Raw genomic sequence first — 72,089 nt, forward strand, 5'->3', positions numbered from 1 at the left:
GTGCCTGAGGTAGAGTAGTGAAGGAGTGTGTCAGCTCTGCTTCCTCCACCACCCACCCCAGTCTGTTCTTAGCTCTTGAAGAGGAAACACGCTCCTTAATTAATTGGCTGACCTCTTAAGGCGAGAAGGAGGCATAAAGATGACCCTAATAACCGGCTCAACATAGAGACTGTTGGCTAATGGTAGACTCGCCCCACTAAACTAGCTCAAATTACCCAGCGCTCGGGACCTCTGGCGGGCGGCCGCTCTGATCACCGCGCACCTTTTAGTTTTTCGCGCGAGAATATTAGTAGGCGGTGTAGGGCGCCGCTCTCCTGTACACACACCGATGAAGTCATAAATATTGTGCGATTTACACCAAACTGCTTGTGACCTTAGTTTTTGTTATCGACTTATTACACCTTGTTTATATTATTGTGTGATTGGTGACGTAGTGAACATAGGTGAAATGGCCGCTGAGGGAAGGTGTTGTGGGGCGGCTCTCATACACTGCTTCACGATACACCAAGTACCTGCTGGCCTTGGCATTTTTCCTGGCAAGTTATTACACGTTATTTATGTAATTGAGTGATTGGTGATGTAATGAACCTTGTTGTAAGAGATAATGCACGCACCAACACACACACACACACGCTCATGTTGTGCGTTGTCATCATCAAATATTACTTGATAATATACGCAAAATACCTTATGATAGCCTTAAAAGTTTGTAAACGAGATATTACAGGTTATTTACTCATTTGTCTAACGATGGTTAAGCCTAACCTAACCTAACCGTCTCAAGACGCTGGTGATGGTGTTGACGGGAGTTACATTTTTATATTGTTTAGCTTACATGAATGTATGTGTCTGTTTTAGAAGATTGTTAACATAATGCCGTGGTGGGTTAAGTGATGACATGATAGAGATGGTTTTAAGTGACCAGGACCAAGGTGTTACTGCCAGGCGATGATGTTGAAGTTATGTTGTTTACTGTTGGTGGTGGTGAGGCAACTGTGTGGTGGTGGTGAACCACATTGATGTGGTGGTGAAACAATTGTGGGGCGATGGTGGCGTGGTGGTGGTGGTGAGGCAACTGTGTGGTGGTGGTGAGGTAAGTGTGTGGTGGTGAGATGGTGGTGAGGCAAGTGTGTGGTGGCACGTGGTGGTGGTGAGAGGCAAGTGTGTGGTGGTGGTGGTGAGGTAAGTGTGTGGTGGTGGTGGTGAGGCAAGTGTGTGGTGGTGGTGGTGAGGTAAGTGTGTGGTGGTGGTCGGTGAGGGTGAGGCAAGTGTGTGGTGGTGGTGAACCACATGTATGTGAGTAGTGAAACAATTGTGGAGACTGGTGGTGGCGTGGTGGTGGTGGAGAGGCAAGTGTGTGGTGGTGGTGGTGTGAGGTAAGTGTGTGGTGTGGTAGAGATGGTGGTGAGGCAGAGTGTGTGGTGGTGGTGAACCACATGTATGTGGTGGTGAAGAACAATTGTGCGGGGCGGTGGTGGCGTGGTGGTGGTGGTGAGGCAAGTGTGTGTGGTGGTGGTGGTGAGGTAGAGGTGTGTGGTGGTGAGACAAGTGTGTGGTGGTGGTGGTGAGGTGAGGTAAGTGTGTGGTGGTGGTGAAACACATGTATGTGGTGGTGAAACAGTGTGGGGCGATGGTGGCGTGGTGGTGGTGGTGAGGCAAGGGTGTGTGGTGGTGAGACAAGTGTGTGGTGGTGGTGGTGGTGGGGTAGGGTGTATGATGGAGATGGTGGTTAGGCAAGTGTGTGGTGGTGGTGGTGGTGAGGTAAGTGTGTTGTGGTGGAGATGGTGGTGAGGCAAGTGTGTGGTGGTGAAATAATTGTGAGGCGATGGTGGTGTGGTGGTGAATGATACGTGTGGTCGTTGTGATGAGAAAAATGTGGTGACGTGTGTGTGTGTGTGTGTGTGTGTGTGTGTGTGTGTGTGTGTGTGTGTGTGTGTGTATGTGTGTGTGTGTGTGTGTGCATGTGTCTGTGTGTGTGTGTGTGTGTGTGTGTGTGTGCTTCGTTGTATCTGCATATGACTTTGTCTTTGTGTCTGTGTGTGGGCTGAAATTGAGTGAGAGAGTGTGTGTGGGCTGACAAGTGTGTGTGTGTGTGTGTGTGCGTGCGTGTGCTTGTGGTTTTTATGCGTGCACATGTTAGGCGATGAGTGTATTGCGTGAGACTCGAGCGAACACACAGCACCTTGCCCGTCACCTCCCTCCCTCTCACCCACTCTCATCTAAATCCCTCTCTCCCTCCCTGTCACCCACTCTCATCTCTTTCCTCCCTCCCTCTCACCCGCTCTCATCTCTTTCCTTCTTCCCTCACCATCCTCATCTAAATCCCTCTCTCCCTCCCTGTCACCCGCTCTCATCTCTTTCCTTCCTCCCTCCCATCCTCATCTAAATCCCTCTCTCCCTCCCTGTCACCCACTCTCATCTCTTTCCTCCCTCCCTCTCACCCACTCTCATCTCTTTCCTCCCTCCCTGTCACCCACTCTCATCTCTTTCCTTCCTCCCTCTCACCCTCTCATCTCTTTCACCCTCCCTCTCACCCACTCTCATCTCTTTCCTCCTCCCTCTCACCCCTCTCATCTTTCCTTCTTCCCTCTTCATCCTCATCTAAATCCCTCTCTCTCTCCCTGTCACCCCTCTCATCTCTTTCCTTCCTCCCTCACCATCCTCATCTAAATCCCTCTCTCTCTCCCTGTCACCCTCTCATCTCTTTCCTCCCTCCCTCTCACCCCTCTCATCTCTTTCCTTCTTCCCTCACCATCCTCATCTAAATCCCTCTCTCCCTCCCTGTTACCCCCTCGCATCTCTCTCCTCCTCCCTCACCTCCCTCACCCCTCCTTCCCTTCATCATCTCCTTTACCCTCCCCTCCTCCCTCACCTCTCCCACATAAGTTTTACACTAAAATTCACTTTCCAAACTCATTCTTACCTCACTCGTGTTATATGTATCACTGCGACAAGTTTATACAATTATCTCTCTCTCTCTCTCTCTCTCTCTCTCTCTCTCTCTCTCTCTCTCTCTCTCTCTCTCTCTCTCTCTCTCTACCCTTAACTATGACCAGTATTCTCTTGTTTCTTGAGCCCAGTCATGCTAATGTCACTTCCGTCGGCACTTTAAAAAAATTCCTCCTTGGTCGGTAATTACATTCACATCCTTAATATTTCGGTCAGTTTCAATATTCATCGTTTTTCATCTCTATTTCCCTGAGTTATAACCAGAAATACTCGATTAAATTTTGGTAGTGATCGATAATATATTCTTTCATTAAGTTACCTGTCAATAATCATGTTGTGTTTATCGATGGTAAAGTCAAGTGTGTGTCTGTGTTGCTGGCAGTGTTAAGTTAACCCATTGATCAGCCTTCCTGACCTAACTGTTGATGTTTTTGTCGTGTGAGGGAAGCGTTGTCCGGGACCTCCCTTAATGGATATACTTGGCCACCTTGTTTAGTTGGTCTTATAGTGGTTTATGTTACTATATTATCAACTATACATATGTAATAGTTTTATTTACATGTATAATCCCCTATAGGAATTATATACCCGGTTCGTCTGTCCAGTATGTACCTGTATTGACATATGTAGTTGTGTATGTTTGTATTTGTTTATGTGTGTGTTTATATTTGTGTGTTTGTGAATGTATGAGTGTGTGTTTATGTATGTGTGTGTGTGTGTGGTTCAAGAAAAATTAAATACGTCTTTATATGCTATCAGTAATTAAGCTCAGTGAGACGAATAAATAAAATAAAACGAAGGTTTATAGATGTCGCCAGACAATAAACCTTAATATATGATAAACTATAAATATTATTCCCCGCTCTATAATCATACCCTGAGCGGGACAGTCTCTATAAAGTTCACCCTCGTCATATTACACCTTGACAACCGCTATAGCTGCTATGTTTTGTAGATCAGAAGGTCGAGGTTCAAGGTTCCAGTAATGTAACTATAATGTTCCAGTAATGTAACTATAATGCTCTTATTATACCAGGCAGCAGTAAACTCTCCAGAGAATATTGTTTCTAACTTTATAAATAATATAATCAAAATAGTGTGTTAATGTCGTTCACGTTCGTCCATGTTTGTACACAATGCTTTATTCTTCACTGAACTAAAGTCAACTGTTACTTAGTTAAATTTAAATGAATCAGTATGTGTGTGTGTGTGTGTGTATGTGACTGTATATCTGTCACTCACTCCTACTTGTTACTCATGAGTTACGGCGCTGTCATTGAGACACTCAAGACCCCATGAACTGTTACCCGTGACCCCATGACTCGACACCCATGACCCCATGACTCGACACCCATGACCCCATAACTCGACACCCATGATCCCATGACTCGAACCTACGACGTAATGGACCCACAGTACCCATGGCGATAACTACCTGACCGAGTTGCAGCCTAAGTCACTACCCCATAACCCATAACTTGACCCGTGAGACTCAGACACGTTCAACCAGGGCTATAGTGCTGTCGACCAGTACTCAACCAGGGCTATAGTGCTGTCGACCAGTACTCAACCAGGGCTATAGTGCTGTCGACTAGTACTCAACCAGGGCTATAGTGCTGTCGACCAGTAATGAACCAGGGGTGTTGATAATTCCTTGACCAAAAGCGTCGACCAGTTCTTTACCAGGGATGTCGACTAGGGGTATCGACCAAGGGTATCTATCAGAGGCGTCGAAGCCTGGAGTATCGACCAAGGGTGTCTACCAGGGGTGTCGACCAGTTATGGGCTGGAGTAAAATCACGTGTCAGGGTGAAGATGGACGAGGCCATCCATTACCGCGGGGGAGTCCGCTCGACACTAAGCGACGGGATAATTAAAAACAAACTTAAGCACTTTAGGGCCAACAACTTTAGGTATAACCCAGGCGGAGGAGAGGGCGCCCTACAAGGTCTTCACTTACGGCTACAATAAGATGTTTTTTTTAATAAGTAAATATTTCATGAATTATCTTCCTGCGTTTATAACCTTTAATAACTGCAACTTATAACAGTTCACAACCAATAATATTCCCTCACAACTATAACTTAACAACAGTACACAACCAATGTTAACACCTGTATCTGTCGTCATTGTAGGTTGAGGGTGAAAGTGTGTGTGTGTGTCTGTATGTCCTGCCGTGAGTTAAAAAAAGAATCATTGGGTGAGGGAGTTGTGTCAGGGTGACTCCTGACCAGGTGAGCCAGGGCAGGTGAGGTGTGTGTGTGTGTGTGTAGACAGGGAGGTGGTCCTGGCCCTCACACGCTACACCACAGCACTCTGTTCAGTACCTGTACTGTACAGGAGAGACACAGATAAATCTCTTAATTCTCACTATCAAGATCCTCGTCACCACCAGCATGACGTCACGCGACCACCGCCTCAGTGGCAGCTGTCATGGCCACAGGTTGTGAGGTCTGGGAGGATGGAGACATTCCCTGAAGCACCCCAGCATTACACTTTCCGCAGCTTCCTTAGCAATAGTTGGGTCAGCCCGGGGCGGTGAGATAAATGGCTGCGACCACAACCTGCTGCCTCCCGTCTTGCTGTACTGTACTGTAGTCGAGTACCAATGTAAGAATATGTCAGCTGTGTGGACGATGTGTGCTGACACAGAAGGTGACCAATCATGTCTTAAGATGGAGACGCAAGGTTCACGAAGACCTCACCATTGATTAATAATGTTGGAAAACTATTTGTTTTCTGTTTTGTCAACGTCCAGAACCTTTTTTTTTATTATTATTCCTGGACCACAGAGTAGTGTCAGTAAGAGACGGGCGACCGTTCGTCAGACGCTCATATAGCACTTCATTGCGGAGTGAAGCAGAACGTTAGTTGTTGATTACTTCTGCTGAAGCTGGTTGTATGGTGCTGCCCACTGTCTGCTGGAGGACATGGTAGTGTGTCCCCCATCGGTGCCTGACACGACCACTGTTTGGTGACACACTCCTTCCCTCTCTCCCTCCCTCCCTCCCTCCTTCCCTCCTGTTGGCTAACTCCTGAGGACCTTCCTGCAGCAGTCATTCTCCCTCTCCATCACCTTCTTCCCTCGACCACCATCCTCCTTCACCATCACCATCTTCCTTCACCACTACACCATCACCACAGCAGCACCCGGGCGGGCCATCAGTCAGCAGAAGGACCTCCCGGGGCAGCTGTACACGGCGATGATCCCGACTGGCCGCCGACCACCAATAACTGCACCACAATATCTCATTACCTCACTCACCCCACACTGACCGCCGCCATATTCGTGCACTATAAATTGTGTGAGTGTGTCGACCGGACAGTTTAACTAAATTCTTGATTATAATGGATGTTTATGTGTCTGTTGACGGCCTCTGAATCATGTGGCCTCTCTCTCTCTCTCTCTCTCTCTCTCTCTCTCTCATGTTCCCCAAGGCTTCGTCAGGTTAGTTTCTCTCTCTTTAGCTGGACATATAAGAAAGTATCTAACTGAATAAACTAATGTAATCCCCAAAAATAGAGAATTCTCAGATGTTCGCTCTCTGCTTCCTTCATAACCAGAGATATGAAAACTTATTCATTAAATTAACTTATGGTTTAAGTAAAAAGTCTTACGATATTTTTTTCTTATCTTATATGTAAAGCTGTGAGAATGTATCAACCTGGTTCACTTATGCTACAACACAATGACTGATAACTCGGAGATAAACTAATTCAGTGTTTTCTTCTTAACTGATAATATAAAAACGCTTTACAACTCACTGATGACGAACAGAATGGCGACTAAATTACTCTGAGACTCGAGTTGAATAAATAATAAAAATAGTGTACGAAGCTTTGAGGATCTTGACTTAGATTATAGAGATGGTAATTAAAATCAGATTAAGAGTTGTGTTGTAAGGTGCGTCCACGACAACAGTAAGTGTGAAGTATTGTGGTGCATTGTGGAGCTACGACACCTGCCTCCATTACCACCACCCCCCCCTCCTGACAGCACCTGCCTCCATCACTACCACCACCACCACCCCTCACAAGACCTACCACCATCATTACTACTCCCCACAACACCTTCCACCACCACTACCACTTACTCCCTCACAACACCTACCACCACCACTACCACTTACTCCCTCACAATACCTACCACCAATCCTCACAAACCAACCACCATCACACCTACCCTCCCCCCCCTCCACAATACCTACCACCCCCCTTAAACATTCATACACCAGACCCCCATCAGTGGCTGGGGGGGGGGGGGAGAGAACACGTCATCTAGTTGGGATAAAGTCTCAGTAAAATATCTTTGCCATTTTGTGCTATAATTTCGGTAAATCAGTTGAATGTCTCCTGGTATCTCTAGCTACCAGAATCCCTGACTTAGAGACCATTAAGAATCCATCTGTGTGTCCCAACTTGTGTGGGTCAGTTGGAGGAAGAGACTTAACGCTTGGGATTGCTGGTCCGGTGCTGAAGATAATCACTATTAAACCAAATAAGAGTAATTGTTATTTATAGTAATGATGACGTATGACACAGCCCCCCGCCTCGTTCGTCTGCACCGAAATATTAAGAACACTTGTTTATGATCTATTGTTCAGCTGTGAGGAAAATATTGCGGTTATTTTATTACGTAGTTGATGAAATCTGAGTAAATGTAATCTGTAATAATGGCACAATTGCTTCACTATTTTATATGATCTAAATATTATCTTTTTCGTGTTTTAAGTTAAATTTTTATCATTTCTTTTCATAATTTATCGTATTAGATGAAGTACAACCTACAATAGTGATGGTATGTTACACGAGTCATGTCTTGTTTCTGTTGAACGATAATCATCCGTTTGTGGAATGTGTTCGTGTTTACATTTGTTATTTCGTCACTTTTCCCACCAGTTTTTACACGTGTTCTCTCTCTCTCTCTGATTCATTTGTTCCGCCCAACACAAAAAGTGGCAAGAAAAGAGAGATGGTAGATAGATTAGATAGATTAGATATTTATTCTCCAAATTTAATGTTCAGTTCTCCAGCGTTGAGTTTATGGCGCGTCTTGTGGTCATATTAGCCTTAATAAATCGTATCGACGCGCCAGTTTAGTGAAGTGTGCCTCTAAATCCTCGACACAGAAAATGCATTATAGTAAGAGTCCTGGAAATGTTTACGGGACATTATTTTCTTATAAGACTTCATTGTATTATGGTTCCCCGAGTCTCTGGGAGCCATACGTCACATTGTTCACTTTAACTGTGTTTTGATGACGGGTCTAACTCACTCACTTAATCTGAGACGTAATGATGGATTCTCAAGGAGTCAATTATCTTAAAGTGAGTTAATGAGACGCGTTTTGTTGCTACACTTTTGGGCTGAAATTTATGCTTAAATCTGAGTATCACACATGTTGTACCTCATGATAAAGGGTTAGGTTAGGTTTCTTCTCATTATTTGTTATGCGAGAAAACATCTAACTGTTTCACTGTATAAAACAATGGCCACAATTGCATCGAACTTACACTGCCTCTACCACACACATTACTTCCCTCATAACCGAAGATTTGAGAACACATGTGACTTCTAAACTAAACGATAACAATAAGGTGCAAAAAAAAAAAAATACACTGAGACTGTTGTAGCCAGAAACAATATATTATTACCTTTCACTTCAAAACTTCCTTCATACCAGACTGAGACTCCTTGATGGTACAGGTTGGTGGTCACAGGGGCGGCGAGGGCGGTGTTGTCTTGGCTGGTCATTTATCTTGGTAGAGTGAAGTGTATTTGGTAGTGTGGAGAGGTGAGGTGGCAGCCACTTATCACCACGCCAGATGTTACACTTTGTAGTTATGTAGTTGAGAGGCGTCAACAGTTGTGAATAAGAGAAGTAGCGATCGTGATGAAGCTTGTAGTGGGTGTAGGGGGGTGTTGGTAGGTGTAGGAGGTGTTGGTAGGTGTTGGAGGTGTGGGAAGGTGTTGGTAGGTGGGAGGTGTTGGTAGGTGTGGGGGTGTTGTGGTATAGGAGGGTGTTGGTAGGTGTAGGAGGTGTTGGTAGGTGTGGGGGGTGTTGGGAGGTGTGGGAAGAGATGTTGGGAGTGTGGGGGATGTTGGTAGGTGTGGGGTGTTGGTAGGTGTGGGAGGTGTTGGTAGGTGTAGGGGGGTGTTGGAGGTGTGGAGGGTGTTAGTGGGTTTAGGGGTGTTGGTAGGTGTAGGAGGGTGTTGTTGGGTGTAGGAGGGTGTTGGTAGGTGTAGGAGGTGTTGGTAGGTGTAGGGGGTGTTGGTAGTTGTGGGAGGTCTTGGTAGGTGTAGGAGGGGTGTTGGTAGGTGTAGGAGGGTATTGGTGGGTGTGGGGAATTTGGTGGGTGTAGGAGCGTGTTGGTAGGTGTAGGAGGGTATTGGTAGGTGTAGGAGGGTGTTGGTAGGTGTAGGAGGTGTTGGTAGTTGTAGGAGGTGTTGGTAGGTGTAGGAGGTGTTGGTAGGTGTAGGAGGTGTTGGTAGGTGTAGGAGGTGTTGGTATTAGTTGTAGGAGGTGTTGGTGGTTGTAGGAGGGTGTTGGTAGGTGTAGGGTGTTGGTGGGTGTGGGGTGTTGGTAGTTGTAGGAGGAGGGTGTTGGTAGGTGTAGGAGGTGTTGTTGGTTAGGAGCGTGTTGGTAGGTGTAGGAGGGTATTGGTAGGTGTAGGAGGGTGTTGGTAGGTGTGGGAGGTGTTGGTAGGTGTAGGAGAGTGTTGGTAGGTGTAGGAGGGTGTTGGTAGGTGTAGGAGGGTGTTGGTAGTTGTAGGAGGGTGTTGGTAGGTGTAGGTGTTGAGTTACCTGAAGCTCTCATGCAGTAAAGCTCTTAATTCCTCAAGCTCTCATACACTCAAGCTCTCATACACTCAAACTCTCATACACTCAAACTCTCATACACTCAAACTCTCATACACTCAAGCTCTCATACACTCAAACTCTCATACACTCAAGCTCTCATACACTCAAGCTCTCATACACTCAAACTCTCATACACTCAAGCTCTCATACACTCAAACTCTCATACACTCAAGCTCTCATACACTCAAGCTCTCATGCGTCGAACATCGTGGCATCGAATGTCGTATCGAATATCGTACGCTCAGTCTCGTCAACTCCGGAATATCGTGGCATCGGAACTCTTCGTGCATCGAATATCGTGTATCAGACTCTCGTGGCATCAGATATCGTGGCATCGGGAATAACATTGGCATCTGATATAAATATAATATCGGAATATCGGGAATATCAGGAATATCGGAATATCGGGAATATCAGGATATCGGGAACCAGCTCTCGCCCTCAAAGCTCTCCGCCTCAGCTCTCATACACTCAAGCTCTCATACACTCAAGCTCTCATACACTCAAGCTCTCATACACTCAAGCTCTCATACACTCAAGCTCTCATACACTCAAGCTCTCATACACTCAAGCTCTCACACACTCAAGCTCTCACACACTCAAGCTCTCATACACTCAAGCTCTCATACACTCAGGCAGATAGTCTAATAATTCTTTTCTCTTATAAGCTTGTTGAAGATGTTTTGTTTGTCTTCTAAATTTTGGTGAATAGAATAATCTTGTTTTTGTTTAGCCAAGTTTAATGATGTGTGTGTGTGTGTGTGTGTGTGTGTGTGTGTGTGTGTGTGTGTGTGTGTGTGTACTTCTCCAGCCAGACAAATGTGAAATTGTCCGATGAGAATTTGTCCGTCAATATAACCTTCAGCGGTATTGTGACATATGATTTTTGTCCGGTAGAGAAGTAGACAAAACCACTTTTTTTTCATTGGTGTTATTGTTCAGTTGGGATTGTGTCCAGTGGGATTACAGTTCAATGTGATGACAATTCGATGGGATTTTGTCCGATGGGATTACAGGATAAAGGTGTTACAAACGTTTATTACAGGTGTTACAAACGTTTATTACAGGTGTTACAAACGTTTATTACAGGTGTTACAAACGTTTATTAAAGGTGTTACAAAGATTTATTACAGGTGTTACAAACGTTTATTGGAGGTGTTACAAACGTTTATTACAGGTGTTACAAAGATTTATTACAGGTGTTACAATCGTTTATGTAAGGCGTTACAAACGTTTCTGTATTTTAGGGAGCTGCACCACTAAGGGTGTACATTTTAGGTATGTGTTAAGGACTCAGTGCAATAATGGTGTTAGAGTCAGTGGGAGACTCGTAGGTCAGGTTTAAAGTTAATACATAGAGCCAGCCGGTGTAGTGAGCCAGTTGATGGACTCCCCCAGCCACGAGGCCCATCAATCACGTGCTGTTGGTGGTCCCTCGCAACTTACAGCCTCCACCATCAATCCTCCTCAACCCTCAAGTGGAAATTTTCTACCTAGAACGATAGATTAACTCTCTCTCTCTCTCTCTCTCTCTCTCTCTCTCTCTCTCTCTCTCTCTCTCTCGTCTTGTGTGGTGGGGGATTGGAGTTCATTTGATGGTGATTGTTAAATATGGTTCGTGTGTGTGTGTTTCTGTCTGTATCTGTGTCTGTGTGTGGTTTCTCTCACCATCCCCACCACTACTGCCATCACCACCACCAACACCCTCCACCATCCCCACCACTACAGCCATCCCCACCACTACAGCCATCACCACCACCAACACCCTCCACCATCCCATTGTATAGCCAGATAACGCCAACATCTATTATTATTTACACCTTAAGGATAAACATTTCATTTCACTAGACACAATATCAATTTTCTCTTATTGCAAGTCAAATGTGGGAGCTCATTCTCAGCATCTGTTAATTATCATACATCACCGCTCACGCAACCTCATAACACGTCGTAAAAGTCAATTATCGTTTCGTGTTTTTTTTCCTCCACTACATCTAAAAGAAATCAATACCTTTAATATCGTCAGACAATTTGATTACTCATAAAATGGCGCCAAAGACAATAACTGTGCAGGGTAATTAGCAAAACTTCATGAAGATAAGTTGTGAGGATCGTATAATTGGTCGGTATTGTCGTTTTGTTTTGGTGGTCCAGCGGCTAGTCTTAAAACATTCTTATGGTGAATATTTCTCTTAAGGTGTTAAAATAGCCTTAACTGGCTGACTTACACTGAAACACAAATACCATGTCCAAAAATAAAGAGTTAAAGACACACTGAGACTAGATAAGTTAAATCAGTGCAGTTATGTGATGAGAATTAAGATAAAGATTTTATCGAAAGATTATATACATTCAGTTTGTTTTGTGTTAAATGGACGAATCTAGTTCAGGTAGTTTAAGTAGAATTTGTTGTTAGTTATGAAGGTAATTTATGTTTTAGCTCAAATACGCGAGTGAGACGCTTTCTTTTATTACCCAATATTTATTTACATTTACTTTTCTTCATTCCTCCACATTATCAAGTTTCATTCGTTTGTTAATTTTATCAATTCAACAATAACAGTTAAATTAAAGATGACATAATATTAATAATACAAAATGATGAAGATATTATTAAGATGATTATTAAAAGTTCTTAAATAATAATAATAATGATGATGATGATGATGATGATGATGATGATGATGATGTGAACATTAACGTTGTTGTAGTTATTAGTCAGAGGAAAACATAAGAAATAAAGCTAATAATCGCTTACATAATAACAACAGGTGATGAGCCTTACTACCATGAATGAGCGCCAGTGTAGGCAGAAGGTCGGTGAACGTTCGTCTGGCTTACTTCTCGTAACTGTATCATTGCTAGAGGGATGAAAAACGCCAGGATCTGATTGCTCGTATTGTCGTTATATATTGACGAGAGAAGGCGAGAGAACGTTCGTCTGGCGTAAGTTCCCACAAGTGTGCCTTCGCGGGGTGGAGGGGAAACGCCAGGCGATGATGATTGCCGGTACTGCCGTTGTTATTAGGGTGTGGGATGACATATGTGGTTGTTGTTGTTCTGGAGTAAGACAAGTTTCCTGTTCTTCTTTATCCTCAATTATCACTTGTGGCAGACCTAACTTCCTGCTGTTGCTCTCTCTCTCTCTCTCTCTCTCTCTCTCTCTCTCTCTCTCTCTCTCTCTCTCCTGCTCTCTTCCTCTCTCTCTCTCTCTCTCAGGTCACATCTGGGTTGCACCGTGCATCGCGGGTGGGCTGGTGGCCGTACTTCGTTATTAAGCTGCACCTGGTAATTACTGTAGCATATGCTGTGTTACCTGCCCAACACTCTCACACCGTCCTACCCTACATTCCTCCCCCCCCATACTGTGTGCGTGTGTGTGTGTGTGTATTCATTTGGTGGTTGTGTTGGTGGTAGTGGTGGTGGTAGCGATGGTGGTAGTGGTGGTGGTGGTGGTAGGGTCGGTAGCCAGCTCTCTCGACCACCCAACACCTGTGTGGTCCAGTTATGTCACCCCACCCTCCCCTCTCTCTCTCTCTCTCTCTCTCTCTCGCCACATCGGCCATTCCCCTTCCCTTTCACCCTTCCCTCATCCCCTTCCCTTTCACAATCCCTCTCCCCTTCTCCCTCCTTCCCCCTCCCCCTCTCCCACTTCTCCCCCAAGAAAGACAGACGGACAGAAAGACAGAGAGAAAGTCACAGAACCAAGAGATACACAGGACATAGACAGACAGGGAGAAGGAGACAGGCAGACAGGGAGAGAGAGACAGGCAGACAGGGAGAGAGAGACAGGCAGACAGGGAGAGAGAGACAGGAGACAGGGAGAGAGAGACAGGAGACAGGGAGAGAGAGACAGGAGACAGGGAGAGAGAGACAGGAGACAGGGAGAGAGAGACAGGAGACACACATTACACATATATAAATATAATTAAAATTTATATTAACATTAACTTTAGCTTTTAAATTAATGTTATTATTTTGTTATGTTAATTTCTTTTTCATTACCTTAATTACTGTTGGTGGGAGATTATGATGATGTTAGATAGTTAATTAGTTAGTTTGTTAATTAGTTACTTAGTTAATTACTTATTTAATTTATTTGGTTAATAAATTATTTATTACTGTAATTATTTAGGAAGTTGGTTAATTTGGGGTCATTAGTTAGTTACTGAGTGAGTGACTTAATACTGTAAAAAGGAGAAATAAGAGAACAAAACAGAGAGAAAGAGAGAGACAGAGAGAGACAGAGAGAGGCAGAGAGACAGAGAGAGAGGGAGGGAGAGAGAGATGCCGTAACACAGGACCAGCCAAAGTGACCGACAATTATCACAACGAAATAGTTTTTCCCCCTCTTCTTCCTCCCCTCCTCCTCCTCTCCTCTCTCCTCCTCGTCTTTTTCCTCCTCTTTCTCTTCCCTCTCCCTTTTCCTCTTTTCTTTTTATCTTCATTCCTCTCCTTCCTCCTCCTCCTCCTCCTCCTCCTCCTCCTCCTCCCTCCTCTTACCTCTTCCTTCTCTTCCTCTCTCCTCCTCTTCCCTCTCTCTTCCTGTTCTTAGTCTTCTTCCTGTCATTTCACCTCCTTCCATCTCCTCCTCCTTACCTCCCTTCCTCCTCTCCTCCTCTTCTTTCCATCCTCTTCCTCTCTTCCTCCTCCTTCTTCTTCCCCCTCCCTCCCCTTCTTCCTCCTCCTCCTTCTTCCCTCCTCCTCTTCTTTTCTCCTCCTCCACCTTCCTCCTCCTCCCCTTCTCCTCTCCCTCCCACCATCACACACAGCCACCGACCTTCCTGACCAGAAATTAGCTAAATTAGAGCCTCCTGGAGGAAATGCACACACCCACCCACAAGTGCCACCCATTGACACCTTCTGGCACCTCCCTCCTGTTCCGATGCCAGCCTCCATCCCCCCCCCCAGTATATTGTCTCAGTGACGTCATAGTGCCTCAGTCAGCCAGTACCTATTAGAGCCTGGCACGAGCGGCCCTCCTCACACGAACTGGGTCATTCAGACGCTGTAAACAAGAGAAACGCCGCTCAGGACCCTTAGGGGGGGGTGTAGGGGTGTGTGGGTGGTGAGTGTGTGGGGGTGTGTGGGTGGTGAGTGTGTAGGGGTGTGTGGGTGGTGAGTGTGTGGGGGTGTGGGTTGGTGAGTGTGTGGGGTGTGTGGGTGGTGAGTGTGTGGGGGTGTGTGAGGGAGCATGAGAGAAGATGTGGACATGGATGGTTACTTTTTACATACATACATACATACATACATACATACATACATACATTCACATACATACACACATACATACATACGTACACACATACATACTTACATACATACATACATACGTTCTCGTGCCGTTCTTGTTCCTTTCCTTGTACCATCTATGGACCGTCCGTTTAACAGTACCAGCACCGTTTCTAGTACTGTTCTTGCACCGTTCCTTACACACACCGTCTATGTACCGTCCTTGTACCGTTCCCCGTTATAACCTAGGGTCATCCCTAATACCGTCCCATTGCCGTCTTAGTAACTCCCCAAGTACCGTCCCACTACCGTCCCTGGTACCGTCCCTAGTACCGACCATCCCCCATAGGGTCATAAAGTCTCCCTCACAGAACCAGTAATCCCTCAGTCTCCGTCACCATGGCCGGCCCTGCCTGACTGACTAACTGACAGATCCGTTGTTTGTTTCTCTGACCGTCCTTCCTTCCGTCTGTCTGTCTGTCTATGAATATATAATGAAGGCAGCAATCTTATTTTTCTTTGTCTATTTGTTTTTGGTTTCTGTCTGTCTGTCTGTGTAAAATAACAGACAGGAGTAATTTAGTTTTCTTTCCATCTGTTTATCTGTTTTGGGGCCGAATGCCTGTAAAACAGTGTTGGTGTTGTTATTGTTGTTGTTGTTATTGTTATTACTGCTATTGTTGTTGCTGTTATTTTTCTTGTCCCTCTTGATGTTGTTGTTGTTATTGGTGTTGTTGTAATTGTTGTTGTTGTTATTGTTATTACTGCTATTGTTGTTGTTGTTATTGTTATTACTGCTATTGTTGTTGCTGTTATTTTTCTGTCCCTCTTGATGTTGTTATTGTTGTTGCTGTTGTTGTAATTGTTGTTGTTGTTATTGTTATTACTGCTATTGTTGTTGTTATTGTTATCACTGCCATTGTTGCTGCTGTTATTTTCTTGTCCCTCTGATGTTGTTATTGTTGTTGTCAAGTTGTTGTAATTGTTGCTTGCTTGTTATTGTTATTTACTGCTATTGTTGTTGTTGTTATTGTTATTACTGCTATTGTTGCTGCTGTTATTTTTCTTGTCCTCTTGGTGTTGTTATTGTTGTTGTTGTTATTGTTATTACTGCTATTGTTGTTGCTGTTATTTTTCTTGTCCCTCTTGATGTTGTTGTTGTTATTGGTGTTGTTGTTGGTACGATAATCATACGGACAAGTGACAAGTAAACATTTAATATAAGTAAACATATAATGCTTCTGGGAGCTTCTCTTACTTCACCTTCACTGATCTGACTGAGAGTTTTTTTGTGCGTGAAGGATATATTTTTTTCCTTCTCCAAGTAGGGATTAGCGCAAGCAGTAACCACTTCTTAACCCCTCTTGTTTTTACCACGGGTTAGGTTAGGTTAGGTGTTTATGCTGACCAAGAATTCGCTCATCAAGGCCTTAGTTGTTAAAGAGCAGGAATACATTATAACACTTCACAAAAACCGTATGTTGTGTCGTACTAGAAATACCAGGGTGTGGTTGTAGTGGTAATAATAATAATAACAATAATAATAATAATAACAAAAATATAATGATACTACTACTACTACTAATGATAATAATATTAATAATAATAATAATAACAATAACAATAATAATAATAATAATAACAATAATAATAACAATAACAATAATAATAATAATAACAATAATAATAACAATAACAAAAATATAATGATACTACTACTACTACTAATGATAATAATAATAATAATAATAATAATAATAATAATAATAATAATATTAATAATAATAATAATAATAATAATAATAATAATAATAATAATAATAATAACAATAACAAAATATAATGATACTACTATTAATAATAATAATAATATTGATAATAATAAAAATGATAATAATGATGATATTAATAATGATAATACTAATAATAATGATGAAGAAAGATGGTGTCATAAAGTTTTAAAGTGGTATAAAATACAGGTAATGTTGGTGCTTATGACAGGTGGACAGAGGAAGGAAGGGCTAGACAGCTACTGGTTAGGGTGTGTTTTATGACAGGTATAGGACAGGTAGGGAGACAGATATTGGTGTAGAGGAGAGACAGGTACTGGTGTAGGGGAGAGACAGGTACTGGTGTAGGGGAAGAGACAGGTACTGGTGTAGGGGAGAGACAGGTACTGGTGTAGGGGAGAGACAGGTACTGGTGTAGAGGAGAGACAGGTACTGGTGTAGAGGAGACAGGCACCTGGTGTAGGGGAAGAGACAGGTACTGGTGTAGGGGAAGAGACAGGTACTGGTGTAGGGGAAGAGACAGGTACTGGTGTAGGGGAAGAGACAGATACTGGTGTAGGGGAAGAGACAGGTACTGGTATAGGGGAAGAGACAGGTACTGGTGTAGAGGAGAGACAGGTACTGGTGTAGGGGAAGAGACAGGTACTGGTGTAGGGGAAGAGACAGGTACTGGTGTAGAGGAGAGACAGGTACTGGTGTAGGGGAAGAGACAGGTACTGGTGTAGAGGTACCGGTAGTGATAGTGGTGGCCGAAAATATTTATGGCCCCCTCCCTCCCCCTTCACTCGCCCCTTACTCCCTCCCCCTTCACTCGCCCCTCACTCCCTCCTTACCCCACCCCTCCCTTCCCCCCTCCCTTTAATCCACCAGGGTCCTACTTACCTCAAGATTCCTCCTCCATTTCCCTCTTATCTTTAGGAGTAACGTAGAAAAACAAATCTTAGGGTAAAGTCTCTGATCATCTTCGCCGCCATTTTACCTCATAATCTTAATTCGGTTTATGGCCGCCAGGAGCGTTGATGCATTACCAGTTTAGGTAAAATCCAACTGGACAAAATTAAAAACTGGACAAAATTCTACACAGTGTCATTATCAGTTAGTGATCGAAGGAGACGAGCATAAACACTCATCTCCACCTTCTCCCCGTCCTCCCCCCCCCCACCATCTGTAAAACAAACAAACACAGACAACATCTTGATCTCGACTACAGTACAGTACAGTAGTATAAAAGTGAGGCGGGGGTCGAGATTCTCAGAGATTCGTGTAATGGTAAATATTTTTTCTCTTCCTTAATTGTCCCTACAAGGTCTGCTCCAGCGACAGGTGGGGGATTAGGTTAGGTTAGGTTAGCGTGGGATTAGTTACGTTAGCTTAGTGTTAGGATTAGGTTAGGTTAGGGTAGTTAATCTTCAGGTTAGGTTAGGTTAGGTTAGGGTAGTTAATCTTCAGGTTAGGTTAGGGTAGTTAATCTTCAGGTTAGGTTAGGTTAGGTTAGGGTAGTTAATCTTCAGGTTAGGTTAGGTTAGGTTAGGGTAGTTAATCATCAGGTTAGGTTAGGGTGGTAATCTTCAGGTTAGGTTAGGGTAGTTAATCTCAGGTTAGGTTAGGTTATAGTTTACGGTAGGTTTGGATAGGTTAGACTAGGTTAGTGTGGGATTAGAGTTAGGTTAGCTTAATGTTAGGATTAGGTTAAGTTAGGGTAGTTAATCTTGAGGTGTAATAAGGTGGGGTGGAGATACTTCTAGTAATCCTTAGAACTATTAGACTGGTGTAGATATATAGATTAAATATCACTAAGGGTTTATTGTCTAGCTCTTGTCGCTTTTAATCGTCACGTGAGTAAAACAAATATTACAACAATTTATCTAAAGTCTGAGCTCTTAAAGTTTAAATTACTTTATGGCAGGTGAGAGAGAGAGGGAGGGAGGGAGGAGGGTGAGAGAGAGATGACAGTATGAATAAGGAGATGAAGATGGGAGAGAAGGACATGGAGAAAGAGAGAGAAAAGGGGGAAAGGAAAGAAGGAATAGAAGAGAAGGAGAAAGAGAGAGGAGATGAGTGGAAAGCACACAAGTAGGTCAGTATCTCCGTCACAACCATCAGTGTTTTTATCTTCACTACAACAGACAGGTATAACCTCCGTTGGTCCTGGAAATATAATGTGTTGGTTCTTTCGGGCTAAAACAACTGGTTTATAATGTATCACTAACTATAACCGAACCTCCTAATCTACCTTCACCTATCCTAGCCTATCCTAACATAACCTAACCTCCTATTCACCTATCCTATCCTACCCAAAACCAATGATAACGAAAGAGAAAAACAATAAATGAAGATAATAAAGGGGGCGGCAAAAGCATAAAGCACAAAAGAGGGGGGTGAAGGGGGTGGAAGGAAAGGAGAGGGGCTTGATTTACCACATGAGAGAGAGAGAGTGGGTAGGTAGGTAGGAAGGGAGAGAGGCGATGGGATGGGTGGTGTCGGTACGCTTATGAACGTCTGGTTTTATAGCTTAATGACCTTTATTATCGGTTTAAGAGAGGTAGAGTACGGGCAGAAGATGCGTGTCAGTGTTTGCTGGTGAGAGTTATCATCACCTGTTGACACGTGGTGATGAGGGCAGTGTGATAACCGTGACCCTTCATGTTAGTGGCAGTATGGCCAGTGTGAGTGTCTGTATGAGTAGTGGGTTATGGTGATGGTATGGCCAGTGTGAGTGTCTGTATGATTAGTGGGTTATGGTGATGGTATGGCCAGTGTGAGTGTCTGTATGATTAGTGGGTTATGGTGATGGTATGGCCAGTGTGAGTGTCTGTATGATTAGTGGGTTATGGTGATGGTATGGCCAGTGTGAGTGTCTGTATGATTAGTGGGTTATGGTGATGGTATGGCCAGTGTGAGTGTCTGTATGATTAGTGGGTTATGGTGATGGTATGGCCAGTGTGAGTGTCTGTATGATTAGTGGGTTATGGTGATGATGATAGGATGATCAGTATTGGGTATGATTAGTATGTTATGGTGATAGTGAGAGAATTATCAGTATGAGTGTAGCATTAGTATGACATGGGTGATGATGATATAAGTAATACTGTATTTCACCGTCTCAGTCTTATCGTGTTACCTGAAGACGCCATCTAGTGATTTCTTCCACAATTGCAAAAAATCATCAGTGAGGAACCATCTTGCCTCATCAATCAACCATATTCTTCCAAACTACGCGGAATCCCTTTGAAATCTGAGAGACAGACTTATGCTTACTGACAAATAACTTTTCCTAACAGATAAATCATGATCACAGACAGACAGACAGAGACAGGTAAATAGTTTTTTCCCGGATACAACACCACGCTGGACAGTATTTATCACCGTGAACCAACATGTTAAAAGGTTAGGTTAAGGTATGGCGGCGTTGTGTTCTTATTACAGGAGGTAGAATATGATAGATAGCGGGCCAGTGAGGGATGGAGGAAGGGAAGATGACAAGCCTCCCCCCGGCGGCCATAAAGTCATCTCGGACAGTAATGGATCTAGGGGCACTTATCATATGTTCCTCTCAACGCGGTTTTGTCTCTTGGTTCTTAAAGACTCTTACGTTAACTTTACTCTCTCTCTCTCTCTCTCTCATCGTCGCTAAGTCAATAGAGAGAAAAGTAACGCAAGAATTTCTGAGAATCCGGAGCCCGCTAACTGCTGCCCAGATGTATCTGTTTCTCAACTCAAAATGTAAGAACTGGCGCATCTGACTCACTTTAGCTACAACAGATGACATCGTAATTGCGGAATGAGAATCTGTCGTAGCTAAAGCGTTCTAATACAACGATCGGTCTATTGTAACTAAGAATCGTTCTAATATGCCCAGGGTATCGTAGCAATAAGCGTTCAAGCATACATACCCAGCCTACTATACCAATAAGCTTTCTGATATCTAACAAACGATCTCTCGTGATTACAAGCGTTATAACCAGTCCGTCATAACAATAAAATCTTTCTATCAACACCATTTACAAGAACAATAAATGAATACTTTATTAATTTTTAGAAAGACTTGTTGGTTCCTGTGTCTGTCTTCCCGCCGTCGCCGCCGCCACTTACCGCCACCCACCACACCCACCATCGCCGCCATACTCAAAGACTGGCTTCTTCTACCTCAAACCCCTAAAATCTTCACCATTTTTATTAATTTCTTGCTTCTTTTTATTACTTTATTACCGTCATACCTTATTACCCTTTAACGGTGATTTTCGTTTATGTCTGGTTTGTGTTTTTGAGAAAAGATTTTGCGCCGTTGTCATGGGTTTTATAATTTTTATATATGTATAATTTTTACTGCTTATTTTATTTTTTCTTGATATTTTGTTTTTGTTTTATTTAAAGATTTTTTAGTATTTGTGACATTTATATTCATCGTTTGATTCTTATTGCTTAAACTGTCATTACAAGATTCTTACTCCATTGACTTATTGCATGATTCCACTGCATGATTCTCGTTACATGGTTCTTTTTGGTTAGTTCTTCTTAGTTGATTATTCTTAGTTGATTCTTATTGCATGATTTCTACTGCATGATTTTTATTAGTTAATTCTTCAATTGATTAACAGTGATTTGTTTCTGTATCATGATTCCAAGTGATGATTCTAATTTACATGATTCATTAGATGTTCAACACGCAACACACTACAATGGTGAGCGACTGTCCTCCAACCAGACCTCACTATCCCACACTGATCACCATTAAATGAATAAAGGAAGTCACTTTAAAGTTATAATGGTAGAAACATTTTTTTTAATTTGATAATATCGGTGAAAATTAATCTTGAGCGTCGATAACATACACGGGGGAGAGGATGGCTTGTGTACACCCTCTTACAGGCCGCCAAAATCTCTCGAAAAAATTGCAATGGAAAAAAAAAGTATATTAAATATCAAATAATCGCCTTGGTAAGAGAGACAAAAAAAAAAGAATAAATCTCTACCGCCTTAGTTATATACGTAATAGTGCGGAGTCATTTCTATCATTTTTAAAATCAATCTTGTGGAACACAAACCACACGTTGATCAGGGAACGAAAAAAGCCGCCGTGTCATGCGTTCCACCGAGGGATATTTTTGGTGGGTTTTAGTAGCCTGGTGCTGCGTGCCTTTCCTGACGTGACATGATGATGTTCTTCGTGCGTGAGTTTTTTTTTTCAACAGCTTCTTTACGCAGTCGATTACCAAAACATTGTTCATCGTTGCTTTTAGAAAATAAACTCCTATGTTTATGTTTTCACAGTATATCGCGTAAAATTTTCATAAAGATCTCAGCACCATGAAACAATAGTAAACAGACGCGTATAAGTGCGTGATAAAAGCTTGACTGTTATTATTATTATAAAATTTCCAGTCACTGAGAGTTCGAGGTAAAGGAGACCAGCTTGGCCAACCAACTCTGCACACCGCCACCTCCCGCCACCCTTTGCAAACTCCCATTCATTAACCGAATTCACATCACTCAAGATTACTGTACTGGTCGAACCCATATATAGGATTGAACACTATAAGAGATCAAAACAATCCCCCGAATAACATATTTACTCAGCAAGAACTGAATCCACTGGGCAGTTTGTTCTGAGTTATCGTGTGAGATTTTTGTGACACTTGAGTAATTTTTGACGCATTTCTCCTGACTTACTTGCTGTTCAGACTTTATCATTGTATTATACCGTAACCTCGTCTCTGTTGTGTTACTGTGAACAGATTCTAGGATATTTCACTGTTTGCTGTTAATAGTGATAACATTGATTCTATGCTTTTGGCTCCAGTGGCTTATGTAATTAAATTTCTGAGGTAAATATTCAATATTATTATTATTATTAGTAGTAGTAGTAGTATTTATTATTATTCTTATTATTATTATTATTATTATTATTATTATTATTATTATTATTATTATTATTATTATTATTATTATTGCGGTTGTTGTACTGTAATTAATGAAAGAAAAAATCCCCCAGGTTAGGAGACTACCGTATTAATATGACTTAGAGTACCCAAAAATTCAGGTCCTTTGTGCTTAAATCATTAAAGGGGAAAGTTTACACCGGATGTCAAATGTGACCTTTTTAAAGCGTTATTTCTCCCCGTGTAGATGAGTGAGGTGCGGGTCAGGGAGGCTATGATGGTTCTGTCTTAGTTGTGGTCACTTTTATGGTATACTTCAGGCGTCCACGAGTGATACCAGAGCTACCCGGGCCTGATACCTGCCGATGCCCTGCCCTGATACCTTGTCCCGATACCTGCTAATACCCCAGCTATAATATACAGTATACCCTGCCCCGATACATACCGATTCCAGAACTATCCGGGCCTGATTCCTGCCGATACACAAGCTATTATTATAACCGAGCCCGATATCCAAAACGAATCCGATATCTGGGCACGATACCCAAATCAGAAACCTATAAGATTGTTACATAAAATATCTTCTTTTAATTAACGACTCAGGATAATACATTCAGTAAAGTCTCCGTGTAATACCGACGCCATTTTGTGTATTAGTTTATATAAGGAGTCACTTGGATGGGTTTTTATATTTGCATTTACGAGAAAAATAAAGCTTACGATCCTATGAGAATCTATGTTCGTGTCTTGGACTATGAGAGCCAGTGAGTTACGTTGTCACAGGTTCCGTCACGATGAAAATTTAACGTAAGAATTTTTGTGAATATATCTTTGTACCATAGCTTATAAGTCAGTAAGATACGTCCTCACATATTCCTTTACGATAAAAATTTAAGCTAAGATCGTTTGAAAATATATCTGTATTTAGTTTAGCGTATTAAACTCAGATACATTCTCACATATTTACGAAAAAAAATTAACTTACGATTATTTGAGAATCTCTGTGTTGTGGTTTATCAAATAGGTTAGATATGTTGTCATAATTATAGTGAGAGGAAATTTTAGCGTAGGGATGTTTCAGTGTTGGGGGGTAGGCAGTGTCTCCACAGCCAGTAAGTGTAGCTGCCCCACTTATATGACCCATCCACTGTGGCCACTGATTTATGACCTCTGGAAGCTGTGAGTTATGCTCCATGTTGTTACTTGTTGGAAAATGTTTCTTACTGGAAATTCTTACTTATTAGAAATTGTTACTTCATAAAAATTCATACATGCTAGAAATTGTTACTTTCTGGAAATTATCAATTAGGCTGACGTGTGACAAGAGAATGAGAAAGATTACATTTCAGTTAACAGAAAAAAACGTAATCCTGATTTTTCTCCTGACTACCACATTGTAATCCTCAGATGTAACAGAATTAATCCTCCACCTACCACATTGTAATTTTCAGGTGTAACAAGTAATCCCTCTAGCCCAGCTTTACAAAGTTTATTTACAAACATCTATACAAGTTCTGGCTCAGGTATATAGTACAGGTAACATATAGTGAAGGAAACATTAACATGGCGCTCTGATACTTTTAACTTGTACTGCATTATGAAAGAGAACATATTTTTACTTATTAAATAGTTTCATGTGTCGGGATGTGGCGCCCTTGTCTGTAATACTTATCTTGTTACAGAATTAATGTTACTCGCAAAGTACATTTTAAAGTGATTATAATGTACATGTAATCAGACGTACTGTACTATTACAATGTGTACATATAACTAGCCTCTCTGTACTAGAAGTGTTGAGTGCTAGAAGCGTTTATATCTTGCCCGGGTTACTGAACCAATTTGAAAATACTGTAAACAAATTAATATTACCGTAATTGTTCTTTGTACCTGTATCTGTACCTGTGACTGTACCTCTTATGATGTTTCTTGTTATCGTGTACAGTTTTAATCTTTATTATGATCAGTAAGACCCTGGCTGACTGGCTGTTTGACTAACTGATTGTCTGGCTGGCTGACTGTGTAACTAGCTGTTTGGTTGTTTGACTGGCTGGTTGGTTGGTTGACTGGCTGACTGGCAGGAAGGAGAGAGAGAGAGAGAGAGAGAGAGAGAGACTGGCAGTGTGGTGACAAGTAGCAGTAATAAATTAGAAACAATCAGGTCTTTGTTTTTCATTCCATAAATCACTACTGTTTCCTGTCGGCCGTGAGTCAGGGAGGCAGAGCTATACCCGGCCTCTCCTGCCTCAGAGGCGTACGTTATCTGCGTGTTTTTTTTTACATTCATACATCGAGCATTTACCAGCGAGGACATTCTTCGTATTTCAACATTATGACGGTGATGATTGGAAAATTCATGGTTGAGTTATGGAGGAGGATAAAGGGAGGGGGGGGGGATGTGTTTGCCTGGTAGCGGTGTGGTGGCGAAGTGGTGGTTTTAGGGTGTTTGGGAGATGGGCAGGGAGGGAGGGGGTGGTTTAGGGGCAATATTGGTGGTGGTGGGTATGGCTAGTCAAGGTACCCTGGTGCTGGCCCCACACACACACACACACATAAAACGTACAGCCCATGACAAGAGTCCGTCAGTCGCTTTGTCACCACCACATCAAGCTGTCCTCGCTTCTTAAGGCACTCACTCGTAGTCGAGGACTTCCGTTGGTGGTGGTCATCGTGGTAGTGCTATTTTTCTGGTTATGGACGGTCGTTCTCGCTCTCGACCGTAACTATTTATATACTAAGGAACCATTACGTGGTGGAAGGCTTATAAGAACAGTCAAGAAACATATTAACTGTCATGAGACCGAGAGTTTGGTCAAGAATCCATTAATTGGTGAAATATTCCTGGAACATCAAACTAACATTAAAGGTTTCTTAAGAGTGTCAAGGAAATTACGAGACTGGCGGAAACAGCCGCTGAACAATAGAAGGTTTCCGAGAAAATTAAAGAAAACATTAAGTGATAAGTTTTCCCAGAGAGTGAAGGAGAGGTGGACCTGAGTGAACACCGTAGCAGAAGAGAGCAACACCGGGAGCCGTCGGGTTGAGTGTGTGTGTGAAAGTTAGGTCAGGCAGCTCACGACACCCGAACGAACGGCCGCGTCATGCGTGATTAATCTGTGAACATCGATTTCAGGGAGGCCGACTTGGTGTAAACAGGATCGGAGCCGTGCATGAAATAGTGGCTGAATATTCATTGGTTACAACGTGTGGGTGTCGCTCAGGACGCATTACGGACGAGTGAGTGTGTAATAAGATGATGACCCGCCAACACCACTCAACAATACAACACCTTCAGCACCGCCTTGATCTTTGATCTCCGAAAATTAATTACGCAATCTTGGAGAACTGATAAGTCGGTTTTCCTTGCCGGAGGGAAGGAGTGGTGCAGTCCAGTACACGGACCGGAGTTAGTGGGGCATCACTACCTGTACCAATCACATCTCTTCCCGCCCAAGATCACAGATCGTGCGTAGCCGGAGGTTCCCGTCGATATCTGGCCCCTACGGTACCATTTCTTCTCCCCTCTAACGGAAACCCTTCATCCGAAAACTTCTTTGAATGGACTGAAAATAAATAAGAAATTGCCGCACCTTCTCCCTGGCACGAAACTGGACTTTTTTCCTCTCCTCTCAACTGAAGACAATTAAAAGAAAGTACAGAGGAAAGAAGAAACGGCCGCAACTAATCTTACCTTCACTCCGCTGACCGGAAACAACATTTTTGTACGATGCAGAATTTCTCTCTCCTGACCCAGCAGGAAAACACACAGCTGGGCCACGAGGCTAACACAGCCACACAACTTTACGGGTTATCAAGTGACTTATCAGCGCAATAACTGTTTGTGTCGACGTCCAGTGAACTTAGAACGTGATCGACAGAAAATTGGAACATTGAGTCAACAGCACTACAGATAAACTTAAAACATGTTAAAACGAGAAAAAATAAAAAAAAATTGAAGGAAAAAGAATATCAATAACTTAAAAAACAATTAATAGTGAACATTTAACTAGACAATAATCATATACAGATTCCTAGTGAACGTCAGTGTTGCCAAGAGAGAAACATTATACCACTGTTGCCATAATGGAGTGGATATCTCTCGTTTCTAGAGGTAGGTGTTTGTGTTGGGGAAGAGCGTTGGTGATTTACATATTTATTTCTTAACTAATTACTTTATTAATCTTTATATTTAAACACTTTTCCACGGAGTGAGTCAGTCTAGTGATGTGAAATGATTAGTGTTGTGTGTGTGTGTGTGTGTGTGTGTGTGTTGGTGTAAAGCGTATATGTGTGTGCTGTGTGGTGAGTGTTGGTGAACTGTTTCTGTGATTATGAAGTGTGTTGGTGCAGTGTGTGTGTTGATATAGTGTGTGTTGATGTATGTGTTGCTATAGTGTGTGTTGATGTATGTGTTGCTATAGTGTGTGTTAAAGCGTGTTGCTATGGTATATATTGACGTTTAGGCGAGCAGGAGCATCTGAAAAAATATAAACAGTGTGTACATTCACCTGGTGGCAGATTAGGTGACAGGTGAGAATGACCAAGAGCGTGAAGTGTTGCTAATTAACCCACACCTGTATCCACACCTGTACACCTGCACAGAATGTCCACAATGCCACAAATGTAACTGTAGAGTAGATGTGTTTGTCGGGTTGTTACAGATGTTAATAGCGAAGTAGATGTGATCTCTCTCTCTCTCTCTCTCTCTCTCTCTCTCTCTCTCTCTCTCACACACACACACACATACACACACAAATGCATTTCCATGTAATATTTTCATAATTTATTTTGATTGAGTATACATAACTGAACAAAATTATTATTATTATTATTATTATTATTATTATTATTATTATTATTATTATTATTATTATTATTATTATTATTTTAAGTTAACTGGATATTGGAGAATAACTGAGACATTATATAAATATTGTGGCTTTTTTGAGAAAGTACAATTTGCTTAAGAAACTAAAACTTATAAGAAACTGAAACTTGTATAAAAACTAAAAAAAATCCAAGACAAAGACTTTTGTTAGAAAAATAATAATGAGTTTCATAAATGTACAAACTCCATCAGATGTAACTCACCTTAAATGTAACTCACCTCTCAAGTACTATAACTTCCTTATTAATAAAAGCCTGTGACCTAACCCAAACCTATCCTGAATATGACTTAACCTAACCCAAACCTCTCCTGAATATGACTTAACCTAACCCAAACCTATCCTGAATATGACTTAACCTAAACCAAACCTATCCTGAATATGACTTAACCTAAACCAAACCTATCCTGAATATGACTTAACCTAAACCAAACCTATCCTGAATATGACTTAACCTAAACCAAACCTCTCCTGAATATGACTTAACCTAAACCAAACCTATCCTGAATATGACTTAACCTAAACCAAACCTCTCCTGAATATGACTTAACCTAAACCGAACTTGACTTAAGCCTAACCTAATCTAACCTAAACTTAACCTAATTTAAAAGTAACTTCACCTAACTTATTTACAGTTAAGTAAATTATTTTTTCTAAAGTACGGGTAAATTTGTCTTGCCTTTGGTGCCACGATTACCTTTAGGGAATTATTGCATTAAGTTATTACATGAAAGGTGATTTTAACCTTCCTGTTACACGCTCAAGACAAGAACAGATTGGGTGTAGAGGAAGAGAACTTTGTGTTGTATACTGAAGTAGAGTAGAGTAAGGTAGCTTAAATTAGGTGAGGTTAGCAGTAGAGGGTTTAGTCATCAAGTGAAATAAGCGGTGATGCTTAATCTTCATGAGGCCATTTTTTTGACATCTCAGAGTTCGACTTTTTTATACAGTGATTTTGATGATTAATCAATGTTAACATTGTTGATTGTGTTGTGGTTTATGAGGTGTGCTGGTGTTGATGTCGGGTGTGTGGTGCCTAAGTCATAAGGTACCTGTAGTGTTTACGTGATCACCTGTGTTTATCTATTACCTGTGTCAGGATAACATAGGTTATATATTGTTGCCTCGTAATAACCATCTGTTGATCCATGTTTGTACAGGTCAGGGCCGCGTGAACCAGCTGGGCGGCGTGTTCATCAATGGTCGCCCTCTACCCAACCACATTCGCCTCAAGATCGTAGAGATGGCGGCGGCGGGCGTGCGTCCGTGCGTCATCTCCCGCCAGCTGCGCGTCTCCCACGGCTGTGTCTCCAAGATCCTCAACCGCTACCAGGAGACCGGCTCTATCAGGCCAGGCGTCATCGGCGGCTCCAAGCCTAAGGTGACCACCCCAGACGTCGAGAAAAGAATTGATGACTATAAGAAAGAGAATCCTGGTGTGTTCTCCTGGGAGATCAGAGATAGACTGGTCAAGGTAAGATAACCATCGTCCATATTCTCGAAGGCTCTTACGTTAACTTCCTCCACATAAAATAAGACTTCAGAACACATCTGACCCACTAATTCACGACGCAAGTAAAAAAGCGAAAAAACAAAACATATTTGGATAAATTCTCTCATCATCATTAACGATAAAAAATATTAACGTAAGGGTCTTTGAGAATTTGGAGTCAGTTCAGGACGACTCAACCAGCTGCATGACCAGGCCACCATAGATGAGTCCCCGAGGTAACTTCTCTACACAAAACTTTATCGTTAAGTTGCTGTTCTTTTAACCACACATGTGAAATAACTGAACTTATCCTTAATTGATTTTTCATGAGTAAATACTAAATATATTCACCTAATATAGAAAATAACTTATATAATGACCACAAGCTCAGGTGTTGTGAACAGTGTGAGTTGTAGACCAGAGGAACATCTTCTCAGCTCCAGGTATACTGACGCAGGCGGTGGTGTTTCTCTTGTTCCTTCAGGAGGGCGTAGTGGACAAGGCATCAGCGCCCTCCGTCAGCTCCATCAGTAGGATCCTGAGGGGCGGGAAGAGGGACGACGACCCAAGGAAGGACCACAGCATCGACGGTATCTTGGGTGAGTGTCCTACTGTCCTTATACACTGCCTCCATAGTCCCCCACACACTGCCCCCATAGTCCCCCACACACTGCCCCCATAGTGCCCCACACACTGCCCCCCATAGTGCCCCACACACTGCCCCCCATAGTCCCCCACACACTGCCCCATGGTGTACACTGCCCCCATAGTCCCCACACACTGCCCCCATAGTCCCACACCGCCCCATAGTCCCCCACACACTGCCCCATAGTCCCCCCCACCACCTGCCTCCATAGTCCCCCACACCTGCCCCCCATAGTGTGCCCCCACACCCCCCATAGTCCCCCACACACTGCCTCCACAGTCCCCCACACACTGCCCCCATAGTCCCCCCATCCACAGTCCCCACACACGCCCCCATAGTCCCCACACACTGCCCCATAGTCCCCACACACTGCCCCCATAGTGCCCCCACACTGCCCCATAGTCCTCACACACTGCCCCCATAGTCCTCACACACTGCCCCATAGTCCCCCACACTGCCCCATAGTCCTCCAACACTGCCCCCATAGTCCCCCACACACTGCCTCCACAGTCCCCCCACATGTTCTCAGTCACCAGGTGTTTCTCCGGGGCTGAGAATTCTCATTTATCCTTACGTTGAATTTTTCCTTTAAGTGAATTGTAAGATTCCAGTTACTAAACAGTCTCTGTTCAATACTGACGCCATGTTGGTTGTTGTTTTTGTCTCGTGGACTGAAACAGATATTTACCTAATTGCTTTTTTGTTGAAGCTTTAAAATGGCGTCGAATCCATACTTTGACTCTATCGTAATTGGGAGTCGCTATCGCAATGCTTTCCTCTGTCTGTCGCTCTTATGGCTGAACATTTTGTCGTGAGGGTTTGTGAGAATGTGAGTCCTCCGTCAACACCAGAAGGACGTAAGTGAAGGCTTCCCATGACACGATCATCACCCGACGACTTTTTATTATTATTTTATTATTTTACTGCCTCTTGCCTGCCTGTCTGCCTGTGGGTGTGTGGCCGCAGCTATACCTCCCTACCTACCTATACCTTACGGGTGCGGGAAGCTGGGCACACTATAGGCTACCTCTACCACCGCAACCGCTGCCGCACCTCCAGCCCACCGACACACTAACCTCTCTCAGGATTCTCACAGATTTCTACGATTTTTTTTCCCAAACAAAGAGAAACTGTCAAAGCTTCATACGTTAACTGCTTTACATAACTGGAGATAACAAATGGGTCTAGTTGTGGTAGTCTCTCGGCTCTATATCACCGCTGTTTTGGTCAACATATTTGCACCTCGTCTTAATTGAGTAGATAAAAATTCGTTCTCACATCACCAATTACGAAAAAAAAATACCGTATCAATCAGCACTTTGAGTCACTAGCGACATCTGGCAACACTCGTTATGTGATTCGATTCACAAATTAACCACAAAAAATTCTAAACTAAGTTATAAATAAATCTATATATTCATCATATTACTCTCGGAGAATCCGTTACAAAACACAACGGCTGCTGTACAAAAACTATACAACCCGGGTTTAGTGAGACTTCCTGGCGGCGGTCACTCTCTGCAGTGACACGGGGCGTTATTCCGTGTTACGTTGTGGTGAACCTTCGTGTTATGCTATGTTATGTTGTGGTTGACCTCTGCGTTATGCTGCATTATCCACCTCTTCCTTGTCAATGTCTAGACGGTTTTAGAAGACATTAAAAGACACTTAAGCTGGCCTCAACTGTGTCAATGATTGGTTATGCTGGAGGGAAAAATCCGGGTTTTGTTTATGTTTTCCCGCAATTTCCTTCCACGTCAGCGATTTAAGATTTTGTTTACAAGTTATTTATACATTTTCTTGTCATGTCAGCTGTTGATTAAGTTGTTTGTGTATCACTGTGTCCGTGCTGTGTGTTGAGTAAGTAAAGGTTTGTTGGCTGGTTTTTCTTCGCTTTACTCTGCGTCAGTGACTGGCGGAGGAGAATGTATTTGAAATAATCTGTAACATTCAATGCATTATGGCATTCCTGACCACTGAGGTTTGTTATACATACCCTTTGTGACCTCTACTCTGTAACCCTTTAGTGCTACCGCCCACAGGATGAGTATTGGGTGCACAATAAACTAGTCGTTGTAAGTGGTAAAATTAAAAAGAAAAAGAAATAAATTAATCCCAAGTATAACCTAAACTAACCATGGCCATCAGCTGGACCTTTTCAGGGGGGGAGGTGGGAACAACACCTCCCCATTTTGATTTGTTTATCAAAATTAGGTTAGTTTAAGTTATGTTAGATTAGGCTGGGTTAGTTTGGGTTAGGTTAGGTTTTTTCCTTGAAGGATTTTGTCCTTCACTTGACAAGGAGAGAGGTTAGTTCCCACAACTCAACGGTCTTGGGAGAGGTGACAGGACTGTTGTGGTTGACAGTACAGTACAGTACAGTACTTTGCGGTGCAGTACAGTGCGGTACAGTACAGTACAATACAGTGCAGTGCGGTACAGTACAGTATAGTACAGTACTTTGCGGTGTAGTACAGTGCCGTACAGTACAGTACAGTACTTTGCGGTGCAGTACAGTGCGGCACAGTACAGTACAGTACTTTGCGGTGCAGTACAGTGCGGTGCAGTACAGTACGGTACAGTACAGTATAGTACAGTACTTTGCGGTGTAGTACAGTGCCGTACAGTACAGTACAGTACTTTGCGGTGCAGTACAGTGCGGCACAGTACAGTACAGTACTTTGCGGTGCAGTACAGTGCGGTACACGCCATAATATTCGCGTGGTGACAGTATCGTAAGTTGGCGACTCACTCAACAGATTTACCAAGTTTATCCAGAAACATTAAACAAATACAGGTTTAGGTATAAAGATATAACCATTCCCTAATCTTTCCTTTCAATATTTACTGATTTTTCGTCAATTTTTCCTATTAATCTTTCTTTAAAAACCTTTAATACTTTTTGCCTTTTATTTGGAATCTTCCTTTTCACCTCCAACATAATCCTCTTGGGTCAATTCAACAAGTCTTAATGGCCGACCGGAAGTCATATTTCCACACCAAACGGCTGACTGACCCACATCTGGCCCCGGCTGTCGTCACAACGTGGCTCCCGCGTCCATTACCTTACTAGGCTGTGTGATGAGAAGCCTGGTGGCGTGTGAACAGTCCCCTCACTGACTGATATGGTGTTACACTCGCACTTGAGGTTACCCCAACCAGTTATGGGAGGGAGGATAGTGTTTTGAGGCTTAGTATTTACTCGACGCTATATTGATTGACAAATTTACTGTAGCTTCCGTTAGGCAAGATTAGATTCGTCCTAAAATATGTAGTTATGAGAGTAACCCCTCAAATGATCAAATTATAATTGTGAGTGTATTTTCAAACCCTCGAATATTCAGTCTCTTCTATTAACTGTCCGTACGATACGATACGATAAGAAAACGATACGACACGATAAGATGGAGGTTCAATATGTCTACGATGCCATATTCTTTGTCACCCATTTTGCCTCTGCTTTAGTGAATAAGCTGGATACGTTCCCACGCTAAACTTGTCGCCGGACCTCTGAGATGTTCCGACCAGCACCCACCCCACCACCACCCTCCCTACCCCTGTCGCCACCCTCCCCACCACACCGACACCCTCCCCACCCCACCACCACCTTCCACCGACACCCTCCCTATCCCTGTCGCCACCCACCCCCCCCACCACAGCCACCCTCCCAACCCCGCCGCTGCCACCCTCCTCTCCATCCCCTCCCTCTCCACCTCCTCTCCATCATTTTCCCCATCCTCTCCATCACCCCTCCCCACCCTCCATCACCCCTCCCCACTCCATCACCCTTTCCTCCCCTCCATCAACCTTTCCTCCCCTCCATCACCCTTACCACACCTTCCATCACCCTCCCCACCCCCTACATCACCCTCACCACCCTCCATCACCCTCAGTTTTTCCAGATTATCGAGACAGTGTTATCGTAATGATCATCCCGTTGTGTCTCTTTCAGTTCGCTTAAGTGATTTATTTGGCTCGCTATTTTCTAACTGGATTACTGAGTTAAGCTGATTTAAGGATCTGGTCATGTTTGATAATCATTTTTTCTATTTTTACCGGACTAGATAGAGCGAAAAATCCGTAATATCTAGGGTCCATTTGATATGAAACCCTCCATTTAACGGATTATATGGTTAAAGAAGTCCGTTATATGGAGGTTTCACTGTATGGCAAATCTTCATGTTTATGTCCAAAACGAATTTTATTTCATTTATTTTTCTCAGCATCAGATCCACGTGATATATATATATATATATATATATATATATATATATATATATATATATATATATATATATATATATATATATATATATATATATATATATATATATATATATAATTTATATGTATTATATCAAGGTATAGTTACATATATAGGTGTAGTAAAATATTATGAATATTAACAAAAAATACACATATTATTCAGGTTCATCGTCAGAGAATTTTGTGTACATAAATTTATACATATTTATTTGCCACACAAGAATGGCTTATTGGCTGCGTTAAACTACAGTATCAGGGAGATCAGAAGAGGCGGAAATTGGACTGACTTAAATGAAACAAAAATTAATCGAGTTTTATCTGTGTTCTGTTAGTTGATGCCCGTCTTGTTTGACCTGACGTGTGGGAGGCTTTCACGTATGAAGGAGTTTTATGTGTTAAGATGCTTTCTATATATGGACCGCGGACCGACACACACACACACACACACACACACACACACACACACACACACACACACGGGTAGTGGGTTTAGCGATGATCAGGATACGGGTGACATCGGTACTGTTTGATGTGTGGGGAGCGGCCAACTGTGTGTGTGTGTGTGTGTACAGGAAAAAGAGAGAGAGATAGAGAGAGAGAACGGGTTGGCCAACTGTGTGAGAAAGAGAAGGGGAGAGAGAGAGAGAGAGATAAAATAATGGTCAACTGTGTGAGAGAGACAGAGATGACCAGCTGTGTGAGGGAGAGAATAAACGAGATAGTTACCCTTCTAAACAAAAGACGGAGACGTTATTCTTAACGTTATAATATTTTCGCTCTGGTTGTGGGGAACGTTTCTGGTTGGTTCACTTACACTAAGACGCAATACGGATTTATTTTTACGAATCTTTTGAAAATATATCTTTGTGACATTGTTGAAGTGAATTAATTTGTTGTTTTCCACAATATGAATTAGGAAAAAATAAAAAAATATATGATTTTTGAAAATGATTCTTGGTGTCGTAAATTAAATGGGAGTTTGATGGTTCCTCACCTTACCAACAAGAACAAAATAAATTAAAAATCTTTGATAAAACTTTATGACGTAGCTTAAGTGATCCAGGTAGATATGATCTTAAATAAACATCTAGAGGAAAAATTATCTTACGATTTTCTGAGAATCCTATAACCCGTGGTTGGTGGGTTAGATCACGCCGATTAAGGGATTCTCCCGCGGGTCAGGGAGTCAATGCAGCAGTGTAGGAATCCTTGCTCAATAGAACACAAAAAAACTGATAAAAAAGGACTCGGGTCTTTGTCGGTGGTCGTCACAAGAAGGATTAACTTTGAGGAGACGAAGAAACGCCTCTGCCTTTCCTTTTGATGTGTTTTGGCAGGAAAAGGTGTGTGTGTGGGACTCAGTGTATGGCGCGTGTCGACCAGGTGTGACGTGTGACTTAACCCTGTATTTGTACCACTGTGTATGTCGGTTTTTATATCATACATTTGTGCTCTAGTTAGTGTATTTTACATTGTGTATATCTACTACTTCATTGTACATCTTCACATTGTAAGTCTGTTTTTCATTGTACCTTTGTTTTTTTACTTTTGCTTATAACGACGTGTAGAAATTAGTACTGATTTTCTATGCTATATTTTCTATTTTACATTGTACCTCTTTGGGTGATTAAGTTAACAATCTCTTACACTTTTCCCATTGCACTAGTCCGTCCTCTCACACATCTTTTCCTCCCTCTCACTGCTCTTTTCCTTCCTCCCTTTCACTCCTCTTGTCCTCCTTCTCACTCCTCACCCCTCCCTCTCCCCACCTCACACCCACCACAACCCTTAACCCTGAGACCGCCTTAAGATGTTTGCAATTATCGTAATAAGTGTTAATTTGATGTATGTCGAGAGGGTGGTGGTGGTGATGGTGATAGTGGTGGTGATGGTGATAGTGGTGGTGGTAGCAGTGATGGTGGTTGTAGTGGTAGCAGTGATGGTGGTTGTAGTAGTAGTAGTGATGGCTGTAGCGGTGGTAGTGGGAGTAATGGTAGCGGTGGTAGCAGTGATAATAATGGTGGTAGTGGTGGTAATGGTGGTGGCGGGAGGCGTGACAGGGGGTGTGGTAGAGCACTTTGTTGGCCCCAGCGGGTAATAAAGGGGTCGGGTATGTCAGTGTGTCAGGATTAAAGGCTGTGGTGGTGGTATCAGCTACACTAGTGGGTAGTTACTTGACGGGTGTGTGTACTGATATGTCTGTCTCCCGTCCCTCTCGTCTCTCCCTTCTCTCCCCTCTCCCTTCTCCCGTCCCTTCCCTCTCTGGTCTCTTTTCTCCCGTCTCTCCCTTCTCCCGTCTCTCCCTTCTTCCCTCTCCGTTCTCCCCTCTCCCGTCTCTCCCTTCTCCCCTCTCCGTTCTCCCCTCCCGTCTCTCCCTTCTCCCCTCTCCCGTTTTCCTTCCCTTTCTTCTCCGGTCTCTCGTTCCTCCCTTTTTCTTTCCTTCCCTCCCGTCCCTCTCTTGTCCTTCCCTCTTTCCTTTCCGTTTCCTTCTCTCCCTTCACCTTCTACCTCCTCCTCTATCCACCCCTGTTTATGTCACCGAAAGACTGACCTAACCTAACCTAACCTTACCTAACCTAACCTAACCTACCTGGGGTTGAGAGAGAGTTTAATTACATTATCAGAACTACGGCAAAATGACCTTTAACTCCCGACTGACTTGCACCTTCACTAGAGGCTCTCTCTCTTCCTGAGGTAACGGGGGGAGTAAGGAGGTAGGGAGAGTAGTAGATAGCTTAGCGTGGAGTGTGCTGGGGGCAGGGTGAGTAGGAGGGGTGCCGGGGAGAAGAGGCACGGGTGGGGGAGAGAAGGAGGGGGCGTGCTGGAGAGTGGAGGAGAGAAGAAGAGGTGCGGTAGGGGAGAGAAGGAGGGGCGTGCTGGAGAGTGGAGGGAGAAGAAGGAGGGTGGGGAGAGAAGAAGAGGTACGGGTAGGGAGAGAGAAGGAGGGGGCGTGCTGGAGAGTGAGGAGAGAAGAAGAGGTACGGGTGGGGGAGAGAAGAAGAGGTACGGGTGGGGGAGAGAAGGCGGAGGCGTGCTGGAGAGGAGAAGGCGTAGGGGAGGAGAGTAGAGGAGACGGGGTAGGGGAGGGGGGGAGACGGTAGGGGAGGCCGCCAGGTTCTATTAGCACCACGTAGTGTCGGACATCACCTCACATAATGGATTTCTCACCTCCCACCTTCACCCACACACCTTCGCTCACCTGCCCACTTCATCGCTCAGGTGCCAGGGTATCCTCGACCTTAACGAGGGAATACATAAGAGGCAGGAGGCGTGGCTGGCGGAGTGATCGTCAGGGCTGGCAATGGATGGGGTGTAGGTAGTGTGGAAGATTTAATTTACATGATGCATACATCACTTAGTTCCTCGAGCATGTTATGTGGTCTATGTGAGGGAGGTGCTCACGCTTCCTGAAGGAGGGAGGTGTAAGGGAGAAACTCACACTGGAGGGGGAGGGGAAAAGAAAGGGAAGTGTGAGTGGACTTTTCTTCTCACCTGCCCCCCCCCCTCACTCCCCCTCCCCCCTCCACCAGGAAATGCCATTATCACATATTACCAAATAGCTTCTTAATATCTTAAGTCTCAGGTCTCAAAGATTTCAAAACCCTTTTTCTCCCTTACTGGAGATGTTAAAACCCATCTGACTACTTCACTTAAACTGAAAAATATGTCGTCGTAGTTGGTGTTAGACTCTACAGGAGAGAGTGTGAGAGGCAGGAAGGTAGGTGAGTGAGGTGTGTTGACGTCAAAGATGATGAATATGATTTAATACTATGAGGAACAAATAATCAAAGAGATTATAGAAGACCATAAAAGGCTTCAGGAACATTAGTCGATAAAGAACGGTAAAAAACACAACGAGATCCGTAACATGCAAAAACAGCGCCAGCACGCGCAATCATCTGGCGCTTGGCGAACTACCTGTTACACTCAGGCACTAATGACTATACGCTTAAGGGAGCTACGCCACATACGCCCGCCACCTGCCATCACTGGTGTCTTGTTATGATATAAGTTTTAGCGTTTCTTTCATTATTTATTCGACATTAAGTTACGCCAGACAAACGTTCGGTCACCCTCTGCCTAAAGCGTCATTATCCACGTACAATGACACATCAGTGGGCACTACGTCAGACGCGGGTTCGCCCGTCTTGTGCCTTCAGTGGCCGACTTATACTGTTAGTTTATCTCTTAAGAATGTCAGAACACATCGAAGGAGAAAGTTTAGGCCACGACACTAAAACTTGTGTATAAACTGACGCGAGACTCAAGTAAGTAGGTGTTAGACATAATGTAACAAACACCTGCCGCTAGTCATCCGTCCTTCCTCCCGTCCTCCCTTCCTCCCGCCCGTCCTTCCTCTCGTCCGTCCTTCCCCTCGTACGCCCCCCGCCCTTCCCCTCGCCTGTTCCTCCGTGTGTCCGCCCTTCCTCTCGTCCGTCGGGTGGTCTGGGCCCCCACTGGGTGAGGGCCGCGGGAACATGAACTCCCAGCAGGCTTCAACACCTGATTTAGCCGAGCCACCGTCAATCCCTGATATACGAGGCTCAACCAGCGATAAACTACAAAGACTCCTTTGTCCCTCCGTGATAAGGGAGTCTAGTAGCCTTCCTCGCCGCCATGGCTGAGTCTCTTTACCAAGCAGGAAGACATGACTGGGTGAAGATGGCGCGCTGTGATGTACAATATTCCTCCCATGAATAAAAAGACCTCGCTTACAGTCACAGCTTTATTGGGTCGCTGGACACTTTAACCCGAATTACAATACCGCAATAAATCCCAAACAGAAGCCTGAAATGTTGTAAATTGTAATAAAATCAACGTAATTGTTGGTGGTGTTGGTCACCCTGGGCGAGGCCCCCTGGTGGCCCGCCCAGGTACCCCGCAGTGCGCTAAAGTCGACGCCATGATGGCGGGCGAGCGATAGTGAAGGCTTCAGTGTCGGTCCTTTTGTGGCTGCATTGTGGCCATCCTAATCCACTGATTGGGACATGAATGAAGTGATTGGAATCCCCCTAATCCATGATTTAGCCAACCCAATCCCATGATTATCCATCCTCACACTAGGATTAGCCATCCAGTACTAGTGATTAGCCATTCTCATCCATTGATTATCTATCCTGATCCACTGGAGAACCGCCCTAATCCATCGGTAACCATTCTAGTCAAAGATAATAACAAATCTAGTCCACTGTTTGGGGCAGATATGGTCGTCTTGTCTATCCTATATAATCCATTTATTAAAGGCAAGCTTAAGCTGATTGGCTGCCCTAATTCAGTGATTGGGACAAAATTAGCATACCTACTACCCTAATCGAGATATTAAAAGGAAAGAAATGATTGGCTCACTTTTTCTGTGTTTCAGAAAGGAATGCATTGATTGGTCGTCCTTATCATGTGATTGGGGCAGTATTAAGACGATTGTTTACCTTAATCCTGAGATTGGGGGCAGAAAGGCTTATTGGCTGATATAATTCAGTAAATGGGAGATGAATGAGCTGATTGGCTGCGTTCTAAATAACTATCCCATGTCATAGTTTAACTGAGAGGAATAACTACATTACTAATGAATATTTAATGAAGACAGATGACGTTTAGTGACGGTAGAGTCTCAGGTACAATTTCGACGCCATCTTAGTGTCATATCTCAAACCACTCAGTTACGAGCGATTGTGAATCCGAGATCTCCTGTAGCTGTATAACACTGAGAGACTACCACACGTTCTCCTGTAGCTGTATAACACTGAGAGACTACCACACGTTCTCCTGTAGCTGTATAACACTGAGAGACTACCACACGTTCTCCTGTAGCTGTATAGCACTGAGAGACTACCACACGTTCTCCTGTAGCTGTATAACACTGAGAGACTACCACACGTTCTCCTGTAGCTGTATAACACTGAGAGACTACCACACGTTCTCCTGTAGCTGTATAACACTGAGAGACTACCACACGTTCTCCTGTAGCTGTATAACACTGAGAGACTACCACACGTTCTCCTGTAAGCTGTATAACACTGAGACTACCACACGCTCCCTCCTGGTAGCTGTATAACACTGAGAGACTACCACGTTCTCCTGTAGCTGTATAACACTGAGAGACTACCACACGTTCTCCTGTAGCTGTAGCACTATAACACTGAGAGACTACCACACGTTCTCCTGTAGCTGTATAACACTGGAACACTCTACCACGTTCTCCTGTAGCTGTATAACACTGAGAGACTACCACTACCACACTGTAGCTCCTATAGCTGTATAACACTGGGAGACTACCACACGTTCTCCTGTAGCTGTATAACACTGGGGAGACTACCACACGTTCTCACTGTAGCTGTATAAGCACTGAGAGACTACCACTTCTCCTGTAGCTGTATAACACTGAGAGACTACCACACGTTCTCCTGTAGCTGTAACACTGGGAGACTACCACACGTTCTCCTGTAGCTGTATAGCACTGGAGAGACTACCACACGTTCTCCTGTAGCTGTATAGCACTGGGAGACTACCACACGTTCTCCTGTGCTGTATAAACTGGAGACTACACACGTTTCTTCTGTAGCTGTATAACACTGGGAGACTACCACACGTTCTCTGTAGCTGTATAACACTGGGGAGACTACACACGTTCTCCTGTAGCTGTATAACACTGGGAGACTACCACACGTTCTCCTGTAGCTGTATAACACTGAGAGAGGCCTACTACTACACGTTCTCCTGTAGCTGTATAACACTGAGGAGACTAACACCAGCACACGTTCTCTGTAGCTGTACTACAGCTGTATAACTGGGGAGACACCACACGTTCTCCTGTAGCTGTATAACACTGAGAGACTACCACACGTTCTCCTGTGGCTGTATGCACTGAGAGACTCTCACACGTTCTCCTGTAGCTGTATAACACTGGGAGACTACACACGTTCTCCTGTAGCTGTATAACACTGAGGAGACACACACACGTTCTCCTGTAGCTGTACAACACTGAGAGAACTACCACACGTTCTCCTGTAGCTGTATAACACTGAGAGACTACACACGTTCTCCTGTAGCTGTATAACACTGGGAGACTCACACACGTTCTCCTGTAGCTGTATAACACTGAGAGACTACCACACGTTCTCCTGTAGCTGTATAACACTGGGAGACTACCACACGTTCTCCTGTAGCTGTATAACACTGAGAGACTACACACACGTCTCCTGTAGCTGTATAACACTGGGAGACTACCCACGTTCTCCTGTAGCTAGCTATAACACTGGAGAGACTACCACACGTCTCCTGTGGCTGTATAACACTGGGAGACTACCACACGTTCCTGTAGCTGTATAACACTGAGGAGATCACACGTTCTCCTGTAGCTGTATAACACTGGGAGACTACCACCTGTGAGACTACCACACGTATAACACTGTGCTGGAGACTACCACACGTTCTCCTGTAGCTGTATAACACTGGAGACTAGCAGCTGACTGGGAGACTACCACACGTTCTCCTGTAGCTGTATAACATGGAGAGACTACCACACGTTCTCCTGTAGCTGTATAACACTGGGAGACTACCACACGTTCTCCTGTAGCTGTATAACACTGGGAGCGTCTCCTGTAGCTGTATAACACTGGGAGACAACACGTTCTCCTGAGCTGTATAACACTGAGAGACTACCACACGTCCTAGGCTGTAGGCCGAACATACACCCGACAACGGATATTGTTAACACCATCAGGTGGACAACACCATGGTTGTTGGCAGCACCATGAATCTTGGCAACACCATGGATGTTGGCATCACCATGTGGATATCACCATGGATGTTGGCAGTACTGTGGTTGTTGGCGGCAGCAACAGGACAATTATCATGGTTGTTGGCAGCACCATGGATGGTGGCAGCAGCAGCAGCAGGACAACACCATGGGAGTGAGCACAACAAAAGAGCGGCGCCTGGCGGGGGGGCGGTAAGCTACGTGCCTAAGAATTAATGAGTCAGCCCTTGTTTGTCTAATTCATCCAGCGGCCAATTACTAACTCGTCTATCTTGTGGTCCTGCTGCTAATTAATTGTGTTTGGAGATTGTTGAGGCAGACGATCCTCCTATCGGCTGATGCTCGTGTATGGGAAACATTGTTACCCAACAACTTATTTCTGAATCCGAGTTTACCAAGTTAATGATCCACCAAAGATCAACTTATTCCGCGTCTGGATAAAGAGAAGCTGTACAATTTTCGTTTACTTTCCATTTTACTTGAATATAATAACCAGTTGCTTAATTAACAGATTATTATTATTCTCAGTTAAAGGAAAAATAAACAAGACGGCATTGTCACTGTCATTTCGCACCAGAGCTTAAGAGAGCCAGGAACGTATCTTGTACCAGCGCCAGATAGTCCCGAGGCTGATTTAAGGGTCATGGGAGTCTTAAGTCGAATATTGTGAGAAATACAGTCACATAACACACCACGGACTGAGGAACAATGGTGGTAGGTGAGAGATAATGTCAGGTTGGTGGTAGAGACGAGAGAAGCTGTTGGTGGTAAAGGCAAGAAAAGCTGTCAGGTTGGTGGTAGAGACGAGAGAACTTTCAGGTTGGTGGTAGAGACGAGAGAACTTTCAGGTTGGTGGTAGAGACGAGAGAACTTTCAGGTTGGTGGTAGAGACGAGAGAACTTTCAGGTTGGTGGTAGAGACGAGAGAACTTTCAGGTTGGTGGTAGAGACGAGAGAACTTTCAGGTTGGTGGTAGAGACGAGAGAAGCTGTCAGGTCAGACGTATCATACATTCGTATTCAAATTCACAAACCATACGAGAACTCACACCTTCTAAACTTATCCCTTCCTTCAATAGATAATAAGCTAAAATACACCGCCATATACCGTGTTGTGTCCCCCGGGAGAAGTAGCCGTAAGAGAACAAGTATGGCCCTTTCTTCTTCCTCACTTGTTATTCTTGCCTCAGAGTCTCAAAGGTTCGTGCGTTAAATATTCCTCGTAACCGTTAATGTAAGATCATACCTTAACTGACTAACTTAACCTCACACAAAAAAATTACGTTCAAATTAACATTAAAATTATAAACTTATTTAAATATATACGTTCACTTAATACCAAATAGGAGATGAAATAAATGCTTTGAATCTTTGTGAACCTCGAAACTGTCTCACAATCCCGGGTCGTGTGTGCGTTTCTGTAGAGATCTTGGCCCACCATCATCCCCCACCTCATATTTTTATTACAAAGAGAAATAAACCTTGAAATACACCCCTATAAGGCGTCAACACCCAGACCAACAAGGACTGTGAGAGGGAAAGAAAGATCAAGAAGTGTTTTGTGTTTGTTTTATGTCGTGTTCAGAGTTAAGATTCCTGCCACAGTGTTTACATTTTGCTTTGTCTGCATCTATAAATTTTGCGTTGCGTTTAGCCAGGCAGATGTTTGTGCCTTTCCTGACCTTACTGAGAGATGAATTAGCGGCGAGGAATGTTTTTTTTTCCGTGTATAGCTGAACACAAGTGAATGTCACGTTTTTATTATCATTGCTTTAATTTCAACACTGAATTAGTGGAGACAGACAACCATACAGCATAACTCTAACATCCTCACACACTATACTGTACAAGGTGAGGAAGGATGTGACTTCGCGCGGTCATCATTCTCTCAAGCACACCCGAGTCATACAAGTGTTGACATACACCAGTAAGTATCGTATCTGGTATAACATTAGTCTAGAGACACACCACCAGGCAGCGATCCATCACCCGCCTGAGGCCGAGTGTAAGATCAAAGAAAAAAACCTACTTTATAGGTACTTGACACCCTCACTCAGGTTCGCCTCTACAAGTAAATATGGTTATTAGTGGGGCATTAGTCCAGCTTTAGAGTCGCCTCACACTACACGTCGACGGTGTGCGGGGAACAGAAGCGTTGATATTATTGGTTATTTATGTACTTATTCGGGCTAACGTTCTCAGATGTATGTTTTTATCCCCCGCCTTGTCCTTTACCCCTGTGGTGATGCGTGTCTCTGTCTGTCTGTTTGTGAACAAGTGAGTGTCAGAGATGACTGGTTTAAGAGATTGCTTTAAAATTCTTGTACGAGCGCTAACACCTCCCGGAAATAAAGGGTAGTACCATTGTTTCTGGGTTACTTTGGAAATAGTCAAATGCCTTAACCCCCTTCCCTTTCCCGCCCCCAGCACCCCTTCCCTCTCCGCCCCAGTCCCCTTCCTCTCCCGCCCCCAGTCCCCCTTCCCTCTCCCGCCCCAGTCCCCCTTCCCTCTCCCACCCCCAGTCCCCCCTTCCTCTCCCGCCCCCAGTTCCCCTTCCTCTCCACCCCCCAGTCCCCCTTCCCTCTCCCAGCACCCCTTCCCTCTCCGCCCCCCAGTCCCCTTCCCTCTCCGCCCCTTCCTCTCCCGCCCCAGTCCCCTTCCTCTCCCGCCCCCAGTCCCCTTCCCTCTCCGCCCCAGTCCCCCCTTCCCCCCCAGTCCCCTTCCCACCCCCCAGTCCTCCCTTCCCTCTCCCGCCCCCAGTTCCCCCCTTCCCTCTCCCACCCCAGTCCCCCTTCCCTCTCCGCCCCAGCACCCTTCCCTCTCCCGCCCCTAGTCCCCCTTCCCTCTCCCGCCCCCAGCACCCTTCCTCTCCCGCCCCCAGCCGCCCCCAGTCCCCTTCCTCTCCTGCCCCCAGTCCCCCCTCCCTCTCCCGCCCCAACACTCCTTCCTCACACACAGAGACTTTTATCGGTTCTTCAGCAACACAGAGAATTATATTATCATTAGTCTCTTTGGCGCCAACTTACGCTTTTATTAATTGATTTTTGTTGGAGTTTAGTCAACCCAAATCCCACATATCCTGACCTGACTAATGGATGGTTTTCGCATAAGATAGGTTTTCCCTAAATTCGTCTTAACACAGACAGGGACCAATGGCTGCTGGACAATGCTACAGTACATGATGAAAACTTATGACCTCGTGCACAGTTTATCTCGGTGTTCTGTATAACTTCCAACCCCTCCCCCCCTTCTTGTCAGTGTCACACCTCTCCCTCCACCTCGCCAGTGTCACACCCTCCCCTCCACCTCGCCAGTGTCACACCCTCCCCTCAAGTGCCACACCCTCCACCCCCCCCTCCTACCCCCAGCCCCTCACCCCCCGTGGCCACAAATAAGCATCAAATAGCGTCATATCTTCCTGGAACAAGTGTTAAAGGAGAAAGAGTTGGTCGGGCCTCCCGCCGTCTCTGGAACGACACACTGCAGAGGCGCTGACAGAACAACTTATCACATCACAAAGGCTGCGTCTCTCTCGCCCGCCCACCCCGCCATCCCTTGCCCCGATGACCAGAGTCACAAGGGTTCGTACGATTGATTATTTCCTCGTAACTAAGAGAACGTGTCTAGTTTCGTGCGATAGTTTTTCTTCTTGGATTAAACGAACAATAATATAACACTAATGGTAACAATAACAATAATAACCCAGTAGTCATCACAATCACCGTTCAGTATATAACATCAGTTCTACTACACCTAGGATGGTTCAAGATCTGATCCCCTGACCCACCATACTCATAAGAGGCTTGTGTAGAGGGATTCATTGATCTCTGAACCCGAACCCGGAACTAACCAAAACACACCACGCCTAGCTAACCTAACTTAACATAACTAACCCTTAACACAACCTAACTTAACCTAACCAACCCCTAACACAACCAAACTTAACCTAACCAAACCATACCTAACCTACCACTAGTCTGAACGTATCCAGACCAAATTCGCTGTTTTAGCATAAAAATTTGGCCCCTGATCCTGCTACATTAGGTTAACCCATTCAGGTATTCCAAAGCGTAGCGTTGTCATCAGTATTCGTGTGTTTGTCTGTCTCTCTCTTTACATGTAAATAGGAATGGGATAAAAACCAATGGGTAAAAAGTGAAAGTAGGTCCTGTACGCTTGGCGACCTATTAGGGTCAGTGGGATACAGCGCACTATAGACTTACCCTATTTTTTGGTATGGCTGGCACTGCACTTGACATCTTTTTACTTCCTCATCTGTAAAGTTAGGCCAATTCACAGCTGGGTGGACTCAGGGTAGATGTCTGTGATTCTTACATGTATGGGTTGACAACTCTGTTTATTGTGTGGCGGATGGTTGGTAGTTGTGATGTAATGGTGATAACTTTTAGGTGGTGAGATACGTGTAATAATATTCTTTTAACATTAACTGTGATGATAATATTCGTACAGCAAAACAGTGGCGATGTTATACTTTCAACAATAACAGTAATAGTGGCAATATCAAGAGCTCACCATAACACATAACAACATAACAATAACAGTGACACTAACAAGAAGACAACATAGCACATGACAACATGACTGGTCGTAGTTAGTTAGCTGCCAGACGTAAGGACAACCACCTTGTTTGTGTGTGTACCGAACGGGGTTACTAAGCAGTTGGGGTAGTTAATTCTCTCAAGGGGGGACAATTTATTAACATACAGTAGGTCCTGATGGTAATGACCTGCTCTGTGGACGCCGCCTGAATATCCATGACAGAAGCTGAAAGAAAAATAACTCAATTAAATCGTTGTTATTCTGCCTTACATGAACCCGTTTGTGTTCAGAATACTACATGTAGAGGATGCGTGAACGCTTCTCCCACCCCCCCCCCTCACCCACCCTTCCCTCCGCCGTCTTGGATGGGGAGGGGCAGAGGGTAATACTGTCTGTGTGTCTGTCTATCTGTCTCTCTGTCCCATCAGGAGCTGTAAACATGATAACTTAAGTTTATAGAAGTGGAGTTTAAGCAAATTTGCTGTGTAAATTTACCATGACAAGATCTTAGATGAATTTGATTATCAGAATTTTGTATCATTATTGTACAGAGTTGTGGCCCCTCGGACATTGATGTGGTATTAGAAGGTTTACCAAACGAAATAATGATGATATTCTCATATTTTCGACGTGGTCACCTGTGCGGTCCTCTACTATGTCCACACCTCAAGCTATTGTACTGTTGTCCTTCACGTCGCCTCCTCCACCTAATCACACTCACTCGCCACGTGTTGGGGTGAAGCTTAAGTCTTTCCCAAGTCGCCCAGCACAAGAAAGCCACACCCATTCTCCCTCTCTAACACTCATCATACCCCCCCCCCCTCCCCCACCCAAGCCATGACACAGCAGACTTCAGTAACTGGCTTGAGTGGTTCTCGGGAAGGGGCTCCTCGTACACTCTCCGGGATGTGAACTGACTCTTCCAGCTTAATGTGTGACTCTGGCTCCGTCATTGCATCTGATTATCTGCAACGTTCATGGCCTCTACACTTATTATCTCTTCTACGTGGAATATTACATGTGTATATCTTCTCCTGGTCTTTTCTCTCGTCTTTAGTCACAAACAACACCAAGAACTGTTACAACTTGACCTCTTCTCCCCTGCCTCGCCTTTATCTCTCTATAGTTAACTCTACTATTGAGATAACCATTCTTTTCTGCATCTTATTTTCCTCTAATTCTACTTCCGATGATTTCAACTTTCTTGATCTTTATTCATCTTTCTCTCTCTCTCTCTCTCTCTCTCTCTCTCTCTCTCTCTCTCTCTCTCTCTCTCTCTCTCTCTCTCTCTCTCTCTCTCTCTCCACTATAACCTGACCATAATGCAGTACAGGTAACAGGAGATTAAGGTGACCTGGACGCTGCAGTAAGTAGTGAACTCACAGACGGCAGCTTGACGGAACACAACCAAACTTGTAATATTTCCTCAACAATGTTATGGACACGTTTTAACGATTTGTTATTGTATTTATTTAATTATATGGCTTCTTTATATGTGGTAATGGTATTATTATTATTATTATTATTATTATTATTATTATTATTATTATTATTATTACTATTATTATTATTATTACTGTTATTGTTATGACTAATATTAAATTTTTACTAGCATACTATTAAAAGTAGTAGTATGCAAGAGGTTCCCTTAGACAGTGAGGATACAACACCTGTACCCTGGGGGGGGGGAGAGGTGTGTGGCCAGATAATTTATCATCGTGATGACACTTACCCACCACAATACTACTCTCTCTCTCTCTCTCTCTCTCTCTCTCTCTCTCTCTCTCTCTCTCTCTCTCTCTCTGTAAGTTTTTCAGATTATGATAATTATTTTTATTAAACTAAAGTTAATTAAATTAGAGGTGAATTAGGTTAGGTTTAATCAGGTTGGGTAGTTTCAGTTAGGTTAATATTAGGTTAAGTTAGGTTAAGTTAGGTTAGGTTAAGTTAGGTTAAGTTAGGTTAAGAACAACACCGCACATCGTGAACAAACACACAACAACACAAACACAAGAGCTTGAATAGCAACAAAAGAACACTCATACATACATACATGCATACATACATACATACATACATACAGAGACATACACACACACACACACACATGTACACAGAGGCTTCCCCCTCCCACACGGGTAACAGATGAGTCGTTGCATAAATTATCGTGCAATACATTAGTTGCAATTGGTACATAATGAGCGTGTCAATACCAACAGCACGTCCAGCCCACCACGACCCACCCACACCACAACGAGTCATTTGTGGCTGTGAGAGAACCAGGGAACCCACCCCCGACCCACCGTAAGGAGTCCAGAGGGAGGGTTAAGGACGTGATTGTCGACCCATTACGCATGAGGTGATTAGCACTGTCTTGCTCCGACTGGATCATTTATAACAATGGTGGCGGCATTTGTGTGGGTCAGGACATGAAAGGTGTAAACGCCACCACCCCCTCATAAGGTCCTCTGCTGGGTGACTCACGTAAGTGATTCTCGCCTTATCAGCACAGGAGGGGATTAGCACGGTGTTGTCCCAGGTGGTATCATTGGTAACAATGGTACCTGGTGGCCTCCCTAGTGTTTCCTAATAGCGCTCTCCAGGTCGTCCTCGACAGTGGTACCAAGGCGGCGACCAACCTCCCTCTCACACCTTCTTAGAATTAACAACATCTTGATTACCTCTTGAGACTATCTCCCGCCCTGAGCCCGGCCACTCAACTCTCCCACAGATAACTTCTCACTTCTTCAATACTTCAGTAATGATGTGACCAGCGGGACGGTGCCATCATGGTGCTGCTGTGCCTGGTGGTCGTTGGTAACAGCTGCCACCTCCACTATCATCACAATCCATTGAATATTATTTCAATTTTAAGTGTCGAGGGATTATGGTCTCTCTCTCTCTCTCTCTCTCTCTCTCTCTCTCTCTCTCTCTCTCTCTCTCTCTCTCTCTCTCTCTCTCTCTCTCCATTTTATATATTTTTATTTTCTATAACATCTTATCAACACAGATCTTTGTTCATGCAGCATCAGCAGTCTTCATGCTACCAGCCAGAGTTATATCTGGTTGTCGGGATAAATTATCATGTTACTGTACTCAAAATTTATTAGATGCTTGTCTCTTGGGGAAAGGTGGGGAAGGAGGTGGGGGAAGTGGAGGAGGGGGAGGTGACAGAAGAGGTGATGGGAAGGAAAGAATTAGGGGTAAGATATGGAAGGAAGTGGGGGTTAGGGGAGGTAGGGGGGGGGGAGAAAAGATGAGGGAGGGGGAAGTGAAGGGGAAAGAGGAGACAAAATCAGATTTTAGAAGACTAAGAAAATAAAATAAAAAGTAGTCTTGTTATTGTTGTCATACGTGCGCTTGTTGTTCTTCATCTCTGCTCTTACCTTCCTGACCTGACTGATAGTGTTGTTCCTTGTTTACCATCCCCCGACGGATATACGAATAGATGCCGTCCTTTCGTCCATACGTGTTCTTAATAGTGTATCAGTTGTGAGGGATAAGTACTCGTCACTTCGCGTTTTCTATTATATTAGGTTCCCATTTTCTATAATGACAACCATACACAATGGTTCCTCGTTTTCTTTGGATGACATAATTAACCTTCTCTTGGCTCTCACTGCTGACTCCTTTTCTACACGTGTAATCTACCTATTGTATTGTCTGGCCAATTTTTTATGGGTACAGTAGTATTGGTGGTGGTCTATAATGGCTGCGCTGCCCAACTGTCTGTGTGTGTGTGTGGGGGGGTCACCTGTAGGCTTCCGTGTTTTAATAATAAGATCCATTGTGTGTTACCTGTTATTTGTATAAGTTGTCTTTTCATCAGTGTTGTTACTGACGGTGGGTCATGACGTCCACCTGTCGTTCTCCGTGTGTGTGTGTGTGTGTGTGTGTGTGTGTGTGTGTGTGTGTGTGTGTGTGTGTGTGTGTGTGTGTGTGTGTGTGTGTGTAAAGAGAGAACGTGAGAAAAACAAAATAAAGAAAATATCAACTAATCATATCTGTATCATGACCAACAACTCAATATATATTATCCATTGTTAAAATAAAAAACACCTCCACATCACCCTTTATAAAACCCTCTCACGGGGTCATGACTTTACCCCCTACTACGGCCACAGATGGTGACCGGCAGATGTTGGTCTTACCTGCAGGCGGTGGAGGAGGCAGCATCTCTGACAGCGACACGGAAAGCGAGCCGGGCATCCCCATCAAGCGTAAACAGAGACGCTCCAGAACGACCTTCACTGCCGAGCAGCTGGAGGAACTTGAGAGGGCCTTTGAGAGAACACAATACCCAGATGTGTATACCAGGGAGGAGCTGGCACAGAGGACCAAGCTGACGGAGGCCAGAGTGCAGGTGAGTCTCCTCCTGTACTGTTGTGAGAGAAACAAACGGACTATGGACAGAGTTAGTACAGTACCCGCTTGTTTACACTAAAGGGATGGAGATGAAAGCAGATGGGGAAGACATCATGCTAAAATATCCAATTCCCGAAGGTCTGTAGAGGGGAGGCCTTAGCACAGAACCAGGCCGACGGAGGCCAGGTGAGAGTTGACTCCTCTCTCAGGTGTGAGACGGTAATGTAATAGAGAGAGGAGTAGACGGGAAGAGACAGAGTACAGACGTAGAGACAAAGGGCGGATGGGAAGACAGAAAAGACAGTGATGTATGAAGGCCTCCCCGTCCACCCCTCATAAGCCCCCCCCCTTCCCTCCCCTCGGACACTGGCCTCTCACCCTTCACTTATCAAGGTCCCTCACCCTTCACCCCTCACCTCGCCCTTTACTACCCACGGTCCCTCACCGCACCCCTCACTTATCAAGGTCCCTCAACCTTCACCCCTCACCACACCCCTCACTTATCAAAGTACCTCACCCTTCACCCCTCACCTCACCCTTCACTAATCATGGCCGCCTCACCCCTCACAGAGCTCCTCCCTTCTCTAACTAAAAGTATTTATCTCTCCAACTAGCAGCCAATGTCCCTTACTGTTAATATTATTTCATTGTGTTAACGGCTGGTTTTCCTCTGTTGATCGTTGTCTCTATCCCCTAAAAGTCATTATTTCTCTCTGTTAACGGCTGTTGTCTCCCGGCAGGTGTGGTTCAGCAACAGACGGGCTCGCTGGCGTAAACAGATGACAGGTCAGGGTATGGGCGTGACGGCCCTCAACGCCCTGGCCATGACCACCTCTACCTACCCTGCCGCCCTCCCGCCCACTCTCCATCCAGCACCCAACGCCGCAGTCGCCCACTCCCACGCGGCGGCCGCCACCACCACCGCCTCCACTACCATGGGTGCTGCCCCCCACCACTACACCGCCCACGATCACGCCCACGCAGCCGCCCATCAAGCCCACGGTGAGTTAGACATCAGATCTGTCAGGTTTTTCCATCTGAGGGGAGAAACCCATCCCCACTCTTCTACCCCCACCCCTCCTACTCCCCACCCCTACTCCCCACCCCTTCTAGTACTGACTCTGTAGTGTATCATTGTTCTTCAGGAGACGTCAACGTGGTATGAACCAGTGCAGGAACAACAGCCTCCAGACCCCTTCTGATGTCCATCGTTCTCTCTTCACCTCCGGCACCCACGGGTCTCTACTGCAGGGTGAGTCTCTTGTTCTTTTTCTCTCTTTCTACTTATTTCTCTGTCTCTTGTCCCTACTTTCTCTGTATCTATCTATCTACTTGTCTCTCTGTCTGCTTGTTTCCCTCTCTCTGTCTACTTGTCTTTCTGTCTTTCTAGAGTAAGGGGGGGGAACTAGAGTAAGGGGGGATGAACTAGAGTAAGGAGGGAGGAACTAGAGTAAGGGGGGAGGAACTAGAGTAAGGGGGAGGAACTAGAGTAAGGAGGGAGAAACTAGAGTAAGGAGGAAGGAACTAGAGTGGGGAGGGAGGAACTAGAGTAAGGAGGGATTAACTAGAGTAAGGAGGGAGGAACTAGAGTGAGGAGAGAGATGAACTTGAGTAAGTAATCATCAGCTAGAGCTCCCAGAGTAAGAGATAAGCAACTCGAGTAAAGTGAGAGTACATTAACTCCGTGTTGTGCATCAGCAGGAGGTTCAGGGTCAGGTAATGGCGGCCTCCTGGGTGGCCACGGGACCTCTGCTACAGACTACTCGGCCTCCAACACACTGGCGGCCTCTGGGGGACATCATAGCGAGGCGGCCGCCTGGACCCCCGGCCTCCACGCTAAGACCAGTGAGGCATGGGGCGCCCATCACCACGCCCACCATCACATACCTTACGACAACTACAGGTAAGTCTTCCCTTCTGTTATGGGTCAAATACTCAAAGATTCCTAAGTTGAATTTCCCTCATAACTGGAGGTGTAAGAACGTATCTATCTGACTAACTGATTTAACCCTTTGAGGACGATGAGTTAACCCTTTGATGATAATGGTGATGTTTTAATCCTTTGAGGACGATGAGTTAACCCTTTGATGACAATGATTTAATCCTTTGAGGACGATGAGTTAACCCTTTGAGGACGATGAGTTAACCCTTTGAGGACGATGAGTTAACCCTTTGAGGACGATGAGTTAACCCTTTGAGGACGATGATTTAATCGTTTGAGGACGATGAGTTAACCCTTTGAGGACGATGATTTAACCCTTTGAGGACGATGATTTAACCCTTTGAGGACGATGATTGAATCGTTTGAGGACGATGAGTTAACCCTTTGAGGACGATGATTTAATCGTTTGAGGACGATGAGTTAACCCTTTGAGGATGATGACTTAACCCTTTGAGGACAACGATTTAATCCTTTGAGGACGATGAGTTAACCCTTTGAGGGCGATGATTTAACCCTTTGAGGACGATGAGTTAACCCTTTGAGGACGATGAGTTAACCCTTTGAGGACGATGAGTTAACCCTTTGAGGACGATGATTTAATCGTTTGAGGACGATGAGTTAACCCTTTGCGGACGATGAGTTAACCCTTTGTGGACGATGGTTTAACCGTCCAAAGATTTAAAAGGTTAAGGTTAAAAATATCTCAGAGGATGGTGCTTTAACTATCCTCGACACTAAGAGCTCAGTCAAGGATACAAATGGTGGGTTTAGATGATGATGATGATGATGAAGTGTGAAGCTGATCTCTGCCATGTTTCCTCTTGATGTTTGAGTGAGTTATGTCCCTCTCTTGTCTACCAAGTCACACCTGGGAGGATGTTTCACCTTCACATGACTCTGGTTATTAAAGGTTTTAATGGCAGGTAGATTATATAAAATATTATATATGTTTTATTAAGCGTTTCATTATTGACGCCAGGAACATGTCATGTTTTCCTCAGCACTGAACTGATTTCCTAACATGTTTACCTTCCAGCACTATGATGAGCGGTGGGGAGATGTTGATGAGTGGCCAGCACTTCCCCGTGGACACCATGAAGACTGCGGCTGCGGCCTTCCACTACCCTACACAGTATACCGCGGCCGCCGCAGCTGCCAACTTCAACCAGCAGCTGCGGCACCACAAGGGGGCTCCTTTATCCCTTTTCTAGCCTTAGTAGAAGACAGTCTTGACCTGGACTGTGGAGAGTGCAAGTCGTGTGTGAGAGCGGAAGAATGATTCAATCACTCTTAGCTACTCCAGTGTTTACCAACATACTCGTGCGTTTAGCAACATACTCGTGCGTTTACCAACATACTAGTGCGTTTAGCAACATATTCGCACACAAATTCTTATATTTCCCAGCTTGTAACTGGGACAAGCTGTATTAAGTATTCTAGATCAATAAGAACTTTTGTAAAGGCTTCATGAACTCAAGCACCCACTACTGCCCCCACCGCCCCAAGGAAAAAAAATCAGAAAACAAGTTTACTTTTCCATCTGTACCTGCCGGCGACCGTCCCTACCTGCCGGCGACCGTCCCTACCTGCCGGCGACCGTCCCTACCTGCCGGCGACCGTCCCTACCTGCCGGAGACCGTCCCTACCTGCCGGAGACCGTCCCTACCTGCCGGCGACCGTCCCTACCTGCCGGCGACCGTCCCTGCAGCAGTAGAGAACACAATGATATAAACAAATAGTGTCTCTTATTCCATCTTGTTCTATAGATATATCATAACAAGGTCACCATGAGAGACCCTTAACCTGTGTTGTGACGAGCCGGAGGACCTGACCACCTTCTGTTAAGGTATCGCAGAAGACTAACCTTTGTGAGTGATGTTATAAAGTGGAAATTTGCATATTCTGAAAAATACAAATATTGGTAGAAATATCAGTAAAAGAATAATTTAAAGTACAGTAATGCTTATCTTTACGTGACGACATCATCATAAATTGCTGCCTTGCATACACGTGTTAGAAACCTTGTGATGGAACTGGTTGAGAGATATTAGTGCCTTGTGATAAGAAGAAATACTGTGTGTGTGTGTTAGATAACTTAGCACACTGGCCTTTGCGGCTTATAAAGGAAAAAGTATATCGCGAAAACGCTCTTTCTTTATTGTCAAAGACCAAGTGTTATCAATAGCTAATAAGACGCTTCCTTGTACTGTGAATAACCAATGAAAACTTGACGTCCATTTGTGCCTGAAGTCAACATCCAATGAAAATATTTCATACGTTGTCACTGACCAATAAAGACTAACTTGATATCAAATCAATAAAATTGGATATATTTTTGCCATTACTGTCATGCTTATCATCATTCTGACATCCTTATCATTCTTGTTCTCTTAAAGGTGTTGTTATGTCCAAGTATTTGCTAATGTTACACAGTATTTTAGGTATTGTATTTTTATTTGAATTGTTAGTTTAGGTTATGGTAAGATGAACAGTGTAAGTTAAATGGGTCAACCTTTGTGTCTATCTGCAGTCTGAACCTTTGTACAATGATCACTTAAAAATGTTAACCTTTGTACAGAGTTTGGCATAAAATGTGAACCTTGGTATAGAGTTTAGCACAAAATGTGAACTTTGTACAGAGTTTAGCGTAAAATATATGAACCTTTGTACAACGACTAATTGATATGTGAACCTCTGTACAGTGTTCACTTAAAATGTGAACCTTTGTACAGGGTTTAGCGTAAAAAATGTGAACTTTTTTACGAAGATGAGGTTTAAATGCAATTATTGCCATAGTGGTGAGTAAAAGAAGCATATGCCTGTACTATAGACCAGCGTCAACACAAGCGACCAGCGGCTTCTGGCGTTCACCTCCGTCCCATTAATGACACGCTTCTCGACGCTACGCCAGACGAACGTTTCCCTCGCCTTCTGCAGCTATTGGCGTTATTTTGAGGTGAGGTATAAGAGTTGAATGTTGTAGAGTAAAATGGATCCCAACACCAAATTAAACCCAAGAGTGTCTACCGTATCTTACTCTTACTTAACTGTCTAAGCAAAAATTAGCTGTCAGACTCATTACGCTAACTCGTCAAAACTTAGCTGTCTATTTGAGTCTGTTTTAACTCCCCCAAACGCTACCGATATAGATGTTGAAGATCGTATATAACATATTGGTGTATGCTAGGAACAGCGACACCTGATTAATAAAATTACTTCATAAAAATAATTGTACACCGCTCCATTGCCCTCTTCCCTTGGGTGCCGAGCGAATAATACTGCTTCCCAAGGAGGTAAACTCAACTGTTACCTTAATTGTTTATTTTTCTTGCTTGTCCGTCCGATTTCTCAGCCACTTTGTGAATGAGGAAGTGTAGTACAGATGTGTCTTGTGTACTGAGGAACATAATGAGAGGCTGTTAGAGACATTGAGAAGCAGTGAGAGACAATGAAAAACAGTGAGAGACAATAAGAAGCAGTGAGAGACAGTAAGAGGTAATGAGAGGCAGCGAGAGATAGTGAGAGACAATGAGAAGCAGTGAGAGACAATGAGCAGTGAGACAGGTATGGCAGAAACTATCTTTAATTATAAATCACCTTGTCTTAGGTTAAGTCTGTACATAAGATAGATGCGTGAAGTATACTTATATATTTGTAAATCATATCTAATATTTATGCTGGTAGTGTAGTACTCTCTCTCTCTCTTTCTCTCTCTCTCTCTCTCTCTTGTATTAAACCACTTCCTCTTCCTTCTCCTTATCCTACTCTTCCTTCTTCTCCTTATCCTCTTCTTCCTTATTTTCCTCATCCTCATCTTCTTTCTCCTTTGCCTCCTCTTCCTTCTCCTTATCCTCCTCTTCCTTCTTACCCTCCTCTTCCTTCTTCTTATCCTCCCCTTCCCTTTTCTTCTTATCCTCCCCTTCCTTCTTCTCCTTATCCTCCTCTTCCTTCTACAGTTTCTACACTATATTTCTACAAGTACTGTGTGAGGAAACTGACTCTGAAAGATGTTCAATACGTCTCTGGCCTCACAGTGTGTTTCTGTCGGTAATTGTTCAGGCGAGATGACACTTAACATTGTTTCATCACTCAGAATGGCTTAGGAGTTCTTGTTAATGTTTATACTGTACGTCATTAAGCAAGAGAACTAATGTTATGTCATCATGCAACTGTTGACACGATGTTTGTTCTGTGGTGAAATGAAGTATAAACATTGAGAATAATTTCTTCAAACATTGCTAATAATAATAAACAGATAATATTTTAATTAGCTCACTTATTTACACATTTTTAATACCAACTGTGGCCACAATTTCAGTACACCTTTTTATACAGACTATGAGCTCTTTCCTGCCTGTTTCACTCCACATATCGACGTTGCCTTAACAAAAATAAAGTTAATCTTACACCTATTTTTGTAACTGCTCTTCCGCATCATGTTTCATAATTTTAAAGAACTTTTGTATAAATTTTCACTAAATTTAAGTTATCAGTCGACAGCGTTTTGACTTCATCATTCCACACCGTGTAGGTCACCCGCCCCTGCTGGTCACTTGTATATAGTTTTAGTAAGCCTTCATGCTTATCTAATGCAGTTTAGTCACGCTGTAGTTCTGTTAATTTTCTATATTAATAGTAATATTAAATCTAAGATTTTAAATATGTAAACTGATTTATTATCCTTTATTTTTTGTAATTATTTATAGCACTAAAATTTAAAATACAGATTTCTACGGTGTTACCCAGAGTTCAAGGACACGTAGCTATGTTGATTTTTTTTCCACAACTAGGGACTTAAGATACTTAAGATGAAACTACAGCATGTGACTCAGAGCGTTCTTTTGTCCCCACATAACGGAAAAAAAATATTCATACAAACGTTTTGGATCCGTGTAAAACAGTTTAGTAGACGCAGGACAGCAAAATTACAGCATTTTTTTTAGATAATACGGAGCAACGAATCTAACCTAATCTAAGGATACTATTGTAATTTCTATTAAGTTAGAGTAGGTTTGGATGGTTCGTGTCATCCGGTTTATAGATAGAAAAAAAGGGAAGTCATCTGCTTAATAAAAAAAATGGTATAGCATTCTTGTTCGTGGTGCATTTTCAACACTAGATTTCGTGTGAAAATGAGGCGGGACGATGTTGTGGAGCAAAATAACAGCTGGTAAAAATAATTTCTCCGGGAGGAAGTAAATGTAGGGGAAGATTGAAAAAATAACAAATGTCCATAAAATTGTTTTTATAACTAAGGATATTAAATTGAAGAGGAAATAACGGTACATTAGTAAAAGTTAAACTGTTAACTACAAACAGTGCGGTTAAACTCCATCTTTGCTTATAGTATTTTAGTCCCATGATAATTATGGCCTATGTTTATCAATCTAAAGTTACGCACTATATTGTTTTTTTTCTTGTTGACATATGGTGACGCAGATGATGATTGAGATGAGTATAGTATTATGGTAGCTGAAGTTAGTCACGTTACCCTTTCAGTTGATCGCTAACCTCTGTCAAGGCAAGTTGTGTCCCAGACAATTGTCAGGATAAAGTGACAATAACTACATGTGCTGAAGCCAATCTCCTTCTCTCAGCCTGGAACAGCTGTGTAAAGTGGCTGAGTAGTGTGACAAGGCTGATAGTAAAGAAGACGGAACCATTTAAGGATACAAACTGTTTTCCTCTCAAGGAAGACGTAAGGAGAAGGTAAGGATGACTTTGATGAAGGTAATATTTGGTGCTTCATAGGTAGGATATATGGATCAGAATTTTTATAACAAGGATAGAATACATAGGCTGGGGGCGTATTGTCCAGGAGCTGGTAGATGGCATGGACAATATTGTGTATGGCAATGGGAACAAACCCATTATCTGCCTCGGTGGAGGTGTCAATAGTGGCGGACGTAGGAGTAATGAGCCTCTAGGTACAGGGTAATGGAAGAAGGGAAGGACTCAAGGACCCTTTGACGTCCTGCCGAGAAGGTAAGCTGTGGTTAATTGTTATTGTGCTCATGGGGATGTTACCAGTTAGTACTAATGCAGAGATTATGACTACACGTGTTAATGCTGGCCAGGATATCATCATAACCGTGTTCTTATAAGAGCCAAGTTAATTAGCTGAGTCATATTTCCTCTGATACATTATAAGAGTTCAAGACTATTTCCATTTAGTTATAAAATATTAATTAACATGTAAGTGTAAATTTCCTTCTTTTTCTTCCCCCTCCCACCTACTTCATCTCCTCTCCCTCACACCCCCTCCACTCTCTCATCCCTCATCTTCCCATCCTCCCCCTCACCGCTCCGTGTACTCACTATACAAACAACCCAGAACCTTTCTTTACGGTTCACTCATCTGGAAGATATAAAATTATATGTTTTGATGTTAACCCGTGGGAACCTACTAGAACCCGTGGGAACCTACTAGAATCCGTGGGAACCTACTAGAACCCGTGGGAACCTATTAGAACCCGTGGGAACCTACTAGAACCCGTGGGAACCTACTAGAACCCGTGGGAACCTATTAGAACCCGTGGGAACCTACTAGAACCCGTGGGAACCTACTAGAACCCGTGGGAACCTATTAGAACCCGTGGGAACCTACTAGAACCCGTGGGAACCTACTAGAACCCGTGGGAACCTACTAGAACCCGTGGGAACGTCATTTGAGTAACTTAATGTCATTATGAGCACCTGTGAATCCCCTGGTGTCATTATGAGCTCCTCTGAGTCATTTAGCATTATTTTGAGCACCTGTGATTCACGTGACATTATTATGAGCACCTGTGAGTCACCTTGAGTCAATATAAGCACCTTTGAATTGTCTGAAGTCATGAGCACCTGTGAGTCACTTGGCATCATTATGAGAACCTGTGGGAGTCCTGATAATCTTATGAACACTTACGAAACACCAAGAGTCGTTATGAACACATGTCACACCTGGCACCATTATCAGCACATGTGTGACACGGACGGGGAAGCAACGACAAGAAAAAACGAAAGTAACACGAGCGTGACAGTAATGGAGTGGCGACAAGATAAATATTTAGATTATAAGAAAAATAAACTGATATATCAAGTAAGAAACGAAAGTAACCGCGAAAAAGAGGAATAAAATAAAGAAGAAATGATACAGAAGATTAAAGAAACTGTAAGAGCGACTGAAGACAGGAGTAAACAAAAGAAAAACATAGATAACAAGGGACAAAAAAATGGAACTGTAAACAGAAGAGAAACGACGAGAGAAGTCAGACAATCAGACAGAAAAGAGGGAAATAAAATTAATGATGGCAGATAAAAATTTGTAAACTGGAACACGAAAAAGGAAAGAAAGGAGACGAACGACAAAAGAAAGAAAAACAAAAGAATAAGAAGGATTAAACTATAACAACAAACATTAAGTGTTACACAATAAAGAATGAAAGACAAGAAAATGTTAAATATAACATTATATGATAGAGTAAGCTAGAAAACCAAAAAAAAAAAAAAATCAGATCACAAGAACGAGGGAAAAATCGACGAGTGCTTTATGTGGACGAGAGATAAAGGTGGTGCCTCAGTGACAGGTTCATGGGAAGGTTCTTTTGAAGCCTTTCACGCCAGAATTTGTAGTATTTAGCCACCATCCTGTCCACCATTCACTCCCCACACACTACCACACAACACCCCCCTACCCCCAACTCCCTCAAAGCCTCGCCGCCTCGCCCATTCTCTATTGTTTCGTATCTCTTGAAATTATCAAACTTATCGTTTTCTTGAATTTAGAGACAACTAATATTTAGTATTTATTGGATAGTAAGTGCATTGAGCTAGATGGACAGGTTCTAGGATTTGTGACTATAATTCTTGTGGATATCCAAAATAATATCACCGCCCAGAGGAAAGCCGCAGGACCAAATTTATCTGTGAACTTGCATCTTATTTTTTTTAGGTTAGAATAATCATACTCTTAAACATATAATACGCAAATAATGTTTTCTTTTTCTGGGGATGGCAGTGTGAGGCGCTGGTTGGTTAAGTTAAAGATTTATAATAATAAATCATGCGGTTATCCCTGAGGAAGCAAGAAGTGGCTGGACCTCCTCTTTTGTCCCCGCACAAACACTCGGGGCTCCGCGGCGCCTTTAAACCGCAGATAGATGAAGGAGCTACACCAGAAACCTCTCCGTTTTCTTTCATTTAGATTGGCTCGACCAATCACAGAACACATTCGATATTTTCGCCATTTTCATTGGTGATCAAGGTGCGCCAGTTTGACAAACATCGAGATTATTCATTCTGGAAATCTGCATTCCGATGTCGTATCAATATCAGGGTGTGAAAGACGCCGTTCATATTTTACTGTGTGGACCTCGCCTGACACACACACAGCACCCATTTTCCTGTCACTAAAGGCTCTTAAGACACTATAAAAGAGCACCACTGCAGGCAGAAGGCAGGCTAACTTTCGTCTGACATAGCTACTACAAGCGTACTAATGCTGATTGGAGAGCATCCCAATTCTTACCATTAAGAGCGCCACTGCTGGCAGGAGGCGAGCTAACGTACGTTTGTCGTAGTTGCATAAGCGTGTCACTGAGGAGTGCAGGGGAGCGCCAAGTGCTATTGGCTGTGAGGGCGACCTGAGCACCTGTCCACTTAGTTTTCGCCACTACAAGTTGTATGGTATGTGTCTTATCTACAGTATGTTGGTGGGACGAGAGAAAGGTTAGGCTAGTGTTCATGTGGTCTACTGAGCCCAGCTTATCTCACAACTCACCCAGGGCACAACCACACAGCTAGATGATACATACGAGATATGATTCATTTTTTACTTTTAATCCTGTTAATTATATCCTAGGTTAGGATGAGTTAACTTCTGGAGGAGACGCAGTGCATCAATAAATTATCAACTTTTCCTTAAAAGGAGAAACATTCATCCGTCATCATGATTATTTATTAAATGCATTCAATATTTTCATTAACACCAATACTGTGCCAGATGAGCATAAAATTGCTTACTTACATCTGTCATCAAGAAAATCGACAGATTCGATGTACTAATGAATTATCCCTCAGCCTTGACGGAGGGATACCACCGTTTTGCTTCGTTTGGTTATGTGTTGTAGTCTTTGACTGTCTGATCACCTAGAAGGTACAGGTTGTAAGCAGTGATGGCCAAGTAGTTAAAGCGTCTGACTAGAAATCAGTTGGGATTTTCCCGCATAGGTTCTAATCCTACTCACCTCGAGTTCAATCAGAATTTTAACGTAGGCGGAGATGGGTAATAGTTAGGTTAGGTCAGGTTTCATCAGTTTTTTTAGTGTTTTACTCAACAATTACCTTCTACCGGGACTGTATTTCAAATCCCTGTCCACTTTGTGTGATCAAAATTGCATTTTTTAACTGAAATGTAAAATTAAACACTAAATACAGTATTAATTTCCGACGTAAACGCTATAGCTAAGTATCACTTTGGTAATGGTGGAGGAGACAGCTGTAGAAATTGCTAATGGAATTACACCAAAATTTCTGGAGATGCTATTTGCTTGATACTAAACAAGAAAATGGAAACGACGATGTACAGAACATGACCTAACCAATCTAACCTTCATAAGCTTACTTCCTAAAATTAGAAATGTTTATTGCTGTTAAATGATTAGTTTTTCGCCGTGCTTTACCCCGCAATTTCCCTCTCCATTTAAGCCCTTCCCACTACAGGTAATAATAAGTGATTTATGACCATAGAGAAAAAAAAAAATAGAAATAAAGGGAAATGTTGTTGTTTCATTTTTAAACAACACCTGTGGACAATATGAACAAATTCTATAAAGTCCTTGGGGTGCTATCCTCCTGCTCCATTACCATTTTTGTGTTAAATCTCCCTATATATAAAGCAATATAAATAGACATGCATAATCACTACCAAATAATTACCAGATAAGATAGCTGCTGTACTCCAGCAGCATCAGCTATTTTCCAATCACTAATAACGTGATACTTGTTCATAATATTATGATGAGGTTCTCTCATGTGAGTTTGTTTACAAATATTTGGGTTTAAAAAAATAAGTGATATGTTCAGTGGACTTGATAATGTTAATACAGTGGGGTATGCTATAACGAACGGATCCTACTACGAATATTCCTATAACGAACGGTTTTACCTATAAAATTGAGAATGCTATAACGAACGAAACTCCTACAACGAACGCGGATGAATACGGGACTACTTCACCTGGCGCATGAATATTGTTGTACCGCGACCCACAACAGGCGCCATCTTTGTCTCATTGTGCACCATTGTTATTGTTGACATTTCGTCTTTTGATGTGGAAATTCGCGTTATTTGTATAACTATTTTGTTATACAAGTATACAATTGTAACAATGAGTCGTCCAAAGCGAGTGAGAAAGCTAATAACCCTTGAAACTAAGAAAGAAATTGTAAAGAAACGTGAGAATGGAAGAAGCATTGCGAAACTTAGTGATGAATATGGGATGACTAAATCGACTATATGTACGATTTTGAAGAATAAAGAGGAGTTAAAAACTGTGCAAGTGGCTAAGGGAACCTTTAGACTTAGCAAAGCAAAGTGTAATGTGATTGAAGAGATGGATAAAGGAGAAAGAAATGGCAGGTGGTAACATTAGTGAAGCTATAATTTGTGAGAAGGCTAAACAATTGTTTGAGGACCTTAAAGCCAAGACTCCCAGTGGAAGTGATAGTGATGTGCCAGTGTTTAGGGGTACCTGCATGCTGAATAACACTAAGGTAAGATAAAGTACCGTATTTTTTACATTTTCCACAGAATTTTTTCAGTGTTAAGTGGTTGTATTTGGGGGCCTGGAAAGGATTAATCCTATAACGAACGAATGCTATAACGAACTTCTAATAACCTAAAATATATTTAACCGAGTCATATACTATATATCCATATTAGAAATGTTAGTGGGTTTTGATGATACAGTGAACATATCCAGCGACACTACCAATGGACAATAAAGTTCATAACAAAGTAACAAAGGGGACCAACCACCTGAATAGCTAATAAACGGATAAATGGTCAATTAAATCCGAATCAATCAGAGTACTGCCCTCATATCTGAGGGTTGGTGACAACAGTTCTCCACTCTAAACGATTTTGGGCCCTTTTTACCATGCCTATAAGATTTTGCATCTCTTTGGGGATCCAGTTTTTAATTTCATTCATTCATCCTAGCATCTACCTTCCCCTGGCCCTCCTACCCTCAATTTAACCCATTAATGCATTAATATTTTTTATTATCTCCCCATTCCTAAAATATGACCAAAGTATTTAATTTTTTTAATTTCAAACATTTCTCTTGAAATGTTTGCTAACATTAGTATACTTCTCCATTTGCATTCCGGTCTGTGTAACTTATTTTTAACATTCGCCTATAACATCCTTCTCGCGTCTGACCCGGGATTAAATCCAGGACACGGGGGTGCGAGGCAAGCACTGTACTACATCCTAAACGATGATATAATTGACTCTTTTATTTATAATGGAACAAGTTTAGACATCTCTTTCTAAAATACAAAGTTACTCAATAACATCTGAGTTACAAATCATATTCAGTACAATTATCTTGAGTAGTTGTCTCTGAGAAGTATTGCTTCTGTCTCATGGATGGCAGTCACGTCTGAACCCGAACCCCTTGAAACCTGCTTACTTCAACACAACTTAATTAAATTATAACTTAAATTCTTTCCAAATTCTGGCCATATTCCGTAATACAATGGGGCTGTGGAAGTTTAAGTTATGAGTTGTGAGGCAGGTTATGTCAAGGAAGGTACTGTATACCTTCATTGACTTTGATATTACTTCCTAGATGGCGGTAGTGACCAGCGCCCCATAGTAGAGTCGCTTACAAATATTTACTTTCATTACAACAGCTGTCTCGTCGTCGACCTTGGGAGTTATTAGGGAGTGGAATAGTGAAAGTGAAGCTCTTGTGTGTATATATATATATATTACTGCTGAAGTAAGACAGGGAGCAACATCATGGCAGCCATCTACAGAGCAATTATTCGTCGGGCAGATAAATTTGTTCCTCCCAAAATGCAACCATTCTGGAACCACCCGGCAGGTTGGTCCTTGTACAGTAGTACTGTGTTGTTGTCTGTTACTACAGTGTATCATGTTACCTGCACCTAATGTTCACTTTTTGTAGTTGAAAACGGAATACATCATTTTAAGATGGGCACATAACTGTGTAGTAAGTTTATAGAGGGATCAGCACTTACTAATTGGGCTTTTCTTCTGAATTTGTCAGAATCTATTTGTTATTTCATTTAGTGGTGGCACCGTGGCTATAATATTAGGCTATTGGGCTAGGTTAGGTTAGGTTTGAGAGTTCCACCCACTAAATAACTCGTCAATGTTATGCAAAATGCTGAATGAAATTGATTTTATTCCCTAGGAATGCAATGTCACAGCCACAACCTGTGAGTTAGGTAACTTAGCTGCAATATTACGCTCACTTCTTTTTAATTGTTTAATGTACCTATACCGTAATTTTATGTGCTTTTAATAATCTGTGATGCTATTTTTTGTGCAAATGCTTTTTTAAAAAATTGTTTTACTTGACTACAGTGGTCCTACTTACCACTAATTCAACTAACTTGAGGAGATTTCTCCATAGAAGTTTAAATCTCTAACTGAGAGACTGACAAAGATGCAGGATGAATATATTTTGCATATGTGTTTTCATTTTTAAAATTTTTTTTTTAGGTTTTTCATCTACAGTATAGTCTCGATTTACGCGGATTTCCTTTACTCGATTGGTCATTTACGTGGCACCTGGCCAGACCGGCAATTATTAGTTACGCGGTACATTCCATCATTTACGCGGGAAGCGGCGCGGGCAGGGTGCGCACAAGGTCGCCCAGTCAACAAAACATTACCGAGTTCTTCACTCACCACCCACCACAGCCAGCCCAAGTCTGTGATAGTGAGGATATGGACTTTGAGGGGTTTGACAAAGAGGCCCTGCAAGCCTCTGTGGTGGATAGTGATACAGGTGATACAAGTGATACAGGTGAGGGCCAATAATCTGCCCTCTGCCTCAGAACCAACCCCCCATCCCCGTGTACCCAGCCATCTCTTCTACTAACGTAAGTGTTAAAAAACCTAATATTATTGATATTTCTCTTAAATATTAATTGTGTGTGCATACCATCATAAAATTAAGATGTTATTTTTACTACAATGTATGTATTGTGTCGGAAAAAGGGTAGTCTGGCGGTCGGCTCAGTCTCTATTTCAATTAATCTCATATGTTCTGTTATTTCGTTTACGAGTTTCTCGTTTTACGCGGACCTCCACGGGTTTAATTGACAGCATAAACCTAGATTATACTGTATAGAGGAGCAGCCTCCTAACCCTGATTACTTGAAATCAAATATTGGTTTGTTTCATAATTTTTTCTTTCACAGCTACATTCTATATTTTATCATTCATAATATGAAGAAAATTAGCCTACAAACATTAACCTAACCTAAAAAACTTGTTTTATCTTATTTCATTCATCTAAAATTAAATAACATTTTGTGGAAATAACCATTTCTACTGTCTAAACATGGCATGCATGGCAAGATTGCAATTGGCTGTTCTTAACTTAGAACGTGATGTTGATGTTTTCGCTCTTTGTTCTCGTAACTTGATCATTTGCTTGTTCTTCACTGTTGATCTGACTTACATTCTTTTGTCTGTTCCATAGGTCCCAAAACAGTATTCTTCTGGGCACCTTGCTTCAAATGGGTAAGTTTTTGCTCAAATGCTCTCTGCTTGGTAACTCAGGTAGCTAATACACTTGACAAGTTTACAGGACAAGACTCAAGGACCCACAACATTATTGGCGATGAGTTTTAAGTCTTTTGATTAGTGTAACTAACGGAACAAAATTCACCATTCAAAATAGGAGTCTGATGAGCTTGTGACATAACACTAGCATGTGTGAACCTTTTTCAGCTGTTACAAGTCAGCCATCCTAAATTAAGGCATCAACTCATTCAGTTCCAACCGCTTGGATATCCTTGATCACAGATTTTTGCTTGAGGCCTCGCAAGACCACAAAGTGTTTATTGATTTTCCAGTGTTTTGGCATGGAGTGGTAACTGGTTAAGTGTGGGTTCATGTAGGGACAGTTACAGCACCTCAGGGCCCCAGGTCCCTCAACTACATGATATATAACAGACAGGGAAGGCTTATATGGCCCGGCAGCCAACACTAACCATATATATAACCTATCAAATATTTTTAAAGGGAGTTACCTAGTAGACATGTAAATTTTTATAAACTTACAGAAACATTTAAAGGAAGAGACTAAGAAATAGTGATAGACAATAAGAGTGTTTAGCAATGTGAAGGTTAAGAATTACTCATATCTTGTTAGGAATGGAAGGTAAAAAATCATTGAGCATTAATTACATTATTTTAATTTTGCAGGGTTTGGTGATTGCTGGTCTGGGAGACTTGGCTCGACCAGCAGAGAAGTTATCAGCTTCACAGTCATCAGCTCTGGCTGCCACTGGTCTCATCTGGTCTAGGTAAGTAGTTAGGAAGATACAGTACTTCTTACAAGTTGTGCAGATTAGCAGTGCCCAGCATCCTGGATGTGTCTGTACTAGGGGCTGATTTTTCACATCTATGTGTCAGGCACTTGCCTGGCAGACAAGCTAATACTTTGAGAGGGAAAATGCACTACAGTACCTAGATGGGATTTTGTCAGGTGTTGTGTGTCCTCACCTCACTGTACATATTTAACCGGGGAGGTCTGTCAGCAGGTTGCTTGCCATCAGTGTATCAGGTAATTTATCTCTGCATTAAGCCACCAACCCACATTTCGTCAGTTGGTTTCAAGTTGTCAACATTTCAAATTAACCACAAAACTGAGAGGCTGTGGACGTGGTGAGTTACCAGCTTGGTGCTCACCTCGGCAAGACCTACCCACTAATTTTGCCTTGTCACAGATTCAAACTTGTGTCTCTTGGGTTAGTAATTAGAGCATTCCTTACCTGTCCAGTGCCCTTCCATAGCTGAAAACTGGCTTTACATGAATGTGGAACAACATATTAGATTCAGTATTACACTTTCAGATACTGATGTGTTCACATAACTGCGCGATCAAACTCCGATAATAATGCACTGTGTAAACCCAGAAAATTTAATTACAGTAAATGGACCACCTCATTCATCACTTGACAACTAGTGTTTACAGTGCACAGTACAGGGGATTTTGTATTGTGACTGACTGCTTTCTTATACCCTACAGTACTCTTGTGTAAAATGTGAAAGGAAAGTGAAATAGATGTTGCTGCCTCTGGAAGTACAGTATAAGAAGAAAAGTCTTGTTATTAATTTTTATGAAAACATTACAATAATCCCTGCCCTTCTACCTCCAACTGTGTCTCATCTACACTACTCAATTTAAGAAAATGAGATATTAATACAGTACCATATTTTTAATTTACAGCTGGGAAGAATCATTCAGGAAGCAAACTTAACATGTTATACAGCATGGTTGGGTCAAGTTTCTGGAGGAGTCATTTTTATAAAAATTTTCTCTTGTGAAACCAACACCTCAACTGGGGTCCAAGCAAGTGCTCTGTGTATCAATGTCTTGAGCGGCCCACACACACATTCAATAATATTGACTCGGTATATGATATTGACAATACTATTGTGCAATATATTGAAGAAATCAAAATTGGTTTTATTTTTATTGACAGGTTCTCAATAATATTGAATGGTTTGTGATAGCCGCAATTATATTGCTCAATATTTCGTCAGTGTGTCAGGAGGTCAACCGGTAAACATGTCGGGTTCCACAAAAAAGAACAGGAGGTTCATCTTGGAATGTATACAGCTATATCGTGAACTCCCTGCGCTGTGGAAGATGTCATTATTATCAATGCCTATTGTTATACTAATTTACTTGGTCATTGATCTTTGGAAATTATTAATGTGATATGTGCAACACCTATACATTTCCATAATGTATGCATCCTAAAAATAATTTTTTTCTTTTAATTTATATTTGTATCCTTACCTGTATATAATCTTTGAGACAAGTTTCTATTACAATTTGGCCAATTGGTTATGGTGATATAGCACTTATGAATTTCAGGTTCTCATATGTGTTTCCTGTGGCCAAGTATCGTAATGTAATTGATAGCCGCTGACGTGCTGAAACAGCTTCTTGCATCACAGTATTTCTTTTCTCAATGAGTGGGGTAAACATCTTCAGTAAGTAGTCAAAACATTCTTCATCCATTCTCAGAAAATTCTTGTAGTCTGGCTCATTTAAGCACAATTCCAATAGAAAATTTTCATGTGTGTAGTGATGTCGCTAATCCAGCCAGTTCTTCATCCAGCACTTCCTTTTGTGCCTTGTTTTCTTTTTCTTGCCCAGAGAAATTGCCAGAGCAAGAGCTACACAGGCGTCACTCAATATCCATGGTCAGTGAATGAGACCTTCACGGGGTGATGACAAGAGCACAATTGAACATTGCACCATAGTATTGAGTTATTTGTAGTTGGCAGATTTTGACAAAATATTGCGGTCAATATATTGAGTCAATATTATTGAACGTGTGTGGACCGCTTTTGTCTTAAGTTATGGAGAAGCTTGAGATGGTAACAACCTTTTAAGAATCTAGGGGTACAATGTTACTGTATCATTATAGGTATTATTGTCCATGTTGCAGGTACTCCCTGGTTATAATTCCCAAGAACTGGAACCTGTTTGGCGTGAATGTGTTCGTAGCAACGACGGGGCTTTACCAACTTTCTCGCATCTACAAGTAAGCATCATTTGAGCTTTTAATGTACTATATTGTATTTCTAATATCATTCCCTTTCTTGACTAAAATACTTTGCAAACATCGGTGCTATTTTACACAAATTTTATGAAATTTTGTATTATACAGTACTTTACCACTTTCTTGTAAGGATTTGGGCTGTAGGCAAAGGAGAGTACTTGACTGTTTTTTAAAACTAGTCATTTTTTTTTAGATGTTTTATGGGTTCTAAATATAGATTGAGGTTGGCTAATAGTGTTAGTCAGCCTTGGAGGTCAGGTCATAAATTGGGATTTCAGGATCAATCCTCTTTATAGTACGGTATTACTGTACTTCTCTCCTCACATGCACCTACCCCAGTACACCTGCACACAAAGGCAGATGTGTGTGTGTGCATCAAAATACCTCATTATTTCCACAGATAAGACTTTACTCCTATTCTGAATAATTATAATATAATTTTTTGGTTACTTGACCAGATATTCATATTTTCACCAGCAGCCATTTATATGTTGAAGTTAAACAAATCTTCTTTATTTCCTCAGACATGAAAAACAAAAGTCCAAGGCACTGAAGGAAACCTAAACTTAGTTTAGTTGGTAGTAATGGTTGATTCTCCTAAAATCAACATTAATAGATTTTGTCCACTAATTTGAGCAGATTTATAGTACTAATAATGGGTTATAGGATATTGTTTTGTCAGTGTATTATTGTATTATGACTTCATCAGCATTATGGGGAAACTAATGACAACACATAGTGATATATACATAGAATATATATTGTTTTATATATGTCTGTAAAATATTTGAATAAACCTCAAGCATTTGGTGATGAGTTTACTTGTCATCCAGTCTTTGGTATATATTATATTTTACTATAATTTCTGCCAAAGTTACCTTAAAGATTTCACTAAGGGTCTTGGACTGGAGTTAGTTTTCAAACTGAATGGTTTGTAGTTTCAGTGTTTAAGCTCACAGCAAAACAACTTAAGCCTTCTCTTCTTTTCGGGTACAGTGTCTTCTTAATAAGCGGATATGCTTAAGGACCTTGGTGTGAAGAATGTTCTAATTTTCAGATACTGTATACAGTTCGCTTTCATAAGAACCACAGTCATACTTGAATGTTGTACTTTCTACTACCTAAATTTCTTTAAGCTGAACTAAGGTTGTAGTTATGTAAACTTAATTATGGTGGGATTAAAGACTCCAGAATTGATTGTGATCATAGTTATGAAGATCCTTCTCCCTTTCCCCTGCATCTTTTAAACAACGTGCCACACACAGCAATCGATGCGTCCACTTATGGATAGGATTTACATTCCACCGTGGACGTTAAGAATAATGGAGTTTGGTTGTCAACCTTCATGATGTGAAGGAACTGCTGATGCCTCTCGTTAGTATGAAGATCTTAGGTTAAAAGATTCAGGGGGGGAACATATCTTGTTTTTTATTGACACTTCTGCAGTATTGGTGATTTTGGAAGTAATACTGTAAAGGTGGCCCTCAATTTACACAGTGGTTATATTCTTGAACAACATGTACATAGAAACCGTGTAAAACAATACTAATGGATCATAGGAAATGGGGTTAGGTTCTTGGCTCACAAGATGGCCTCGCTCATTCATCCAGCAAATAAATATATAGGCAACAAAACATTTCTTTTCACTGTATGTATGCAGTCAATTTGTTTTGGCTGTAAGCTTCAGCTACAGACAATGAACCATCACCAGTAGCAAGTCTGTCCAGCATCTCCATATTTTTAATTTAAGTCAGTGCTATTTTCTGCTTCATATGTATTACTGTATATTGTATCAGTTTATGAGCTACAGTACTTTTACCTTTTCTCCCCTTTGAAATCATGGTACAGTAAACACTTAATTAGGGCAATAAATTAAGGGTAAAGGTGACTATAGCGCATTTTTCCCAGCTGAGAAAAGATGCCCTCCTCAAAAGTTACAGCTGATTGGCTGTTGCAAACCTGTCCAATTTTGTCCTGAAATATTAATGTATTTCTAAATGAGTTTATTCATAATCGTTGGGATGACTGTTTCTGACGAGAAAGATATTAAGCTAAATTATATAAAGATACATACATTTATTATTTCAAACATAAGCACGTAGGAAGTTTATCGGAAATATTATACTGTACGTGAATTAACTGTTAAACTCGGGAAGCAAATTCACGCTTTTGGCGGATGCATTTAATATATACAGTACTTATTTTTACCAGCAATAAGGCATGCGAAGACAAATTACATATCAGTAATACTATTTTATGCAAAAACAACATTTTAAAAGATCAGAATCACATTGAAATATTACATGGCTGTGAGCAGATGTGGGAAATACGACTGCAAACAACTTCATATTTTTCCCGCCTCTGCTGACGCTATGCTCTCTCGGCTTGGCGCAGAGTCTCGGTGACTCACCACCCTCCTCCTCTCCCGCCCTCCTCCTCCTCCGCTCCCACCATACTCCTCCCCTCCTTCACTACCCACCATACACTCACTCTACCACCTACGCCCATCGGTGAATACCAATACAAACTTAGTAGTTGTATGCATTATTTCCATAAAAATGACAATGATTTTCTGTATATGTAATGTATTTCATGGGGCAAAGGGAGGCTCAGGAACATAACTCCTGTATTTTATCTATTT

The 72,089-nt window shown here is 42.7% G+C and overlaps 3 protein-coding genes across 3 annotated transcripts in view; 2 read left to right on the top strand and 1 right to left on the bottom strand.

Annotated features, from left to right (window-relative positions):
- Positions 1–19,489: 19,489 nt before the first annotated feature.
- On the top strand, positions 19,490–56,356 carry LOC121871978 (protein gooseberry-neuro-like). The gene is made up of 8 exons (XM_042374599.1): positions 19,490–19,498; positions 28,694–29,068; positions 29,571–29,685; positions 50,437–50,726; positions 51,418–51,704; positions 51,823–51,929; positions 52,379–52,580; positions 53,656–56,356. The coding sequence occupies exons 1-8, from the start codon at positions 19,490–19,492 to the stop codon at positions 53,828–53,830; spliced, it is 1,560 nt and encodes a 519-aa protein (XP_042230533.1). The 3' UTR covers positions 53,831–56,356.
- Positions 56,357–64,277: 7,921 nt separating this feature from the next.
- LOC121872001 (mitochondrial pyruvate carrier 2-like) lies at positions 64,278–70,258 on the top strand. The gene is made up of 5 exons (XM_042374623.1): positions 64,278–64,713; positions 66,346–66,386; positions 67,074–67,174; positions 69,335–69,430; positions 69,973–70,258. The coding sequence occupies exons 1-5, from the start codon at positions 64,629–64,631 to the stop codon at positions 70,010–70,012; spliced, it is 363 nt and encodes a 120-aa protein (XP_042230557.1). The 5' UTR covers positions 64,278–64,628; the 3' UTR covers positions 70,013–70,258.
- Positions 70,259–70,948: 690 nt separating this feature from the next.
- The window catches only part of LOC121871979 (tigger transposable element-derived protein 1-like), a 3,861-nt gene continuing 2,720 nt past the window's right edge, over positions 70,949–72,089 (bottom strand). The window contains exons 3-4 of the mRNA XM_042374600.1: positions 71,408–71,422; positions 70,949–70,955 (exon numbers count right to left, since the gene is read on the bottom strand). Coding sequence (XP_042230534.1) covers positions 70,949–70,955; positions 71,408–71,422 — 22 coding nt within the window. The remainder of the gene's footprint in view (positions 70,956–71,407; positions 71,423–72,089) is intronic.

Source organism: Homarus americanus, unplaced genomic scaffold, assembly GCF_018991925.1.
Source record: "Homarus americanus isolate GMGI-L3 unplaced genomic scaffold, GMGI_Hamer_2.0 scaffold51476, whole genome shotgun sequence".
In the NCBI taxonomy this organism is placed as follows: Eukaryota; Metazoa; Arthropoda; class Malacostraca; order Decapoda; family Nephropidae; genus Homarus; species Homarus americanus.

Coding starts and splice junctions, on each gene's coding strand:
- LOC121871978 (XM_042374599.1), top strand. Junction 50,727..51,417: donor ACAAACGGACTATGGACAGA/GTTAGTACAGTA, acceptor GTCTCCCGGCAG/GTGTGGTTCAGCAACAGACG. Junction 51,705..51,822: donor TTAGACATCAGATCTGTCAG/GTTTTTCCATCT, acceptor ATTGTTCTTCAG/GAGACGTCAACGTGGTATGA.
- LOC121872001 (XM_042374623.1), top strand. CDS start 64,629: ATGGCAGCCATCTACAGAGCAATTATTCGTCGGGCAGATAAATTTGTT. Junction 66,387..67,073: donor GGGCACCTTGCTTCAAATGG/GTAAGTTTTTGC, acceptor TTAATTTTGCAG/GGTTTGGTGATTGCTGGTCT. Junction 67,175..69,334: donor ACTGGTCTCATCTGGTCTAG/GTAAGTAGTTAG, acceptor TCCATGTTGCAG/GTACTCCCTGGTTATAATTC.